General features: G+C 37.7%; 1 protein-coding gene across 2 annotated transcripts; it reads right to left on the bottom strand.

Moving 5' to 3' along the window:
- Positions 1 to 33,970: 33,970 nt before the first annotated feature.
- Positions 33,971 to 54,788, bottom strand: LOC131506646 (arylamine N-acetyltransferase 1). 2 transcript variants are annotated; one of them, XM_058720423.1, is made up of 2 exons: positions 54,703 to 54,788; positions 33,971 to 34,938 (listed from the first exon to the last, which is right to left on the bottom strand). In XM_058720423.1, the coding sequence occupies exon 2, from the start codon at positions 34,930 to 34,932 to the stop codon at positions 34,060 to 34,062; it is 873 nt and encodes a 290-aa protein (XP_058576406.1). In that variant the 5' UTR covers positions 34,933 to 34,938; positions 54,703 to 54,788; the 3' UTR covers positions 33,971 to 34,059. The 2 variants fall into 2 exon arrangements, with proteins under 2 accessions (XP_058576406.1, XP_058576407.1); XM_058720424.1 differs by lacking the exon at positions 54,703 to 54,788 and adding an exon at positions 50,097 to 50,285.
- Positions 54,789 to 72,089: the final 17,301 nt, after the last annotated feature.

The raw sequence follows: 72,089 nt of genomic DNA, 5'->3' as shown, positions 1-72,089 counted from the left end.
ACTTTTAGAAGTCCGATACCATGAGTGATGTGCCTACCTTAAAGGTGCTCAGGTGGCAAAGTGGAGTGGAGTCCCAGGAGTGACAGCGTGGTCTGACAATCCTCTGGGTTGCAAAAAAAATGGGTGGTGCCAATATGCTGCACTGCTTCCAGGCATAAGAGCAGGGACTCCGGCTGAAGGCAGGGAGCTGGGGTGCTGGCTTTCTGATATGTTTTGCCATAAACTCCAAACTGCTATGTAGTCATGTGACCACTTTCCTAGCATGGACTGACAAATGACAAAAGCACAGTGTCCCAGAGGGACAGTGTGGCTCCACACTTCAGGAGTCCCTACAATTTGGAGTTTTGAAACTCAGTCACATGCCTGAGGTAAAAAAGGCTCAGACAGAGGCAGGCTAAACACAGGGTTCTGATGGACAACAGGGACAAAGGGGTGACTGCTCTTCTGTGAGGGTTCTCTAAAGAGTGGGGGAACACAAACTTTCAGCTCTGGGGCTAGAGAGCTGATGCCACCATATTCATCTGGCCCATCAATGCTGAAAACCTTCAGGGAGCAAAAAGAGCACCTAATGGAAGCCTGAGCCGCTTATACCAAGCTCCACCCCTCTGTGCTATGGAGACTCATTTCCACTAGGGCAAGTCCACCTGAGAAGCAGCATAACAGGTCATTCCCTCAGAAGACCAGCATGAATGATTCCCTCATATTAAGTCTACTCATCATAGAGTGCTGCAAAACTTCACCTCTAGGGGAAATAGAACCTAGTTTCCCTTATACTTTAATTCTTTCTTTTTATTATTTTTTTCATTTCATTTTTCATTTATCTTTTTTCAATTCCTTTTTCTCTTATTTTAAAAATATTTATATTTTTTTATTTCTATTTATTTATTTATTTATTTATTTATTTAATGATATAGATTTTCTTAACAAGCAGACCAAAACACACCCAGGATCTAGTTTTTTGTTTTCTTTCTCCATTTTTTTAATGTGTTTAATGTTTTTTTTTCTTTCTTTTCTTTTCTTTTCTGGACAAAATGACAAGATGGAAAAATTCACCCCAAAAGAATGAACATGAAGTAGAACTCATGGCCAGGGATTTAATCAATACGCATATAAGTAAGATGACAGACTAGAATTAAAATTATTATAAGGATACTACTTGGGCTTGAAAAAGGCATAGAAGAGACTAGAGACACCCTTACTGCATAGATGAAAGAACTAAAAACTACTCAGGCCAAAATAAAAAAAAATGTTGTAATTGAGATGCAAACCCAAATGGAAGCCATAAAAACAAGGATGATTGAAGCAGAGGAGGAAATCAGTGATACAAAAGATAAAATTATGGAAAATACTGAAGCTGAAAAGAACAGGGAAACATGGGAACAGGGAACATGGTCATGGACCATGAAGGCAGACTTAGGGGACTCAGTGACTTATTAAAACACAATAACATCATATCATAGGAGTCCAAGAAGACAAAGAGGGAAGAATAGGGGCAAAAGGTTTATTCAAACATATAGCTGAACCACGTTTGTGTGGAGAGATCTGTTGTGAACCTAATATGTTTTCCCTCGTAAGTTAAGAACGTTTTTTCCCCCTTGGTGCTTTAATGATTCTTTCTTTGTGTATTTTGTGAATTTTACTATGATATTCCTTGGCGATGGTCAACTTTTGTTGAATTTAATGGATATTCTCTGTGCTTCTTGGATTTTGATATCTGTGTCCTTCCCCAGATTAGGGAAGTTTTCAGCTGCATGTTCACTTTTTGGGGCTTCAATTATATGTATTTTGGATCTTCTTTGCTTACTTTTTATATCTATCTCACTTTCTCTCTGCTCCCTTTTATCTCTTCTTTATTTAATTTTCATTGTTTTGGCTATACTTATTCCTCTCCTCAGTACCCTTTATTACTTTTTCAATAAAATATTTTCCCTGTGCCCCTTGTAATTTAATCTTATTTTTTCAGATGATTTTCAATTTTTTCCTAACTTTGGTCAAGCCTTATTTCTTCCTATGTAGGGGAAAGTTTTTTGGATTTCCAAATTTGTTGGAACATATTGAGAGTTTTTTCATATCTTCAAAATTTTTTCAAGGATATCTATGATATTGGATATTGGTTGAGAGTTGAGTTTTCCCCTGCTGCTTTGGGGGATGAGGAAAGGGCTGGACAATTTTTATCAGATTTTCATGTTTTGTTTTATTCTTAAATGCGTATATAATAAGTACCATTTTCTGTTATTTGAAATGCGCTATTTTTTCCTGGACCAGCAATAAAAGATGATGTTTTTAAAGCTAACTGTAAGGAGATTTCATGGCTTATTAGGTTTCTTATTTCAAGTTTACCTTCTTTTTATTTGGAGTAGTGAGGTTAAATTTCTTTAATAAGTGATGCCTTATGGAAGAGTTATGGAAGTGTTAACTGATTTTGGGATTTCCTTTTATTTCTATATAATCCTTAATTTCCACCACTTCCTTCCTCCTTCCCTTCACAACAAAGCCTTCTGCTTCTAACTTGTATCCCCTTCTCTCAGAAGTGGTACTTTCCCCGAATTTCCTTCTCAAATTCTGAATAATTTCAAGTCCTTTCTTTCTGAGTCTCTTTCAGCCAGTGCTCTGCTCTACCAGGTCTGTTCTCAGAATTTCTTCAATCAGGGTAGGGCTTCATCTCTCCAGGGGTGATTTTATCTGTGTTCTGCCACAAACTAGTCAGTCTCCCTCTTTTTTTTTTCTGTGGAGTTTCTCTCTGATTCTCCACTTCTGAATGGACTCAAGTTGTCTCATCTCAATTTATTTCAGATATTTCTTTTCCTACTTACATGCAAATTAAGACTTTAGTATTCTTTTATCCTGTAGAGGAAAACATACTGTAGGCATGCTTTTAAGGGTGGTTTTACTTGAGCTCCCTTGTGATTTGTATGGTTTTTGTGGATGTATATAATATTCTATTTCAGATTGCTGTCATTATGCCATGAAAACCAAGAACTCTCTGTACTTCAGAACTTTTATCTTAAAACAAGATGCCTAGAATTTACCTCTCCATGGTATTTTCAGAATTAAATGAGGTCACACATAGAGAATTCCTAACTTGGTACATGGCACATATTAAGTGTTCAACAAATTTTAACTGTTATGTTATTATTCTGGTTCACATTGTAAGTCTTACCCACATCAGATGCTTTCACTGGATCCTCATGCATCAAGAATCCTTGGTTGGGGGTGGGGGGAGGCTGGGTGGCTCAGTCAGTTTCAGCTCAGGTCATGATCTCACAGTTTGTGAGATTGAACTCTGGGTCGGACTTTGTGCTGACAACACAGAGACTGCTTGGGATTCTTTCCCTGCCCCTTGCCTGCTTGCTCGTTCTCCCTGTCAAAATAAATACACTAAAAAAAGAATCCCTTGGGAGGGAGAATCTGACTTTTAGTTTTAGATCCTCTCTTAGTAGCACATGTACTAGCCCTGTTTTCCTTCCCAATTCAACTTGAGTTTGACAAGTAGTCATTTCTACGATTTCTAGAAATCTAAAAAAAAAATTATATTTTTCCTCGGAAGATAAATGCTTCTTCAAAAGCAATTACTCATAAAAGCTGACAGAGTGGTAATGAATGCAAATGTCTTGTTGGTCCCAGCAGGAGAGCTGGAATAGTGACTCTGCCTCTCATTCTTTCTGAACTGTCTGCACGTGGTTCCTGTGCCATTTGCTATAAGATTTACTTTTTTCAAACTGAGCTGTTTCATCTTTCTTTCACTTTACATTTTTCCTCTGTCTTTTTCTGATGCCTCATCCTTTTATTTCTCTTTCTCCCCATCATATCCTCTACCCTCTCTTGCATCTTCAATCACAAATAGGTGATTGCTCTACAGTGTGTCACTTGAACAAATATTTCATATTTAGAGTACCCTCCTCCCAGATTGAAATTAACATATATCCTTTCATTCAGTTTCCACTTCTTTTTCCAGCTACCTTTACTAAACCATCACTGCTTCATGTATAGACTATATAATATGTAATGCATTCTGGCTAAATGTCTCACTTAGAATGGTGTGCTGAGAAACAATTGCCCTTGAACCTCAAGCTTCTCATGAGCATGCTGTTTCTTATATCACCCCTTAAACAATGGCATGTCTTTTTTAATGTTTATTTTTGTTTATTTTGAGAGAGAGAGAGAGAGAGAGAGAGAGAACATGAGTGGGGAAGGGGCAGAGAGAGAGAGAGAGAGAATACCAAGCAGGCTCCATGCTCAGAGCATGGAGCCTGATGTGGGGCTCAATCTCATGAACAGTGAGGTAACGATCTGGGCCAAAATCAAGAGTTGGGCACTTAACTGACTGAGCCACCCAGGTGCCAGAAGCAATGGTATATCTTTATGTAATGGTTAATTGTGGCTGCAGAGAAATACAGAATACTCGATTTTTATTGCTTAGGAATTTATATAAATCATTCTAGTCTAACTTCTTGACTTTACACTAGGAAGTGTCCTTTGCATCTTTACTTCCCCACCACTCAAGAGAGACCCTAACATGCATAGAGTTCTTAGGCAATGTAGGATGCTGAATACTGCTCCCTCCAAAGACATCCAGGTCCTAATCCCTGGAACTTGTGACTATTTCTTTATATGTCAAAAGAGAGTTTGAAAATGTGATCAAGTTTAAGGATCTGGAGATGGGAGATTATCTGGAATATCTGGATAGATCCAATATAATCACTGGGATCTATATAAGAGGGAAGCAGGAGATCATGGAGGAAGCAGATGTGTCAGCAGAAGCTAGAGGTTTGGAGATGATGTAAGTAAGGGGTCACAAGGCAAAGAATACAAGTGGCCTCCAGAAACTAGAAAAAGCATGGAGACAGATTCTCTCCAAGATCCTCCAGAAGGAATGAGCCCTGCCAATACTTTAACTCAAGCCCATAGAAACTGATTTGGGACTTCTAACTCCCCAAATTGTAAGAAAATAAATTTGTGTGGTTTAAAACTACTAAATTTTTGGTAATTTCTCACAACAGCACTAAGATACTGATACATGACAATGTTAGCTACCTTTTTGCAAAATGTGTTTACTCTTCACTTAACATTTTACTCCAGCACAGTTAAAGAATTTGTCCAAGTTCACAAGGATGGTTATAGACAAAGTGTTGATTAGAACTAGGATGACTATGTGTACCAGTTAGCTTGATGCATTACAAATAACTCAGAATTTAGTGGTTTAAAACAATGAACATTGGGTGCATGGGTGGTTCAGTCAGTTAAGCATCTGATTTCAGTTCAAGTCATGATCTCATGGTTCATGAGTTTGAGCCCCATGTCAGGCTCTGTGCTGACAACTCACAGCCAGGACCTTGCTTTGGATTTTGTGTCTCCCTCTCTTTCTGCCTCTCCCCTGCTTGTACTCTCTCTCTCTCTCTCTCTCTCTTTCTTTCTTTTGCAAAAATAAATAAAATACTTTTTACATTTTTTTTAAAAAATGAACATTTTTTTAGCTAACAACTTTACAGATCATAAATTTAAACTAGGTTCATTTGGGTAGTTTTTCTGATTTTGACTGAGCACATCCATGCATCTGTAGTTGGTTGCCAGGTCACCTGGGGATTGGCTGCTCTGTGCTCATCTAGTAGGGTTTTGTCTCTGCTCCACTGATCTTTTAGCCTATAGCAGGCTCACTCAGTCATGTTCTCATGGCAGCTGGACAGAGCTCCAAAAGAAACAATGAAAATGTGCAAGATATATTGGGTCCTGGGCTTGGAACTGACACATCATTTCCACTGTGTTTTATTGGCCAAATCCACTCCTAAGCAAGTCTAGATGCAAGGCAGGGGAATAGATTCCTCTTTTTGATGGTGAAGCTCCAATTCACATTGGAAAGGATGATGGAGTGGTTGATTTTGCAATGTTCCCCATCATATAATTTACATCTTCTTTTTTTTTTTTCAACTTTTTTTTATTCATTTTTTTGGGACAGAGAGAGACAGAGCATGAACGGGGGAGGGGCAGAGAGAGAGGGAGACACAGAATCGGAAGCAGGTTCCAGGCTCCGAGCCGTCAGCCCAGAGCCTGACGCGGGGCTCGAACTCACGGACCGCGAGATCGTGACCTGGCTGAAGTCGGACGCTTAACCGACTGCGCCACCCAGGCGCCCCTATAATTTACATCTTAAACTGGGTCGCTTCTGAAAATGAAAGGGGATGCTTTTTAAAAAGATTTAAAAATTTTTTTAATGTTTATTTATTTTTGAGAGAGAGAGACACACACACAGAGTGTTAGCTGGGAAGGGACAGAGAGAGGGAGACACAGAATCTGAAGCAGGTTCCAGGCTCTGAGCTGTCAGCACAGAGCCCAACACAGGGCTCAAACTCACAAGCTGCGAGATTATGACCTGAGCTGAAGTTGGAAGCCTAACCGACTGAGCCACCCAGGAACCCCAAAAGGGGAGGCTTTTAAGAATTACATCAAGGGAGCACTGGGTATCTCAGTTGGTTAAGTGACCAACTTCAGCTCAGGTTCCCCCAGTTCATGGGTTAGAGACCTGCATCAGGCTCTGTGCTGACAGCTCAGAGCCTAGAACCTGCTTCAAATTGTCTCCCTTTCTCTCTGCCCTTCCCCAATTCATGCTTTGTCTCTCTCTCTCTCTCAAAAGTAAATAAATACATTTAAAAATTAAAAAGAAAGAATTATATCAAGAAAACAGATATAAACCAGGACTTTCCCAAGAATTAGGCTATTAAGGCCCATATCTCCTGACTCAAAACTCAAGGCTCTTTTTATGTCTCCAGACTGTGTTATGATACTGCTTTTATGATGCTGGGAGGAAGCCACAGAACTTGCAGAGGATAGACCTCAAATTTGAGTCCAAGCCAAAGATTAGCATGAAAGCTATTCCTGGTGTCCAGGTAGATACCTATAAAAATTTTATTTTCCAATTTCTCTCTATAACCCAGTGTCTGCTCCTTTAAAACTCTTCCCTGGGACCTCTAGCACATATCAATGGTCATCAAAGTATTATTGTCAATAAAAATAGTTGCTGCTCTCAGTTTGGCTCTTTCTCTCTTGGCTCTAAGTTCAATGTGTGTGTGTGTGTGTGTGTGTGTGTGTGTGTGTGTGTGTTTAATGTGAATGTACATTTTATAAATATAAAAATGAGAAGAAAATAATTTCTAGAGTTCCCAACTGAAGCTTTTCATGTAAGCATGGGTTTATAAACCTTACCTCTATGAATTCAAACCTTGTCATAGATTTCCGTTGCCCTTAGCTATGGGGAATCTGGTCTCCTTTCTAATCCTGCCAAGCCTTCCAAAAATTTATTTCAAAAACTTATTTTATAGTTTGGTTTATAAAAAGGTCTATTTTTTGTTCAAATAATATAGTATTTATGAAGCAGAGAATTTCTCTATCAACTTTGGAAATATTTGTACTATAGTTTGAAGTTATGAGCTGGGGCATTTTGGAACTTATTTAAAAACCTAGAAATCCTAATGTATGTGTGGTAGCCTTGTACTAATCTCTGAGCAAGCAGGGCATTTTCAGAGAAATCATTCAGCTCATAGTAGTGATTTGTCTGGTTCCACTACTTCCATATAACATTCTTAGATGGGACTTTGTGATAGCACCAATTTTCCCCCTTGATTAAGTCTAGAGGCCTCTGCTTGGCTTTGCAATCATGTCCAGCCTGATTCTTACAGCTCTGAATTGGGTCATCTGTCAGCGTGTCAGGCTGATTCTTTCTTTTCCATACATGTCCAATTCCTGAGAAATACATCTCATCCCTTCTTTTTTTGTAGAAAGCAGGGAAGAGTGCAGATGATAGTGACAAGGGTGACTATTGCCAAATCATCACTGGGTGGGATGGGTGTGGGCAGTGTTTGTCTTCACACACAAAAGCCTATTGTACCCTTTCAAGACAGTTAGCATGGGAGGCCACCCTCTGTAGTAAGGGAGGACCTCAAATCTGCCCAACCTACCCTCTCTCAGGTTGTGACTAACAACCCAAATTCTATGCCTACCCTTAATTATATCTGTGGCTTATCAACTCTCTTCTTTTTTTAATTTTTTTAGATTTTTAATTTTTTTTTTTTAGCATTTATTCACTTTTGAAAGGCAGAGAGAGACAGAGCACGAATAGGAGAGAGGCAGAGAGAGAGGGAGACACAGAAACAGAAGCAGGCTCCAGGCTCCAAGCTGTCAGCACAGACCCAACATGGGGCTCAAACTCACGAACCATGAGTTCATGACCTGAGCCGAAGTCAGCCGCTTAACCAACTGAGCCACCCAGGCGCCCCATCAGCTCTCTTCTTAACCTCTATCTCACCCCTCACCTCTGTAATACTATATGCAGAATGTCCCTACCAATTATTCAATGCTTGTTTTGCACTTTTTAAAGTATAATTGTGTCTGGCTTCTTTTGCTCAGTTATATTTATGAGGCTCAGCCATATTGTATGTAGTTATAGATTATACATTCATTTTGCTTTCTAATATTCGTTAGTGTAAACACACAACAATGCATTTGCCCATTTTTCTGTTAATGGGCATTTCCAGTTTGGAATTATTATAAATAATGCTGCTATGAGCATTCTTAGACATATTTTTGGTGACCATACATGTGCATTTCTGTTGGGTATATGCTTAGAAATACAATTTCTGGGTCTTTTAGTTGGGGCACAATCATTTTTAGCAGATTTTGCCAGTAATTTTCTAGGGTGGTTATGCCAATTAAATTTACACTCTCACAGGCAATGTATGAGAATTCTGTTTGTTCTATATACTGAGGAATACTAGGCATTTCCTATCTCTTTGGATATGTAGTGATATGACATTGTGGTTTTAATTTTAATTTCCCTATTAACTGATGATGTTGAGAATATTGAGTTTTGTAAGCCCATACCCCAATGCTCCAAAGGGTCCCATGGAACTCCATAGTCTACCACAGAGGCCTGGTGCTTGCCTGTTCTCTTTAGTGTTAAAGACAACCTCATAGGACTGGAGGGGCTGGTCAGCTAGGCTTGGGCTGTGGTGGGGAAAACCTATATAACCATCTCCATTCTAGGAACCTAATACACTTTAGACAAACCTTGAATCTTAAAACCGTTTACAGTGGACCACCATCTCTGTGGCAGGGGCAGTAGGACCATAGATGACCAGAGGCCAATGCAGAGAAACACTGACTGCTGCAGTGCAGTAACCCTCTCAAGTTCCTTATGCTCCAAAAGAGTTGTGTGAGTTAAATAGAGCCAACTCCTCCTGGGAAAATTAGAAGTGTAGCATCTGAAACCTCTCTGGAAACATATAAGTTTATCATTTGACTTTCATCCACAAGACTTTCCTGTTACATGGACTCAGATGAATTTCCTGGTATTCTTCCTAATTTTGAAGACAGAGAAACCAAGTTCAGAGATATGACTTCATTTAGTTCTCTCAAAAACCCATGAAGTAGTGCTATTATAAGTACTGGCAGACAGATCTACATGAAACTATTTTTTAAGCTTCAACCTCTCTCTATATTATTTATATTTAATTCCAGTATAGTTAATATAGTGTTATATTAGTTTCAGGAGTACAATATAGTGATTAAAAACTCTATACATTATTCAGTGCTCATCATGATAAGTGTACTCTTTAATCCCCATCACCTATTACACCCACCCCCACCAACCACCCCTCTGGTAACCATCATTTTGTTCTCTATAGTTAAGAGTATGATTCTTGGTTTTTCTCTCTCTCTCTTTCTCTTTTCCATAAATTCCAATATGAGTGAAATAATATGGTATTTGTCTTTCTCTGATTTCACTTAGCATTATATGTTCTAGCTCTATGCATGTTGTTGCTAATGGCAATATCTCATTCTTTTATAAGGCTGAATAATAGTGCATTGTATATATATATATACCACACCTTCTTTATTCATCAATTGATGGACACTTGGGCTGCTTCCATAACTTGGATGCTGTAAAAAAATGTTGCAATAAATATATGAATACAGGGTCTCTTTGATAGTGTTTTTGTACTCTTTGGATAAATTTCCAGTAGTGCATTACTGGATGCAGGGTAGTTCTATTGTTAACTTTTTGAGAAACCTTCCAATTTTCTACAGTGGCTGCATGAGTTTGCATTCCCACCAACAGTGCACAGGGTTTCTATTTTATATGGGGCCTTTATTATGTTGAAGTATGTTCCCTCTTGACCAAAGTTGTTGAGAGTTTTTATCATGAATGGATGTTGTACTTTGTCAAATGTTTTTTCTACATCTATTGAAATTATCATATGGTTTTTATACATTCTCTTATTGATGTGACATATCACGTTAATTGATCTGTGTATATTGACCTAGTCAAACATCCAGGATATAAATCCCATGAGATCACGATGAATGATTTTGTAAATGTATTGTTGGTTTCAGGTTGCTTGTATTCTTTAAAGTTTTTTTTTAATTCCAATAAGTTAATGTGTATTGAAATATTAGTTTAGGTGTACAACATAGTGATTCAACACCTTCACACATCACCTGGTGCCCATCACAGCAGTTGCACTCCTTGATCCCCATCACCCATTTGACCCATCCCCCTACCCTCCTCTTTTCTGGTAATCATCAATTTGTTAAGAGTCTTTTTATTTATTTTTTTCCTCTTTCTTTGCCATTTGTTGCTTCATTTCTTAAATTCCATGCATGAGGGAAATCATATGGTATTTTTATTTCTCTGACTTATTTCACTTAAGCATAATGCTACATGGGTGTTGTTGCAGATGGCAAGATTTCATTTTTAATGACTGGGCTATATATATATATATATATATATCACAAGAATATATATATAATATGTATTCTTTATCCATTCATCAATTAATGGACACTTGGGCTGTTTTCCTAATCTGCCTATTGTTGATAATGCTGCTATAAATGTTGGGGTGCATTTATTCCTTTGAATCATTATTTTTGTACCATTTTGGGTAAATACCTAGTAGCGTGGGTAGTTCTATTTATAACTTTTTGAGGAACCTCCCTACTATTTTCCACAGTGGCTGTACCAGTTTGCATTCCCACCAATAGTGTGTGAGGGTTCCTCTTTCTTGGCAACCTTGGCAATAACTATTATTTCCTAGGCTGTTAATTTTAGCCATTCTAATAGGTGTGAGGTGATATCTTATTTTAGTTTTGATTTGTACTTACCTGATGATGAGTGATGTTGAGCATATTTTCATGTGTCTGTTGGCTATCTGTATGTCTTCCTTGGGAAAATTTGGGGGCACCTGGGTGGCTCAGTCAGTTAAGCATCTGACTTTGGTTCGGGTCATGATCTTGCTGTTCCTGAGTTCAAGCCCAATGTCTGGCTCTCTGCTGACAGCCCAGAGTCTGGAGCCTGCTTCAGATTCTGTGTCTCCCTCTCTCTCTGCTCCTCCCCCACTCATACTCTCTCTCTCTCTCTCAAAAGTAAACATTAAAAATATTTTTTTAAAAAAATGTCTATTTATGTCTTCTGCCAATTTCTTTCCTTTCCTTTTTTTAAATAAAAATTTTTGGCAAATCGCCTAACATACACTGTGTAAAGTGTGTTCTTGGTTTTGGGGTTAGGTTCCTGTGGTTCAGCACTTACATACAACACCCAGTGCTCATCCCAACAAGTGCCCTCCTCAATACCCATTTTCCTTTCTCCCCCAACCCTCAGTTTCTTCTCTGTATTTAAGAGTCTTTTGTGGTTTGCCTCCCTCCTCCCTGTTTGTAACTATTTTTCCCCCTTCCCTCCCCCATGGTCTTCTGTTAAGTTTCTCAAGATGCACATATGAGTGAAACACATACAATGAATGAAAACATACAATATCTCTATTTCTCTGACTGACTTATTTCACTCAGCATAATACCTTCCAGTTCCATCCACATTGGTGCAAATGCCATGATTTCAATCTTTCTTATTGCCAAGTAGTATTCCATTGTTTATATAAACCACATCTTCTTTATCCATTCATCATAATTTGGCTATTGTTGAAAGTGTTGTCATAAATATTGGGGTACATGTTCCCCGATGAATCAACACTCCTGTATCCTTTGGATACATTCCTGGTAGTGCTATTCCTGAGTCATAGGGTAGTTCTATTTTTAATTTTTTGAGGAACCTTCACACTGTTTTCCAGAGCAGCTGCACCACTTTGCTTTCCCACCAACAGTGCAAGAGGGTTCCGTTTCTCCACATCCTCGCAAACATCTGTTGCTTCCTGAGTTGTTAATTTTAGCCACTCTGACCAGGATGAGGTGGTATCTCAGTGTGGTTTTGATTTTTATTTCCCTGATGATGAGTGAAGTTGAGCATTTTCACGTGTCTGTTGGTCATCTGGATGTCTTCTTTAGACAAGTGTCTATTCATGTCTTCTGCCCATTTCTTCACTGGGTTATTTGTTTTTCAGGTGTGGAGCGTGGTAAGTTCTTTACAGATCTTGGATACTAACCCTTTATCCAATACGTCATTGGAAAAAATCTTTTCCCATTCTGTCAGTTGCCTTTTAGTTTTGTTGATTGTTTCCTTTGCAGTGCAGAAGGTTTTTTATCTTGTTGAGGTCCCAATAGTTTATTTTTGCTTTTAATTCCCTTGCATTTAGAGACGTGTTGAACAAGAAATTGCTGTGGCTGAGGTCAAACAGGTTGTTGCCTGTTTTCTCGTCTAGGGATTCCTATCTCACATTTAGGTCATTCATCTATTTTGAGCTAATTTTTGTATATGGTGTAAGAAAGTGGTCTAGTTTTATTCTTCTGTATGTTGCTGTCCAGTTTTCCCAGCACCATTTGCTAAAGAGACTGTCTTTTTCTTCCATTGGATACTCTTTCCTGTTCTGCCAAAGATTAGTTGGCCATACATTTGTGGGTCAAATCCTGGGTTCTCCATTCTATTCCATTAGTATATGTGTCTGTTTTTGTTCCAATAGCATACTGTCTTGATGATTACAGCTTTGTAGTGGAGGCTATAGTCTAGGATTGTGATGCCTCCTGCTTTGGTGTTCTTCAAGATTATTTTGGCTACTCGGGGTCTTTTGTGGTTCCATATAAATTTTAGGATTGTTTGTTCTAGCTTTGAGAAGAATGCTGGTGCAATTTTGATTGGGATTGCATTGAATGTGTAGATTGCTTTGGGTAGTATTGACATTTTAGAAATATTCTTCCAATCCATGAGCATGGAATGTTTTTCCATGTCTTTTTGTCTTCTCCTATTTCCTTCGTAAGTTTTCTATAGTTTTCACATCCAAATTAGCATATACTGCAACAATGATTTCAGGAGTAGATTCCTTAATGCCACTTATCCATTTAGCCCACCCCCATCCCACAATCCCTCCAGTAACCTTCTGTTTGTTCTCCATATTTAAGAGTGTCTTATGTTTTGTCCCCTCACTGTTTTTATATTATTTTTGCTTCACCTCCCTTGTGTTCATCTGTTTTGTCTCTTAAAGTCCTCCTATGAGTGAAGTCATATGATATTTGTCTTTCTCTGACTGACTAATTTCACTTAGCATAATACCCTCCAGTGCCATCCATGTAGTTGCAAATGGCAAGACTTCATTCTTTTTGACTGCCAAGTAATACTCCATTATATATATCTACCACATCTTCTTTATTCATTCATCTATCGATGGAAATTTGGGCTCTGTTCATACTTTGGCTACGGTTGATAGTGCTGCTATAAACATGGGGGTGTATGTGTCCCTTCAAAACAGCACAACTGTATCCCTTGGATAAATACCTAGTAGTGGAATTGTTGGGTCATAGGATAGTTCTATTTTTAATTTTTTGAGGAACCTCCATACTGTTTTCCAGAATGGCTGCACCAGATTGTATTCCCACCAACAATGCAAAGGAGATCTTCTTTCTCCACATCCTCACCAACATCTTTTGTTGCCTGAGTTGTTAATGTTAGCCATTCTGACAAGTGTAAGGTGGTATCTCATCCCTGATGAGTGATGTTGAGCATTTTTTCATGTGTCGTTTGGCCATCTGGATGTCTTCTTTGGAGAAGTGTCTATTCATGTCTTTTGCCCATTTCTTCACTGGATTCTTTGTTTTTGGGTGTTGAGTTTGATAAGTTCTTTGTAGATTTTGGATACTAGCGCTTTATCTGATAGGTCATTTGCAAATATCTTCTCCCATTCTGTCAGTTGCCTTTTAGTTTTGCTGATTGTTTCCTTCGCTGTGCAGAAGCTTTTTATTTTGATGAGGTCCCAGTAGTTCATTTTTCTTTTGTTTCCCTAGCCTCCGAAGACATGTTGAGTAAGAAGTTGCTGCAGCCAAGATCAAAGAGGTTTTTGCCTGCTTTCTCCTCGAGGATTGTGATGGCTTCCTGTCATAAATTGAGGTCTTTCATCCATTTTGAGTTTATTTTTGTGTATGGTGTAAGAAAGTGGTCCTGGTTAATTCTTCTGCATGTTGCTGTCCAGTTTTCCCAGCACCACTTGCTGAAGAAACTGTCTTTATTCCACTGGATATTCTTTCCTGCTTTGTCAAAGATTAGTTGGCCATACATTTGTGGGTCCATTTCTGGGTCCTCTACTTTATTCCATTGATCTGTCTGTTCTTGTGCCAGTACCATACTGTCTTGATGATTACAGCTTTGTAGTATAGCTTGAAGTCTGGGATTGTGATGCCTCCTGCTTTGGTTTTCTTTTTCAAGATTGCTTTGGCTATTCGGGGTCTTTTCTGGTTCCATACAAATTTTAGGATTATTTGTTCTAGCTCTGCGAAGAATGCTGGTGTTACTTTGATAGGGTTTGCATTGAATATGTAGAGTGCTTTGGGTAGTATTGACATTTTAACAATATTTGTTCTTCCTATCCAGGAGCATGGAATCTTTTTCTATTTCTTTGTGTCTTCTTCAAGTTCTTTCATAAGTTTTCTATAGTTTTCAGTGTATAGATTTTTCACCTCTTTGCTTAGATTTATTCCTAGGTATTTTATGGTTTTTTTGTGCAACTGTAAATGAGATCGATTCCTTGATTTCTCTTTCTGTCACTTCACTGTTGGTGTATAGGAATGCAACCGATTTCTGTGCATTGATTTTATATCCTGCAACTTTGCTGAATTCATGAATCAGTTCTAGCAGTTTTTTGGTGGAATCCTTTGGGTTTTCCATATAGAGTATCATGTCATCTGTGAAGAGTGAAAGTTTGACCTCCTCCTGGCTGATTTGCATGCCTTTTATTTCTTTGTGTTGTCTGATTGCAGAGGCTAAGACTTCCAGTACTATGTTGAATAAGAGTGGTGAGAGTGGACATCCCTGTCTTGTTCCTGACCTTAGGGGAAAGCTCTCAGTTTTTCCCCATTGAGGATATTAGCATTGGGTCACTCGTATATGGCTTTTATCATCTCGAGGTATGATTCTTCTATCCCTACTTTCTTGAAAGTTTTTATCAAGGAAGGATGATGTATTTTGTCAAATGCTTTCTTTGCATCCACTGAGAGGATCATACGGTTCTTGTCCTTTCTTTTATTGATGTAATGAATCACGTTAATTGTTTTATGGATATTGAACCAGCCCTGCATCCCAGGTATAAATCCCCCTTGGTCGTGGTCAATAATTTTTTTAACGTATTGTTGGATCCGGTTGGCTATCTTTTTGAGGATTTTTGCATGCATGTTCATCAGGGAAATAGGTCTATAGTTCTCCTTTTTAGTGGGGTCTCTGTCTGGTTTTGGAATCAAGGTAATGCTGGCCTCATAGAAAGAGTTTGGAAGTTTTCTTTCCATTTGTATTTTTTGGAACAGTTTCAAGAGAATAGGTGTTAACTCTTCCTTAAATGTTTCGTAGAATTCCCCGGGAAAGCCATCTGGCCCTGGACTCTTGTTTTTTGGCAGATTTTTGATTACTAATTCAATTTCCTTACTGGTTATGGGTCTGTTCAAATTTTCTATTTCTTCCTGTTTCAGTTTTGGTAGTGTATATGTTTCTAGGAATTTGTCCATTTCTTTCAAATTACCCATTTTATTGTCATAAAATTGCTCATAATATTCTCTTCTTGTTTTTATTTCTGTTGTGTTTGTTGTGATTTATCCTCTTTCATTCTTGATTTTACTTATTTGGGTCCTTTCCTTTTTCTTCTTGATCAAACTGGCTAGTGGTTTATCAATTTTGTTAATTCTTTCAAAGAACCAGATTTTGGTTTCATTGATCTGTTCTACTGTTGTTTTTTTGGTTTCAATAGCATTAATTTCTGCTCTAATCTTTATTTCCCATCTTTTGCTGTTTTTGGGTTTTATTTGCTGTTCTTTTTCCAGCTCCTTAAGGCGTAAGGTTAGTTTGTGCATCTGGATTGTTATATACTTTCCTCTTATGACTGCCTTTGCCGCATCCCAGAGGTTTTGGGTTGTGGTGCTATCATTTTCATTGACTTCCATATACTTTTTTTTTTAAGTTTTTTTTAACATTTATTTATTTTTCAGACAGAGAGAGACACAGCATGAATGGGGGAGGGGCAGAGAGAGAGGGAAACACAGAATCTGAAGCAGGCTCCAGGCTCTGAGCCATCAGCCCAGAGCCCGACGCGGGGCTCGAACCCGCGGACCGCGAGATCGTGACCTGAGCCGAAGTCGGACGCTTAACCGACTGAGCCACCCAGGCGCCCCAACTTCCATATACTTTTTAAGTTCTTCTTTAACTGCTTGGTTAGCCCATTCATTCTTTAGTAGGATGTTCTTCATTCTCCAAGTATTTGTTACCTTTCCAAATTTTTTCTTGTGGTTGATTTCAAGTTTCATAGCATTGTGGTCCGAAAATATGCACGGTATGATCTCAATCTTTTTGTACTTAGGGCTGATTAGTGTCCCAGTATATGGTCTATTCCTGAGAACATTCCATGCGCACTGGAGAAGAATGTATATTCTGCTGCTTTAGGATGAAATGTTCTGAATATATCTGTTAAGCCCATCTGGTCCAATGTGTCATTCAAAGCCATTGTTTCCTTGTTGATCTTTTGATTAGATGTCTGTCCATTGCTGTGAGTGGGGTGTTGAAGTCTTCTACTATTATGGTATTACTATCAATGAGTTTCTTGATGTTTGTGATTAATTGATTTATATATTTGGGTTCTTTCACATTTGGCACATAAATGTTTACCATTGTTAGGTCTTCTTGGTGGATAGACAACTTGATTATGATATAATGCCCTCCTGCATCTCTTGATACAGTCTTTATTTTAAAGTCTAGATTGCCTGATATGAGTATGGCTACTCTGGCTTTCTTTTGTTGACCATTAGCATGATAGATGGTTCTCCATCCCTAAAGGTGTCTTTAGGTCTAAAGTGGGTCTCTTGTAAATGGCATATAGATGGGTCTTGTTTTCTTATCCATTCTGTTACCCTATGTCTTTTGATTGGAGCATTGAGTCCATTGATGTTTAGAGTGAGTACTGAAAGATACGAATTTATTGCCATTATGTTGCTTGCAGAGTTGGAATTTCTGGTGGTGTTCTCTGGTCCTTTCTAATTGTTTGTTCTTTTGAGATATATATATATATATATATATATATATATATGCATCTTTTCTCCCCTCAGATAGTCCCCCTTAAAATTTCTTGCAGGGCTGGTTTAGTGGTCACAAACTCCTTCAATTTTTGTCTGGGAAACCTTATCTCTCCATTTTGAATGACAGCCTTGCTGGATAAAGAATTCTTGGCTGCATATTTTTCTGATTCAGCACACTGAATATATCCCTCCACTCCTTTCTGGCCTGCCAAGTTTCTGTGGATAGGTCTGCTGCAAACCTGATCTGTCTTCCCTTGTAAGTTAAGGGCTTTTTCCCCATTGCTGCTTTCATGATTCTCTCCTTGCCTGAGTATTCTGTGTATTTCACTATGATATGCCTTGTTGGTCATTTTTTGTTCAATCTAATGGGAGTCCTCTGTGCTTCCTGGATTTTAATGTCTGTGTCTTTCCCCAGATTAGGAAAGTTTTCAGCTATGATTTCTTCACATAACATTTCTACCCCTATTTCTCTCTCTTCCTCCTCTGGGACCCCTATGATTGTGATGTTGTTCCTTTTTAATGAGTAACTGATTTCTCTAATTCTTAAATCGTGCTCTTTTGGCTTAATCTCCCTCTTTTTTTCTGCTTTGTCATTCTCTACAAACCCTCTATATCGCTGATTCTCTGTTCTGCCTTGTCCAACCTTGCCGCCACTGCATCCATTCATGATTGCAGGTCAGTTATAGCATTTTAAATTTCATTCCTGATATTTTTATTTCTTTTGTCTCTGAAGAAAGGGATTCTAATCTATTTTCAACTCCAGCTAGTATTCTTATTATCGTGATTCTAAATTCTTGTTCAAACATCTTGCTTGTGTCTGTGTTGGTTAAATCGCTGGCTATTGTTTCTTATTTGGGGTGAAATCCTTCGTTTTGTAATTTTGAAGGGAGAAAAGGAATTAATAAGGTGGAAAAATTGAAGTAAAAAAAATTAAAGTTAAAAAATTTTGAAAATTAAAAGTTAAAAACACACACACAAAAGTTGAATAGATGATGCTAGATCCTAGGTGTGTTTTGGTCTGGCTGTAGAAAGTGGCTTGACAGAGAAAAAAACAAACAAAAAGTGGGCAGGGGGAGAGAAAAAAAGGAAATCATTTGAAATTTGATTAAATGAATACACTATAGTAGAATAAAATACACAAAAGTAGAGAATATAGTAGAAAAAAATTATAGAAAAATATTTTTAATAAAAATTAAAAAGAAATATGAACTTTTTCATTTTCTGTATTTAAGAAAAAAGAAAGAAATGAAAAAGAAAAACAAAAAAAGAAAGAAAAGACAAAAAAATAGTTTGAAACTTTGAAAAAGTGAATACACTATAGTAGACTAAAATAAAATGATTGGAGTAAGATAGAATTTGAAAAAAATTACATAAAAAAAATATAGTAATAAAAATTAAATAAAAATATTTTTATTTTTTTTATTTTTTTTAAATTTTGTTAACGTTTATTTATTTTTGAGACAGAGAGAGACAGAGCATGAACAGGGGAGGGTCAGAGAGAGGGAGACACAGAATCTGAAACAGGTTCCAGGCTCTGAGCTGTCAGCACAGAGCCCGACGTGGGGCTCGAACTCATGGACCGCGAAATCATGACCTGAGCCAAAGTTGGCCGCTTAACTGACTGAGCCACCACGGCGCCCCAAATAAAAATATTTTTTAAAAGAAATTGAAAGTAAAATGAGGTCTTTCTCTTTCTGCATTCAAGAAAAAGAAAAGAAATGAAAAAGAAAAAAAAGAAAAATGAAGAAAAATAAAGGAAATTGTTTGAAAATTTGAAAAGGTGAGTACACCGAAGTAGACTAAAATAAAATGATGTAAATGATGTAAAATGATGTAAATGATAGAATAAAGTAGAATTTGAAAAAATTTACACAAAAGTAAAAAATGTAGTAATGAAAATTAAAGACATATATTTTTAATAAAAATTGAAAATAAAAATGAGTTTTTTCTCTTTCTGTATTCAAGAAAAAGAAAAGAATTGTAAAAGAGAAAAAGGAAAAAGAGAGAAAAAAATTGAATAGATGAACCTGCTAACAGATTGAAGTAAGCTTGATATTGCTTTGTTTTCCCCTAGAGGTCAGTCCATGTAGCTCTTTATGGTCCATAAATTAAGCTGGCAGTGAGGTTTGTGTTCTTGAAGAACGAAGTTGGGGAGGAGGAGGGAAGATGGCGGCGTAGGAGGACGCTGGGCTCACTGCGCGTCCTGCTGATCACTTAGATTCCACCTACACCTGCCTAAATAACCCAGAAAACCGCCAGAGGATTAGCAGAACTGAGTCTCTGGAGCCAAGCGCAGAGGAGAGGCCCACGGAAGAGGGTAGGAAGGGCGGCGAGGCGGTGCGCACTCCACGGACTGGCGGGAGGGAGCCCGGGCTGAGGGGCGGCTCGCCGGCCAAGCAGAGCCCTGGAGTCTGGCTGGCAAAAGCGGAGGGGCCTGACGGACTGTGTTCCGACAACAAGCGCGACTTAGCGTCTGGGAGGTCATAAGTTAACAGCTCTGCTCAGAAAGCGGGAAGGCTGGAGGACAAAGGGAGGGAGAGCTGCTGAGCCCCCGGACAACAGAGCTCAGTTTGGTGGGAAACAAAGGCGCTCGCCAGCGCCATCTCCCTCGCCCATCCCCCAGCCAAAATCCCAAAGGGAACCAGTTCCTGCCAGGGAACTTGCTCAGCGCAAACACCCAACTCTGTGCTTCTGCAGAGCCAAAACTCCAGCAGCGGATCTGACTCCCTCCCGCTGCCACAGGGCCCCTCCTGAAGTGGATCACCTAAGGAGAAGTGAGCTAAGCCTGCCCCTCCTGCCCCCGTGCACCTTGCCTACCCACCCCAGCTAATACGCCAGATCCCCAGCACCACAAGCCTGGCAGTGTGCAAGTAGCCCAGATGGGCCACGCCACCCCACAGTGAATCCCGCCCCTAGGAGAGGAGAAGAGAAGAGAAGGCACACACCAGTCTGACTGTGGCCCCAGTGGTGGGCTGGGGGCAGACATCAGGTCTGACTGCGGCCCCGCCACCAACTCCGGTTATACACCACAGCACAGGGGAAGTGCCCTGCAGGTCCTCACCACTCCAGGGACTATCCAAAATGACCAAACGGAAGAATTCCCCTCCGAAGAATCTCCAGGAAATAACAACAGCCAATGAACTGGTCAAAAAGGATTTAAATAATATAACAGAAAGAGAATTTAGAATAATAGTCATAAAATTAATCACTGGGCTTGAAAACAGTATAGAGGACAGCAGAGAATCTCTTGCTACAGAGATCAAGGGACTAAGGAACAGTCACGAGGAGCTGAAAAAAGCTTTAAACGAAATGCAAAACAAAATGGAAACGACGACAGCTCGGATTGAAGAGGCAGAGGAGAGAATAGGTGAACTAGAAGATAAAGTTATGGAAAAAGAGGAAGCTGAGAGAAAGAGAGATAAATCCAGGAGTATGAGGGAAAAATTAGAGAACTAAGTGATACGCTAAAAAGAAATAATATACGCATAATTGGTATCCCAGAGGAGGAAGAGAGAGGGAAAGGTGCTGAAGGGGTACTTGAAGAAATTATAGCTGAGGACTTCCCTGAACTGGGGAAGGAAAAAGGCATTGAAATCCAAGAGGCACAGAGAACTCCCTTCAGACGTAACTTGAATCGATCTTCTGCACGACATATCATAGTGAAACTGGCAAAATACAAGGATAAAGAGAAAATTCTGAAAGCAGCAAGGGATAAACGTGCCCTCACATATAAAGGGAGACCTATAAGACTCGTGACTGATCTCTCTTTTGAAACTTGGCAGGCCAGAAAGGATTGGCATGATATCTTCAGTGTGCTAAACAGAAAAAAATATGCAGCCAAGAATCCTTTATCCAGCAAGTCTGTCATTTAGAATAGAAGGAGAGATAAAGGTCTTCCCAAACAAACAAAAACTGAAGGAATTTGTCACCACTAAACCAGCCCTACAAGAGATCCTAAGGGGGATCCTGTGAGACAAAGTACCAGAGACATCACTACAAGCATAAAACATACAGACATCACAATGACTCTAAACAGGTATCTTTCTATAATAACACTGAATGTAAATGGATTAAATGCACCAATCAAAAGACATAGGGTATCAGAATGGATAAAAAAACAAGACCCATCTATTTGCTGTCTACAAGAGACTCATTTGAGATCTGAGGACACCTTTAGATTGAGAGTGAGGGGATGGAGAACTATTTATCATGCTACTGGAAGCCAAAAGAAAGCTGGAGTAGCCATACTTAGACAAACTAGACTTCAAATTAAAGACTCTAACAAGAGATGAAGAAGGGCATTATATAATAATTACAGGGTCTATCCATCAGGAAGAGCTAACAATTATAAATGTCTATGTGCCGAATACCGGAGCCCCCAAATAAATAAAGCAATTACTCATAAACATAAGCAACCTTATTGATAAGAATGTGGTCATTGCAGGGGACTTTAACACCCCACTTACAGAAATGGATAGATCATCTAGACACAGGGTCAATAAAGAAACAAGGGCCCTGAATGCTACATTGGATCAGATGGACTTGACAGATATATTTAGAACTCTGCATCCCAAAGCAACAGAATATACTTTCTTCTTGAGTGCACATGGAACATTCTCCAAGATAGATCACATACTGGGTCACAAAACAGCCCTTCATAAGTTTACAAGAATTGAAATTATACCATGCCTACTTTCAGACCACAATGCTATGAAGCTTGAAATCAACCACAGGAAAAAGTCTGGAAAACCTCCAAAAGCATGGAGGTTAAAGAACACCCTACTAACGAATGAGTGGGTCAACCAGGCAATTAGAGAAGAAATTAAAAAATATATGGAAACAAACGAAAATGAAAATACAACAATCCAAACGCTTTGGACGCAGCGAAGGCAGTCCTGAGAGGAAAATACATTGCAATCCAAGCGTATCTCAAGAAACAAGAAAAATCCCAAATACAAAATCTAACAGCACACCTAAAGGAAATAGAAGCAGAACAGCAGGGGCGCCTGGGTGGCGCAGTCGGTTAAGCGTCCGACTTCAGCCAGGTCACGATCTCGCGGTCCGTGAGTTCGAGCCCCGCGTCAGGCTCTGGGCTGATGGCTCGGAGCCTGGAGCCTGTTTCCGATTCTGTGTCTCCCTCTCTCTCTGCCCCTCCCCCGTTCATGCTCTGTCTCTCTCTGTCCCAAAAATAAATAAAAAACGTTGAAAAAAAAAAAAAAAAAAAAAAAAGAAGCAGAACAGCAAAGGCAGCCTAAACCCAGCAGAAGAAGAGAAATCATAAAGATCAGAGCAGAAATAAACAATATAGAATCTAAAAAAACTGCAGAGCAGATCAACAAAACCAAGAGTTGGTTTTTTGAAAAAATAAACAAAATTGACAAACCTCTAGCCAGGCTTCTCAAAAAGAAAAGGGAGATGACCCAAATAGATAAAATCATGAATGAAAATGGAATTATTACAACCAATCCCTCAGAGATACAAACAATTATCAGGGAATACTATGAAAAATTATATGCCAACAAATTGGACAACCTGGAAGAAATGGACAAATTCCTAAACACCCACACTCTTCCAAAACTCAATCAGGAGGAAATAGAAAGCTTGAACAGACCCATAGCCAGCGAAGAAATTGAATCGGTTATCAAAAATCTCCCAACAAATTAGAGTCCAAGACCAGATGGCTTCCCAGGGGAGTTCTACCAGACGTTTAAAGCAGAGATAATACCTATCCTTCTCAAGCTATTCCAAGAAATAGAAAGGGAAGGAAAACTTCCAGACTCATTCTATGAAGCCAGTATTACTTTGATTCCTAAACCAGACAGAGACCCAGTCAAAAAAGAGAACTACAGGCCAATATCCCTGATGAATATGGATGCAAAAATTCTCAATAAGATACTAGCAAATCGAATTCAACGGCATGTAAAAAGAATTATTCACCATGATCAAGTGGGATTCATTCCTGGGATGCAGGGCTGGTTCAACATTCGCAAATCAATCAACGTGATACATCACATTAACAAAAAAAAAGAGAAGAACCATATGATCCTGTCAATCGATGCAGAAAAGGCCTTTGACAAAATCCAGCACCCTTTCTTAATAAAAACCCTTGAGAAAGTCGGGATAGAAGGAACATACTTAAAGATCATAGCCATTTATGAAAAGCCCACAGCTAACATCATCCTCAATGGGGAAAAACTGAGAGCTTTTTCACTGAGATCAGGAACACAACAGGGATGCCCACTCTCACCGCTGTTGTTTAACATAGTGCTGGAAGTTCTAGCATCAGCAATCAGACAACAACAGGAAATCAAAGGCATCAAAATTGGCAAAGATGAAGTCAAGCTTTCGCTTTTTGCAGATGACATGATATTATACATGGAAAATCCGATAGACTCCACCAAAAGTCTGCTAGAACTGATACATGAATTCAGCAAAGTTGCAGGATACAAAATCAATGTACAGAAATCAGTTGCATTCTTATACACTAACAATGAAGCAACAGAAAGACAAATAAAGAAACTGATCCCATTCACAATTGCACCAAGAAGCATAAAATACCTAGGAATAAATCTAACCAAAGATGTAAAAGATCTGTATGCTGAAAACTATAGAAAGCTTATGAAGGAAATTGAAGAAGATTTAAAGAAATGGAAAAACATTCCCTGCTCATTGATTGGAAGAATAAATATTGTCAAAATGTCAATACTACCCAAAGCTATCTACACATTCAATGCGATCCCAATCAAAATTGCACCAGCATTCTTCTCGAAACTAGAACAAGCAATCCTAAAATTCATATGGAACCACAAAAGGCCCCGAATAGCCAAAGTAATTTTGAAGAAGAAGACCAAAGCAGGAGGCATCACAATCCCAGACATTAGCCTCTACTACAAAGCTGTAATCATCAAGACAGCATGGTATTGGCACAAAAACAGACACATAGACCAATGGAATAGAATAGAAACCCCAGAACTAGACCCACAAACGTATGGCCAACTCATCTTTGACAAAGCAGGAAAGAACATCCAATGGAAAAAAGACAGTCTCTTTAACAAATGCTGCTGGGAGAACTGGACAGCAACATGCAGAAGGTTGAAACTAGACCACTTTCTCACACCATTCACAAAAATAAACTCAAAATGGATAATGGACCTGAATGTGAGACAGGAAACCATCAAAACCTTAGAGGAGAAAGCAGGAAAAGACCTCTCTGACCTCAGCCTTAGCAATCTCTTACTCGACACATCCCCAAAGGCAAGGGAATTAAAAGCAAAAGTAAATTACTGGGACCTTATGAAGATAAAAAGCTTCTGCACAGAAAAGGAAACAACCAACAAAACTAAAAGGCAACCAACGGAATGGGAAAAGATATTTGCAAATGACATATCGGACAAAGGGCTAGTATCCAAAATCTACAAAGAGCTCACCAAACTCCACACCCGAAAAACAAATAACCCAGTGAAGAAATGGGCAGAAATCATGAATAGACACTTCTCTAAAGAAGACATCCGGATGGCCAACAGGCACATGAAAAGATGTTCAACGTCGCTCCTCATCAGGGAAATACAAATCAAAACCACACTCAGATATCACCTCACGCCAGTCAGAGTGGCCAAAATGAACAAATCAGGAGACTATAGATGCTGGAGAGGATGTGGAGAAACGGGAACCCTCTTGCACTGTTGGTGGGAATGCAAATTGGTGCAGCCGCTCTGGAAAGCAGTGTGGAGGTTCCTCAGAAAATTAAAAATAGACCTACCCTATGACCCAGCAATAGCACTGCTAGGAATTTATCCAAGGGATACAGGAGTACTGATGCATAGGGGCACTTGTACCCCGATGTTTATAGCAGCACTCTCAATAATAGCCAAATTATGGAAAGAGCCTAAATGTCCATCAACTGATGAATGGATAAAGAAATTGTGGTTTATATACACAATGGAATACTACGTGGCAATGAGAAAAAATGAAATATGGCCTTCTGTAGGAACGTGGATGGAACTGGAGAGTGTGATGCTAAGTGAAATAAGCCATACAGAGAAAGACAGATACCATATGGTTTCACTCTTATGTGGATCCTGAGAAACTTAATAGAAACCCATGGGGGAGGGGAAGGAAAAAAAAAAAAAGAGGTTAGAGTGGGAGAGAGCCAAAGCATAAGAGACTGTTAAAAACTGAGAACAAACTGAGGGTTGATGGGGGGTGGGAAGGAGGGGAGGGTGGGTGATGGGTTTTGAGGAGGGCACCTTTTGGGATGAGCACTGGGTGTTTTATGGAAACCAATTTGACAATAAATTTCATATATTAAAAAAAAGAAAAAAAAAAGAAAAAAAAATGAAGAGTGAAGTCGGCCCAGTTGGGCGGCGCTCAGTGTAACAGCTCCGCTCTCCACTAGATGGCGCTGCTAGCTTACTGGGGTGGATTGTTGTGGAGCTCCTTGGTGTGCATGCGCACACGTGGGAGTGGTGAAAAATGGCACCACCAGCCACCCAGTTTGTTCTTCTGGATCAGCAATCGTGCACCGGTCCTCTGTCTTCAGCTCTCATCCACTCCCCACTTTTCCACTCTCCGTGACCAGGCCCCAGGCAGTACCTCTCTCCCAAGTTTTGTCTCAGATGCAGCTGTTTTCCCTGGCCTCTTACTTCCAAAGGACTGCAGCTTTGACCCATTCCACCCCTCTGTGGGAGGGTCTCACAAAACAATGGCCGAATGTCAGCTGCATCCAGGAACGCCTGCTGGACCCTGCTGTTGCTGGTGCCCCGAACCTGCGGTCAGGTGCCAGCCTGCCCCCCCAAAAAAATCATGAGACAGTGTAGCCTCAGCGTGTCAGGGACCATGGAAAATAGCAGCATACACCTGGCACCAGGCTTCACTCTCAATGACCTTGCCCCAGCACCAGCAAATGTGGCCGCCTTCCGGGGTCTGCTGGGACCAGGTGGCTTCAACAGTTTCTACCAAATGTCCTTCCAGCAGTGGAACTGCTTTTCCCCATGTGGCCCGAGAACCTCCTGGACCCCACTCTGTTCCTGGGGATTCACCCTTCCCACCAGAGCACCACCAGGTATTGAGCTGCAGAGTTGCAGCCTTTGCGCTCGCCTTGTTTATAGTCTTAATGGGATTTAAGCCTTCTCCTTTCTCCTTTCTCCCTTTTTAGTTTAGTCCCTGTGGCTGTTTCCAATTTTCCACTTTCTCTCTGGCTGCTTTTGGGGAGGGATGCTTTTCCCAAATGCTCCCCCCCACCCAGTCTCTGTCCTCTCTCCACCCGCAAAAGGGGTTCCCTACCTTTCAGGGATTCTTTCTCCCCAAGTTCAGCTCTTCTTGTGTACCTGCTGAATTCTGTGGTTCAGGTTGTGCAGATTGCTGTGTTAATCTTCCAATCTGTTTTCTAGGTGTGTAGTGTTGGTCTCGCTGTATTTCATGGACACGAGACACATAAAAAGCTTCCGTGCTGTTCTGCCATCTTGGCTTCTCCCTGATGGGTCTTATTTTTTATCCATTATGACACCCTATGTTTTTTGATTGGAGTGTTTAGTCCTTTTACATTCAGAGCAATTATTATTACATATGTATTTAGTGTCATTTTATTACTTGTTTTCTCATACTTTCTGGAGGTTTTCTCTGTTCCTTTCTAGTCTTTGTCAATTTTGGTCTTTCCCACTTACTGAGTCCCCTTTAATATTTCTTACAGTGATGGTTTAGTGATCACAAGTTTTTTACCTTTTACTTGTCTTGGAAACTCTTTATGTCTCCTTCTGTTCTGAACGATAGCCCCGCTGGATAGAGTATTCTTGGCTGCAGATTTCTGCCATTTAGCTCATTGAATAGATCATGCCACTCCCTTCTGACTTGTCATGTTTCTGTGGAGACATCTACATCTAGCCTTATGGGTCTTCCTCTATAAGTTAGGGACTTCTTTTGTCTTGATTTTAAGGGTGTTTTTAAATCAGTATATTTTACAAATATAATTACAGTATGTCTTGGTGTTGACCTGTTTCTTTTTTTCATTTTCCCTTTGATGGGATTTCTCTGTCCCTCCTGGATGTGAAAGTCTGTTTACTTCCCCAGATTAGCAAAGTTTTCAGCTATTATTACTCAAAAACAACTGTCCCCTTTTCTCTCTCTCTTCATTCTCTGAGACTTCTATGATACAAATGTTATTACATTTGATGGAATCACTAAATATCTTAAGTCTCTTCTCATGAATCATAATTCTTCTTTCACTCTTTTTTTCAGTTGCATTAATATTCATTAATCTATATGCTATATCACTTATTCTTTCTTCTCCTTCCATCCTTGTAGTCATTACTCTCAGTTATTGCATTTTTAAAACTTTCGTTCTGATGGTTTTTAAAGTTTTTTATCTCAGCAATAAGGGTCTCCCTGATGTCTTCCATGCTGTTCCAAACCCAGCAAGGATCCTTATGATTGTTGTTTTCACTCTCCATCAGTCACATTACTTATATCTCTTTCAATGAGATCTCTGATCGTGACATTTACTTGTTCTTTATTTTGGAATGAAATCCTCTGTCTTAGCATTTGCCTAGGTCTCTGTCTTCATCCGTGTGTTGGAAAAGTCTGTTATGTTTCCTGTTTCTGAGAGTACTGGCTTTATGAAGAAGAGGTCATACCAGGACCTGGAGTTTCAGGGAGAGTCTCTGGTGTGTGTTGTGTGTACTCTGATGCTGTGTTTGCAGGCTGTATCCCTCAGGTCAGTCATGTGCAGACTTTCTCCTTTCTTGTAGTGGGAAGTGTTTAGACCTTGGCCAGAATGTGGCAGGTTTTAACTTGGTTTGCTCTAGTCTGCTTGTTAAATGAGACCTGGTTCAACTTCCATTAGAACCAAAGCTTCGCATTACTCTATGGTCAGTAGTCATGGTGCATGCAGAAGTTTCTGCTGGTCTTCTGGGGAAGGGGCCTGCTGTACTGGTCGTTAGGTACATTTGCCTAACAAATGAGCTACCAGCATATGGCAGAGGGGTGGGTGGACTAAGCATAAACAGGTTAGTCACCTAGTGTTGGCACTGTGTTGTTTATTGAAGTTGGTTCATGCTGAAGGGTGGGACAGAGAAATGGCACCAGCCAGTTCCTATGTCCCAGTAGAGGGAACTCTGTGCTTGCTGCTCTCAAAAGAGCACTCCCAAAAGTTAGAATAATTTCCATTTGTGCATCACAGGAAGTTTTCAGATTTCTGTTTTCACACTGTCTCTGGGTTGCTTCCTTGCATGGAGCAGGGCAGTGCACTTTGGGCTCTATCCCAACAAACCCTCTGACTTTTAAAACTCCAAACTTTAGGAACCTCGTGTGGGAAGGACATTCACTGGTTTTCTGGAGGAGAGTCTTGCCATGCTGGGACTGATGCAGATTTGACTGAGAATAGCAGGTGTGCCAGAGTGTACATGCATGGGATTTGGAACAAAACAGGCTTAACAGTCAGTGTCTGATTTGGCCACCCTCAGCAGGTGTCTCTGTACCTATGCTGAGGGGCTGGGGAGGAAAACGTTGCCCACTAGCTCTTTTGTCCCCTGAAAGGCATCTCTGGGCATGTAATCTCTCACCCATGTACTCCAGTAGATGTGAACAGTCTTTCCCTGTGCACTTTAGGCCATCCTCAGATCACACAGTCTTCCCTGGGGCTGCTTGCCAGCCTTTCCTCCAGGAGTAAGGCAGTACCCTCAGGGCTTTATTCTAGCCAAGCCTGTGGACCTCTAAAACTCCAGTCTTTAAGTGGTTGCAATAACGTCTGAAAATCAGCCCCTCTCATTTTCCCAGCTAATTGCTTTGGGAAAGTGTTTTCCTTATGCTCCACTCTATCTCACCTTTCTCCATGACCAGGGCTCCCTTCCCTCCACAGCAACCATGATACATTTCTGTCCCAAACCACATCTCCACACTTCCTACCTTCCTCAATGTGGCCTCTTCTCTTCCTCTATTGTGCATTTTGTTCTTTCATTCTCCAGATTGATTTCTTGGTATCCAGGATAATATGATAGTTATCTAGCTATGTTTGATTGAAGGATGAGGCAAGCTTAGAGTCCTCCTACTATGCAGTCATCTTACCTCCCCTGCTCTATTCCCATATTGAATGTATATGTTGAGTTATCCTCTCATTTCAGGGATAATTCTACTTAGTTGTGATGTATAGTCATTTTAATATGTTATTTTATTCAGTTTGTTAATATTTTGTTGAGAATTGCTGCATCTCTATATCAGGTTTATTGCTTTATGGATTTGTTTTCTTATATCTGGCATTGGAATCAGGATAATTCTGGTCTCATAAAATGAGTTTAGAAGTTTTCCCCCCACTTCAATAATTTGGAGAAGTTTGAGGATTATTGCTAGTTCTTTTTTCTTGTTAAAGGTTATTATATTTATTTTTGAGAGACAGAAAGTGGGGGAAGGGCAGAGAGAAAGGGGGACAAAGAATCCCAAACAGGCTCCAAACAGCACAGAGGCCCATGCAGGGCTCAAAGTGTGAATGAGATCCTGACTCAGGCCAAAATCAGGAGTCAGATGCTTAACTGAGCCATCCAGGTGCCCCTGCTAATTCTTATTCAAATGTTTGGTAGAATTTTTCATTAAAGCCATGTGCTCTTAGAATTTTCTGTGTTGTGAAATTTTTGATTACTGACTCAATCTTTTCACTCATTATTGGTCTGTTCAGATTTTGTATTTTTTCTCAGTCTTGGAAATGTTTCTAAGAAGGAATCCGTTTTTTCCTAAGTTATCTAATTTCTTGGCTTTAACTGTTCATAGTAGTCTCTTATGATTCCATGAATTTCAGTGTTATCAGTTTTAATGTCTCCTTTTTCATTTCTAATTTTATTGACTAGAGTCTTGTCTTGTTTCCCCCTAATTAACCAAGCTAAATGTTTGTCAATTTAAAAAAAAAAAAACAACTCTTGGTTTTGTTGACTTTTTCTGGCCTCTATTTCAATTATTTCTGCTCTGATTATTTTCTTCATCTTGAGAATATTGGCCTTAATTTGTTCTTCTTTTCTAGTTCCTTGAGGTATAAAGTTAAATTGTTTATTTGAGATCTTTCTGATTTCTTAATATATGGATGTGTTGCTATAAACTTTCCTCTCAGAACTACTTTTATTCCCATTTTTGTTTTTACATAACTTTTATTTCCTTTTCAATTTCTTCTTTGACCCATTGATTCTTCAGAAGTGTATTGTTTAGTTTCCACATATTTGTTGGTTTTCCAGCTTTTCTCTTTTTGATTTGTAGATCAGGCCATTGTAGTCAGAAAGATAGTTGGTATGATTTCAATCTTAAATTTATTAAGATATGCCTTGTGTCCTATTACATGACTTATCTTGGAGGATAATCTGTTTGCAAATGAGAATGTACATTCTGTTGTTGGATAGAATGTTTTATATATGTCTATGTAGTCTAACATATGGTTCAATTGCAATGTATCTTTATTGATTCAGCTCAGAATCCATTTAACCCTTTACTTGTTTAGAGATGCAATTCCTTCCTGGCTCTGGAATATAATGGAGGAAACAGCAGGAAGAGTTTCAAAGTCTAAATCCATCACTAGCTTGTCTGTGACTTGTAGATTCCTGAATAAAAGTTCCTTTTTTGAATTTGCAAAATGGAGTTGAACCTAATTGTGTATACAATTCCTTCCTCTCTTCTTCATGTTTTCCATATTTGTATTAATACAACAAAGGTAAAAATATGCTGAGGAATTAAGAAAATTTATTGTTAAGCTATCCCTAGAGTAGGGCAATCTGCAAAGGCAAATCCATTTTATTGTTAAGGGGCTGGAGTCAGGCAAAAAATTGCTTTATGACTGGTCCCTTTCAAAACCACGATTCTTTCCATTTTCCTCCATTAAACTAACTCTCATCCACTAGTTACCAAATGCATATGCCCATTTCTCCCTCAGTCTGTTGGTAGTAGCATGTGAATGAGAACAGGGACTGGAGGCTGCACTGGTTGTTCACGCCATGCTTAAAGGCATGGGAAGAGGGGCTGGAAATGTATCTGAAATCACTTTCTAAGACCACATGCTGCAATGACAGCCACTTACACTGGATCTATTTATTTTATTTTATTTTATTTTTTTAAATATTTATTCATTTTTGAGAGATAGGCATAGCATGAGTGGGGAAGGGGCAGATAGAGAGAGAGACACAGAATCTGAAGCAGACTCTAGGCTCTGACCTGTCAGCACAGAGCCCAATGCAGGGCTCAAACTCATGAACTGTGAGATTATGACCTGAGCTGAAGTTGGGTGCCCAACTGACTAAGCCACCCAAGCACCCTATATGCTGGTTCCTTTTTAGTGGATTTCATCTTTTCATTTCCTCTGTTCTCAGTGAAACATTGTGTTAGGACAACCTGCTTATGGTTTACAAGCCAACTCTATGACTTTGGAACTAATTATCCTGTTTGAATTACCTTTGTTTTTATTCCACTGCCTTTTTCCTCCCTGCCCAAAACTAAATGTGGCCCCTTTCCTGGCAAGATGTTCTTCATTCACATTCTCATCTCACCTCCCCCACCTCACAGGGCCCCATTGCAAGGTGGTGATACATTACAAACCCCAGAGTTCTTGCATGATTTTTTTGTCCTTATCTCACACATCAAAAAAGTCTTTACCTCTTTCATTTCTGTCACATTCCTCCTTGTTTTACCCTACTTACCACCTAATACCAGGTCCTCATTTCTTCTCTGTCAGCTCATAAAAGGCCGGGGCTTCTTGGAAGTTTCTTTAGTCCCATTTATATAAGAAGACATTTTTTTCTTTTCTTTTTTAAAGCTTATTTTGTTTTTGAGAGAGAGAGAGCGAGAGTGGGGTAAGGGGTAGAGAGAGAGGGATACACAGAATCTGAGACAGGCTCTAGGCTCTAAGCTGTCAGCACAGAGCCCCACGTGGGGCTCAAACTCACAACCTGTGAGATCATGACCTGAGCTGAAGTCAGTCGCTTAACAGAGTCACCCAGCCTCCCCTGAAGACCTTTCTTCTATGCCTGTTCTCTCCCTTCCTAGAATGTAACCATGATGAGTAGAGATGTATTAGCCATCTTGCATCTTTTTTTCCCCAGTTTTGTTGAGGCATAATTGACATAATATTGTGTAAGTTTAAGTCATACAATGTAATGGTTTCATAAACATATATATTGTGAAATGTTTTAACAATAAGATTAGATAACACATCCTTTGCCTCACATAATCACCATTTTGTTGTTGGTATTGTTATATTGCTGTTATGGTGAGAATATTATCTCTACTCATAGCAACTTAAAATACAATACACATTCTTAAAGGTCACCATGTTGTACAATTCTCAGAATATAACTGAGATTTCATCCTTTAAAAATTTTTTTTAATATTCATTTATTTTTGAAAGAGAGAGAGAGGGTATTTTTTTTTTACCATTGTTCTTCTTTCCCAAGATTGATTTGGCTACTCAAGGTCTTTTATGGTTCCATACACTTTTTAGGATTGCTCCATTTTTGTGTAAAATGTCACTGAAATTTTGATCGTGATTGCATTGCCTCTATGGATGACCTTGAACAGTGTGAATATTTTAACATTTAATATTCATTTATTTTTGAAAGAGAGAGAGAGAGTATTTTTTTACCTCTGTTCTTTCCCAAGATTGATTCGGCTACTCAAGGTCTTTTGTGGTTCCATACACTTTTTAGGATTGTTCCATTTTTGTATAAAATGTCACTAAAATTTTGATAGTGATTGCATTGCCTCTATGGATAACCTTGAGCAGTATGAATATTTTAACAATGTTAATACTTGTGATCCATAACGTGGTTTATCTTTTTTTAAATTTGTGTCTTCTTTATTTTTTCATGTGTGTCTTTAATTATTTCATCACTGTCTTATAGTTTTTGAGTGTATAGATCTTTCACTCTTGTGGCTAAATTTATTCCTAAGTGTTTTATTGTTTTCATGCTATTGTGAATTTCTTTTTCAGATATTCTGTGGTTAGTGTTTAAAAATGCAATTGGGGGTGCCTGAATGAAAGGAAAGCATCGGAGGAAAGCAAGAGCCTAAGGTAGTGACAACTTCTCATTGGCTGAATTGTGGTATCATTGGCTGATCTTGTTGAAGGAAAAGGAAAAATTCTTACTGTTGGAGTAAAGTAAGCTTCTTATTGCAAATCCAAGATACACATCTTGTTGGGGTCTGCAATTGATGAAAAGTGGTAGGACGTATGAGCTCCCATTCTGGCCTCCCAACTCTATTTTAAATGAAGTTTCTTTCATTCATTTTCACAAACCAATATGGAAGATTTCCTAGCACAAGTCACTATATTCACCCACGAAAAACATAGGCCATCCTTAAAATACTTTTCTTATTAATTTTGAAAAGTTTCTGATTGTATTTCTTTAAAATGTTATCTAACTATAAATCCTGATATTTTTAAGAGTGAAATTTTCTTTAATATAATGTGCAAACAATTGAGGAAATAAGGTAATTGATAGTTGATAAATTCGGTGATAAATACATAAACACTTATTAGTTTATTTTCTCTAATATATGTTTAATATTTTTTATAACAAAAAGTTTCAGTACATGAAATAATACTGGCGACTATTTTTACTCCTTACTCTAAATGGTAAAAAATTGATCACCATGTTTGGGCACAAGCTTTCTCTCTAAGGAAATATTAAATGTATTTTTCAGCTTTTGTTCTACTTCTTCTTCATTCAGGACCTTAAACTCTACCAAATCCATATTGTCCTTATAATTGAATTTCCTATAAGTAAGGGTGCAGCCCACTAAACAGTGAACCCCTTCAGATGTCTGCAAGGAACAGAATGACTTGTTTGTAAACACAGATGTTGGAGATGTCTGAAGGTATGTATTCACAGACTCAAAATCTTCAATTGTTCGAGGTTCAAGAGTAAAGGAGTATATTTTTCGGTATTTATTTTTTTCCAGGAGATCAGAATTAAGAAATTCTTCATTTGCAATGTACTGCTGTCTTCTGATTTGGTCCAGGTACCAGATTCCTCTCTCTTCTGTCAAGCGGAAGATGCAAGGCACTTGAAGCTGATCCTTTCCAGAAATTAACTCCAGAGGCTGCCACATCTGGTAAGAACGTCCAAATCCAGCATCCACTATGTAATTCTTACCCTCAGTAGTCACCTTCAGCAGGAGATGAATCATAGCATTACTATATTTGTTGGCTGCAGTACTGTACACATAACCCCCCAACATTGTGGTCTCATAACCAATTGTGGTCAGAACCCAGTACAGAAGATGATTGACCTGGAGACACCATCCACCACGGTTTCTCCACACAACTTGCTCAAAAATGGCCTTCAAGCCCAATTCCATGGTTTCCCCACAATGGATGTTAAGGTTCTCAAAGGGAATGGCTCGGATCTGGTGCTGAAGAATGTCAGTTAATGTTTCCAAGTCCAATTTGTTCCTAGAATTCTTATAACCAATTCTTTCAAAATATGCTTCAATGTCCATGATCCCCTAAAAGAAAGACAACAAAATAGAAACAAATATATTTCTTTTACATTTGAATTTCTTTTATTAGCTTAATTATAACATATTTTTAATATGTAAATGCAATCAGTGGTTATAAAGATCCATAATCATAAGTCTTTTGTTTAGTGCTTTTATTGTATAAAATACTTTGATGCATACAAATTCACCTAGTAGACTTAGTAACCCTGTAGGAAAACTATCATTTCATTCACATTTTGAACATGAAAAATTGGAAATTCAGAATAAGTGAGGAGCAAAATTATAAACAGCTTACATGTGGTTTTCTTCATGATGAACAATGCAAGGTTTGAATCAGTATCAAAACAGGATTTACAAATAATTCCTCATATAAACAGAAGAATTATTAAAGAAGTCCATTTTGTTCATGGTGCCTGACCCACTCACTTTCCCCTTTAGATAAAACCATAGTCAAAGTTTCCCACTCAAAGATTTACATTCATTTGTGCACTGATTTATTAACTCATTCAATATAGTTTCTGAATACCTACTATGTATTTGCTACTGATCTGCTGCTTGCTTGCCCACAGAAATCTTACATTTTAGTAGGGATTGGGCTGACATAAATAGTAAATTAAATAAACCAATAAAATATTCAATTTCTTAGATTATGATAAGTGCTTTGTGGAAAACTAAAGCAAAGAAAGAATATACATTGTTCACTGAGAGAACTTTAATTTCAAATAAAGTCATCAAAGAAAGTTTCATTGTGATCTTAAGGATGTGAGAGAATGAACCATGTCCACATTGTGTGGACCACTTAGGCAGAAGAAACAGCAAAAAAAGTACACTTGCCTAGAATGTTCAGAGAACATGTAGAAAGCTACAGTGATTGAAGCAGAGAGGAAATGTGGATTGAAATGAGATCAGACAAGTGACATAGGTCTATAAACCATATCAGCCTTTTGGCTTTTAGTCTGAAGTGCAAAATCACTCTGAGAAGGACAGTAGGGGAAGGTTTCAGTTCAGCAAAGTATACCATAATCATTTTGATATTTCTGGCTATTTTATGAAGAATAAGTTGTACACATTCAGCTGAACATTTAACCTAAGAAAGACCAATTTAAAGTGCAAAAGGCTCTAGGACCAGTGCTTTGCTCATGGATGGCATGTTATCCAAGTTGGGTCAGTGAGACTCTACTGAAGGAATTTTTCTGAAACCTAAGCAGATATATTCTCCTGCAAGGCTAAACACTGGTAGGATATTTTCTCAAAGCTACAAGGAGAACTTGCTGAAAAATAATATCAACGAATTTATGGAGTTGAGAAAAGAAAAGCAGGAGAAAAGACAAGAAAGACATGAATAAAATCTTAAATTATCTCTTGACTTTCCGCTAAGGTGAGCTAAAAAAAAAAAGCCCTTATTTTGTTAAATCTCATGTAGAAAAGTTTTCTGTCCCCTGCTAGTGAAGAGCCCTAATCCCATGTAGGACACTACTTGTAACAGTGGTGCATTACCATTGTTAATATAACATGGCCTGAAGTGACATGAAACAAAAGGCCTTGTCCCTAAGCTAGTGGTGATAAGCTATATGTTTCTATTGTCCTTATTGTCATTTCTTTTGTATTTTTCTTTCTTCATCAACTCTTCTTTCCATTTTGCTATTGTTTCAAATTTCTGCATTCTTGGTGTCTGCAACTTTATTTTCTCCAAATAATTTCATTTCTTCTCATCTTAATTTGTATTGGTATCTTTTATCAACATGTACAAAAGCTCTAAAACTATCACTCAGAAACAGAGAACAACTGTAATTTAGCCAGACCATCCCAAACCTTTCCTTATTTCTATATCCAGAAGCAGTGTTGAGTAAGGACAGGTGATGTGGAACAAAAGATATATGGTTTAGATATGCTTTATCTTAAAAGAAATTAGTCAATAGTTTTAAACTACTGAGACTCAAATTGCAATAGTTTTATACAGATATCAAGGCAAACCCTTTTTGCAATGTGGCACAACCTGAGATGTTGTGGTACAAAGGCTTTAAGTTTAATAGTCATAAGTTTAGTATTTCTCTTTTCTCTCCTCATATCATTTCTTTCAGATTCTTTTATTTCTCTTGTTTTTGACTCAGCCAGCACTCCCTTTCTCTGTTCTTGGTATCTGAAATATTGTTTTATTTAAATCTATTAGATCCATTACATTTCTTGTCATCTCAAAAGCATCTTTTCCCAACAAGCTGTAATACTCTACCATGTAGGCACAGAGGAACAACTGGTATTTAGCCAGACCACCTCATACCCTCTCTGGCACCTAACCAATAATCTAAATGTATATATAAGGAACAGAGGTGAAGGTTAATTGAAAGGGAATCAAGTAGTTTATAGATTGGCCATTTGATTCTTGGTCCGACCATTATTACTTCTACTAGGAAATTATTTTATATAATTTTTGAATTGTCATAGTTTGTTTTCAAGTGTTTTGTTTTCCTTTTTCCCCTCTTTCTCTCTATACTCTTTTTAAGATATAATTTTTTTTTGAGAGAGAGAGGATGAAAGTAAGAGGCAGAGAGAGAGAGTCCCAAAAGGGGCAGAGAGAAAGAGAGTGAGAGAAAGAAGCAGGGTTCATACAAAGTGGGGCTTATGTTTTACCTGAAGCATGGGTTGCATTCTACCTGAAATGGGGCTTGTGTTCACCTCAAGCAGGGCTTGAGCTCAATCAAACTCATCAACTGTGAGATCATGACCAGAGCCGAAGTCTGATGCTTAACGACTGAGCCACCCAGGCGACCTTAAGATATAATTTTAAATTAGAATTTAGTAACTGTATGTCCATTAAAAAAATTCAGTTTCTATTAGGAGTCTCAATGCAAACATGTTGTAACTAAAAAAATACTTGAGTATTTTGTGACTAAACATAAGAAATTGTGTGTAACTAAAGTGATTCAAAGCAAAATGCTGGGAAAGCATTTCACTGGGAAATAGTGAATATTTCTACTGGGAAAGTAAAAAGTAGTTGGAAAGGAAATATCGCATTGGAAATGCTATTAGCTTTATAAGTTGATTTGTAGCATCTCTGTGAAGTGATATACCCTTTGCTTCCAGCTTAAAGATAAATGTAAAACTCAAAGTAGACAAAATGAACATACTTATAGAGTGCTGAGAAGTTTCATAAAGGTACTTAATATCTTAGGCAAATTAGAAGGAGAATGATTTTTAGTTTCCATTCAGAATACTTAGAAATTTCTTATTTCTGGCCTTAACTCTAGAAATAATAGATAAGATAGTAAAATATATATTGTGATTTCCCTTGCAAACAAAAAAGTAGTTAGGTGGACAGTGAATTGTTTTTTAAAAATCCCTAAAAATGCAAAACAGAAAAGAAAGGACTAAAAAGTGAATATCTGAATTATGTAGGAGACACTGTAGAAAGTATAGCCACAGGAAATGACAGCAGCACTGATGGAATTCTAGTCATGGACTTTGTGGAAGCCAGAGGAGGCTCAGAAGCAACAAGATGATTAATTGTCATGGGATCAGCAAGGAAGAGTAAAACATGTTTCATGCCCCTGATTACTACAAGATTTACCAAACACAGAAATACCAGTATGTAATGGTAGTACCTGGTCTTCCTTTAGGTGTAAAGTATATTTGGGGATATTGGCACAGAAAAATAAGGTAATATTTTTAATGTATGGTGTCACCAGAAAAGAAGAACTGCTTATATACAGAAGATTGGCCACCCACCTATCTTCTGTCATAATTGATTTCCACTGAAAAGATTGAAAAGTCAAGTCCCACCCAACCAGACATCTCCCCAGTCATATTAAAGAAACAGGGAGGGGAGCCTGGATGGATCAGTTGGTTAAATGTCTGACTCTTGATTTCAGCTCAGGTCATGATCTCATGGTTCATGTGTTTGAGACCTGCATTGGGCTACACACTGACAGTGTAGAGCCTGCTTGAGATTCTCTCTCCCTCTCTCTCTCTCTTTCTCTCTGCCTTTCCCACACACACACTCCATCTCTAAATAAATAAATAAACTTAAAAAAAAAAAAAAAGAAACCAAGGGGGAGCCAGAGCCTCACATACATGAATATAATAAAAAAGTAGAATGCAAATATACTGAGATTGGGATAAGAAGAAAAGGACATACTATGTAAAAAACAAAGAAAGACCACCAACTCAAGAAAAATATAAACTGAACAATGGAAATAATTTTTTCACAGGTACTTGGAATAATACAACATTTAAAATGGACTTATAAAATAAAGCCAAAAAATGAGGTGCTGAAATAATACAGTATTATGGAACAAAAGATTTCAGGCCTTAGGAAACTAATGAAGAAAAAAAACAAAGCTAACGCATAATCAATTATAAACAGAAAGGAACAATATAGATACAGGATGATTTCAAATTTCTTAAGTAGAAGAAAAACTTGATACTCAGATTACTACGAGTTAATAAAAAGATAAAGCCATTAAACAAGGAAAAGCTAGTAGAAAAAGTAGTCAAGGATGATTCAATGTAAAGATAATTGGTGTTTCTGAAGAAAACTCAAAAATCATAATAGAAAGAGTGGGGCGCCTGGGTGGCTCAGTCTGTTAAGTTACCGACCCTTAATTTTGGCTCAGGTCATGATCTCCCAGTGCTGTAAGCACAGAGCCTGTTTGAGATTCTGTCTCTCTCCCTCTCTCTTTGCCCTTCCGCTGCTTGTGCTCTCTCTCTCTCTGTCTCAAAAGTAAACTTTTAACAAATATAGAAAGAGATGACATATTCCTGAAATGAAGCAAAAAAAATAGATTTACAACACAAGAAAAACAAGATTTGGGAAAAGTCTGATTTAACGTATTCAGCACTGGAATATATTCTGATTAAATTGTTGAATATTCAAATTTTAACTATTCAAGCATCAGGCAGAGAAAGCAAACAATTTATAAGGCAGAAAAATAAGACTGGCATCAGAATACTTCACAGAAGTATCCAAATGTGAAGTAATTGAATTATGCTTACAAAGTACTGAATGGAAGTGTGACCCTCAGATGATTATGTTAGTTTTTAATTTAATCATTAAGGCAACATAAATATAAAGACAATCTCAAACATGAAAAAAAAAACTTGAGAAATAAAACAATGATAAGCTACCTTGACAAAATATTACCTCTACAGTGGTTAGTGAAGATGTAAATCAAAATGAGAAAAAAAATAAGGAAGAGAGAGGCCAAAATAAAGGAGTGCTGCGCAGAATTGACTCCCTTTACTATAGAATAAAGAGTAGAAAATTTATGAGAATTATAGCTGAAGTAATTTAAAAACATTAAAAAATGTGACTCAATGAAACCCTTTAAACCTATTGGCCTCCAACACAGGTACAAAGGGATGAAGAACAGAGCATGCTTAGTGTATGTACCTAGACAGGCACATGGGATTTGTGAGGATTCAGAACTAAGGACAGTGTGGGGAGACTACTGCTTGTAAGCCACTCAAATCACCTCAGATCTCTTTTACCATTTTGCTGTGCTTGGCCTAGCTTTTGTGTTTTTTTTTTAAATTTATTTAAATTCAAGTTAGTAGTATTGGTTTCAGGAGCAGAACCCAAGGATTCATCACTCACGTATAACACCCAGCTGCTCATCCCACCAAGTGCCCTCCTTAATGCCCGTCACCCATTTAGTCCATCCCCCACACCCATCTCCCCTCCAATAACCCTGTTTGTATTTAAGAGTCTGTTACAGTTTGCCTCCCTTTCTGTTTTTATCTTATTTTTCCTTCTCTTACCCTATGTTTTCTGTTATGTTTCTTAAATTCCACATGAGTGAAATCATATATTTTTCTTTATCTGACTGACTTATTTTGCTTAGCGTAATACACTCTAGTTCAATCCATGTTGTTGCAAATGGCAAGATTTTCATTCTTTGTGATCACCAAGTAGTATTCCATTGTATATATACACCACATTTTTTTTTATCCATTCATCAGTCGATGAACATTTGGGCTATTGTTGATAGCACTGCTATAAACGGAGTACCTGTACCCCTTCAAATCATCATTTTTGTATCCTTTGGATAGATACCTAGTAGTGCAATTGCTGGGTCATAGGGTAATTCTATTTTTAATTTTTTGAAGAACCTCCATACTATTTTCCATGGTGGCTGCACCAGTTTACATTACCACCAACAGTGCAAAAAAGTTTCCCTTTCTCCACATACTTGCCAACATCTGTTGTTTCCTGAATTTTAAATTTTAGCTATTCTGACAGGTATGAGGTGGTATAACTTTTGCATTCTTATGCATAAGGACCTGCACCCTAGACCTTCTTTGGAGAATTCCTTGAGGGCTTCTAGATCTGCTTTGCCTCTCTCTCTCTGGAAAGCTGAAAATGACAGGCTGCTAGGGCTGCCCTCGGTCAGTGACTTACTGGTGGGAGGTTTTGAAAACCCAGGTGCTTGCCTTGTGTCTGGACAAACTTATAGTTCTCACTGAAGCTGAAACTTGGTTTCTCTCAGAAAAACTTCCTTAATATGTCAAATGCACATGGGTCCTTGTCTCAGTGTCTGATTATGGGAAACTGACATAAGTCGCATTGATGGTTATTTTGGAGAGCTGTATGAAGGAAGGTAAGATATACAGAATGAGGCCAACACTAAAGGGCCTTGAATATCAGATAAAAGACACTTGTTTTTTTCTGTAGATAAAATGGATGTTTTTTTTTTGAATGATCAATATTAAGTGGTTGAATGGACTGCTGTGATTTATCCTTAAGTGACTTATCCTTAAGTGACATGTTACTTCAATTACAATTTACCATTTTGAATGTACACCTGGAGAGAAGGTTGGTGTATAGAATTTGCTGTCTAGTTTCCAGTCTCTAGAATCTCTTATTTTACATGTGCATCAGTGGTTTTAATTTTTTTTTTGTTAAGGAAACCCTTATTGTCTCCTAAAAGGAAGTTACAAGCAAGAGCCTTAAAAAAAAATTAAATAAATTTATCCAGGGAGAGACCTCATGGGGTGGTTCCCTACCACTCAAGACAATGAGTAGCACAAATAAATTATTGATTCAGATGGAATCGTTTGTAACTACTGTCTAAAGTGAGATGAACCAAAGGGACCCACACCAAGACACATTGTAACTAACATTGTCAACCGTTGAATTTAAAGAGAAAATCTTAAAGCAGGAAGAGAAAAAAAAGCTAGTTATGTACAAGGGAACCTCAATAAGACTAGCAGATTTTTCAGTAGAAACTTTGTAGGCCAGAGAGAATGGCCCAATATATTCAAATGTCTGGTAGAGTTATGACTTAGAATTGAAGGAGAAATAAGAATGTACTCAGACAAGTAAAAGTTAAAGGAGTTCGTCAATACCCAACAAGCTTTGCAAGCAATGTTAAGAAAACTTCCTTAAGCAAAAAAGAAAAAGCCGTATCTAATTAACAAAATTATGAAAGAAAAAATTTCCCTGATAAACATATAGTAAAGATAGTGGATCAGCCATTTATATAGCTAGTATGTAATCTAAAAAACAAAAGTAACAAAATCACCCAGAGTCACAATAATTAGTAAAATCAAATAATAACAAAATTAAATAATAATAACAATAAAATAATACCATGTAAAATAACATCAAAAACATAAAATGTGGGGGGTAGTAAAAGTGTACTTTTAGGATGCAGTTGAACTTAAGTGACCCTCAACTTAAAATAGTCTGCTATGTACATAGGATGTTACATATAAACCTCATGGTAACCACAAATCAAACGTCTATACACAAGAGAAATAAAAGCAAACAACACTAGGGAAAGCCACAAACTTATTAGAAAAGATATCAAGAGGAAAAGAAAAGAACAAAGAAATAGAAAAACAAACAGAAAACAACAAAAAAAGGCTATAAGCACATACTTATCAATAACTACTTTAATTTTTTTTCAACGTTTTTTTATTTATTTTTGGGACAGAGAGAGACAGAGCATGAACGGGGGAGGGGCAGAGAGAGAGGGAGACACAGAATCAGAAACAGGCTCCAGGCTCCGAGCCATCAGCCCAGAGCCTGAGGCGGGGCTCGAACTCACGGACCGCAAGATCGTGACCTGGCTGAAGTCGGACGCTTAACCGACTGCGCCACCCAGGCGCCCCTATCAATAACTACTTTAAATGTAAAAGAACAGAATGCTCCAATTAAAATACACAGATTGGCTGAATGAATAAAAATAAGACACAGACATATGCTGCATACAAGAGACTCACTTGATTTAAAAAAAACACACACAATAGCCAAATTATGGAAAGAGCCTAAATGTCCATCAACTGATGAATGGATAAAGAAGTTGTGGTTTATATACACAATGGAGTTCTACATGGCAATGAGAAAGAACGAAATATGGCCCTTTGTAGCAACGTGGATGGAACTGGAGAGTGTGATGCTAAGTGAAATAAGCCATACAGAGAAAGACAGATACCATATGGTTTCACTTTTATGTGGATCCTGAGAAACTTAACAGAAACCCATGGAGGAGGGGAAGGAAAAAAAAAAGAGGTTAGAGTGGGAGAGACCCAAAGCATAAGAGACTCTTAAAAACTGAGAACAAACTGAGGGTTGATGGAGGGTGGGAGGGAAGGGAGGGTGGGTGATGGGTATTGAGGAAGGCACCTTTTGGGATGAGCACTGGGTGTTGTATGGAAACCAATTTGACAATAAATTTCATATATTGAAAAAAAAATTAAAAAAATAAAAAATAAATTAAAAAACACATACACAAAAAGACTGAAAGTAATGGGACATAAAAAGATATTTTGTGAATGGAAACAGAAAGAAAGCTGGGGTAGCAATCCGTATATGAGATAAAATAGACATTAAAGCAAAGATTGTAATGAGACCAGAAAAAGGTATTACATAAGAATAAAGGGATCAACACAACAAGTGGATATAACACTTACATATATAACACGGTTAGGTGCACCTGACATAGCAGCACCTAAATACATAAAGCAATACTAACATACAGAAAGTGAGAAACTGAGAGTAATAGGATAATAGATTTTAACATCCCACTAACATCAATAAATAGATCATCCAGAGAGAAAATCAATAAGAAATGCCACCTTAAATGACCTATTAGACCAGAAAACTTAATAGATACTGATAGTAACAAGAGAGGAAGAAAGGCATTATATCACAGTTTAGAGGTCTAGCCATCAAGAAGATCTAACAATTGTAAATATTTATGCCCCCAACTTGGAAAAACCCAAACAATAAATCAATTAATAACAAACATAAACTCCTTGATAACAATACCATAATGGTAGAAGACTTTTTAAAACAAAAATATTTATGCTTAAGAGAGAGAGTGCTCACACACACATGAGTGGGGAAGGGGCAAAAAGAGCAGGGGACAGAAGATCCAAAGTGTGCTCTGTGCTGACAGCAGAGACCTGTATGCGGAACTTGCACTCATGAACTGTGAGATCATTACCTGAGTCAAAATCAGATGCTCAACTGAATGAGCCACCCAGGTGCCCCAGGAGGAGACTGTAATATGCTGATTACAGCAAGGGACAAATAATTTAAGCAGAAAATGAACAATGAAACAAAGGCTTTGAATGGCACCCTGGATGAGATGGACTTAACAGATATATTCAGAACATTTAATCCTAAAACAGCAAAATACACATTCTTCCCGAGTGCACTTGGAACATTCTTCAGAATAGATCACATATAGGATCAGAAATCAGGCCTCAACAGGTATAAAAAGATCAAGATCAAACCATGCATATTTTCTTATCACAATGTTATGAAACTTGAAGCCAAGAACAAGAAAAAATTTGGAAAGCCCTCAAATACATGGAGGTTAAAGAACATCTTACTAAAGAATAAATGGGTTAGCCAGGAGATTAAAGAAGAAATTTTTAAAAATACATGGAGACAAATGAAAATGAAAACATGACAGTCCATACCCTTTGGGATGCAGTCCTAAGAGGAAAATACATTGAACTCTGGTCTATCTCAAGTAACAACAAAAAAGTCCCAAATATACAGCCTAACCTTACACCTAAAAGAGCTAGAAAAGGAACAGCAAATAAAACCTAAAGCCAACAGAAAAGGGAAATAATAAAGATTTGAGCAGAAACAAACAATATAGAAACAACAACAAAAAAACAGAACAAATAAATGAATCCAAGATCTGGTTCTTTGAAAGAATTGACAAAGTTGACAATCCCCTAGCTAGACTTATCAAAAAGAAAAGATAAAGACTCAGACAAAATCACAAATGAAAGAGGAGGGATCACAACCAACACCACAGAAATACAATTATAAGAAAACACTATGAAAAATCATATGCCAACAAACTAGGCAATTTGGAAGAAATGGACAAATTCCTAGAAATGCACAAACAACCAAAACTGAAACAGGAAGAAATATAAAATTTAAATGGACTCCTAACCAGCAAAGAAATTGAATCAAAATTCTCCAACAAACAAGTGTCTTGGCAAGATGTCTTCCCAGAGGAATTCTACCAGACTTTTAAAAAAAAGTTAATACCTATTCTCAAACTGTTCCAAAAGCTAGAAATAGAAGGAAAGCTTCCAAACTCATTCTCTGAAGCCAACATTACCTTGATTCTAAAACCAAATAAGGACTCCACTGAAAAGAATTACAGACAAACATCCTGGTCTTTTGCATCTGAAACTAGATGCAAAAATTCTCAGCAAGATACTAGCAAAATGAACTCAACAGTACATTAAAGAATGATCAACTGGCATTTTTTCCTGGGCTTCAGGGTTGGTGTATCACATTGACTGATCTGTGAGTATGTAACCAACCTTGCAGCTGAGAAAATTGGACAGTGACATGCAGAAAAGTGAAACTGGACCACTTTCTTACATCATACACAAAAATGAACTCAAAATGGATGAAAGACCTAAATATGAGACAGGAAATCATCAAAATCCTACAGGAGAAAACATGCAGCAATCTCTTTGACCTCAACCTCAGCAACTTCTCACTAGACATGTCTATGGAACCTGGGAAATAAAACACAAAAGTGAACTATTGAGACCTCATCAAGATGAAAACTCCTGCACAACAAAGGAAACAATCAACAGAACTAAAAGACAACCAATTGAATGGGAGAAGATATTTGCAAATGACATATCGGATAAAGGATTAGTACCCAATATCTATAAAGAATTTATCAAACTAAACACCCAAAAACACAGATAATCCACTAAACAAATGGGAGGAAGACATGAATAGACACCTTTCCATGCAAGACCTACAGATGGCCAACAACACATGAAAAATGCTCAACATCACTTATCAGGGAAATATAAATCAAAACTACAATGAGATACTACCTCACACCTGTCAGAATGACTAAAATTAACAACTCAGGAAACAAAAGACGTTGGTGAGGATGCAGAGAAAAGGGAACTCTTTTGCGCTGTTGGTGGGAATGTAAACTGGACCATCTGCTCTGGAAAGCAGTGTGGAAGTTCCTCAAAAAATTAAAAATAGAGCTACCCTGTGACCCAGCAAATGCACTACAAGGTATTTATCCAAAGGATACAAAAATGCTGATTCAAAGGGGCACATGCAGTCCAATGTTTATAGCAATGCTATCAATAATAGCCAAATTATGGATAAGAGCCCAAATGTCCATCAACTGATGAATGGCTAGAGATGTAGTATATATATAATGGAATATTACTTGGCAATGAAAAAGAATGAAATTTTGTCATTTGCTGCAACACGTAGGGAACTAGAGTATATTATGCTACATGATATACTTCAGTCAGAGAAAGAAATATCATAAGATTTCACTCATGTGGAATTTAAGAAACAAAACACATGAGGGGCGCCTGGGTGGCGCAGTCGGTTAAGCGTCCGACTTCAGCCAGGTCACGATCTCGCGGTCCGTGAGTTCAAGCCCCGCGTCGGGCTCTGGGCTGATGGCTCGGAGCCTGGAGCCTGTTTCCGATTCTGTGTCTCCCTCTTTCTCTGCCCCTCCCCCGTTCATGCTCTGTCTCTCTCTGTCCCAAAAATAAATTAAAAACGTTGAAAAAAAAATTAAAAAAAAAAAAGAAAAGAAACAAAACACATGAACAAAAGGAAGGAAAGGAAAAATAAGGAAAAAACAGAGAAGGAAGCAAACCATAAGTGGCTCTTAAATGTAGAGAACTGAGGGTTGCTGGAAGAGAGATTGGTGGGAGGGTGAGCTAAATGGGTGATGGGCATTAAGGAGGGCACTTGTTAGGGTGAGCACTGGGTGTTATATATAAATAATGAATCACTGGGTTCTACTCCTGAAGCCAAGACTGCACTGTATGTTAACTAACTGGCATTTAAATAAATAAGAAAAATATACATAGCACATGTCATCAAAAACAGCAGAATACATATTTTTTTCAAGTGCACATGGAACATTCTCAAAGATAGATTACATTTTAGGCTACAAACAATAATTAATTTAAGAAGACTGAAATCATATCAACCTTCTTTTCAGACCACAACAGTTTGAGATTAGAAGTCAATTACAAGGAGAAAACTGGAAAAAGCACATACCCATGAGACTAAACAATATGCTACTAAACAACCAATAGGTCAACAAAGAAATCAGAGGAAATCAAAATATAACTCAAAACAAATGAAAATGGAAACACTATGGTTCAAAACCTCTGGGATGCAGCAAAAATAGTTCCAAAAGGGAAATTTACAGCAATATGGGCCTATCCCAAGAAATAAACAAACAAAAATACTGAAATAGTCAAACCTTATACCTGAAGTAACTAGAAAAAGAACAAAGTCTAAAGTTAGTACAAGGAAGGAAATAATAAAGATCAGAGTAAAAATAAATAGAGACTAAAAAAACATAAAAGATTTGTGAAACTAAGAGTTGGTTCTTTGAAAAGATAAAAAAAAATTGACAAACCTTTAGCCAGACATCTCAAGAAAAAAGAAAGACCCAAATAAGGTAAATCAGAAATGGGAGAGAAGTTATAACTGATAATACAGAAATACAAAGAATAATGATAGACTATGTGAAAAATTACAACAATTACCTGCCAACAAATGGGACAATCTGGAAGAAATGGATAAATGTCTAGAAACTATCTTCCAAGACAGAATTAGGAAGAAACAGAAGATCTGAATAGACATTACTATTAATGAAATTGAATCAATAATAAAAAACAAAAACAAACAAATCAACTAACCAAACACCAAACAACTCCAAACAAAACCCACGTGTCTTAAAAGATAAATTCTACCAAACATTTAAAGAAGAGTTAATACCTATCCTGGTGAATATATTTCAAAATAATTGAGAGGAATGCTTCCAAAATCATTTAAGAACGCCAATATTACACTCATACCCAAACCACAGAAAGACACCACACACACACACACACACACACACACTCACACACACACACACACACACACACACACACAATTACAGGCCAATATTCCTGATGAACACAAATGCAAAAATCCTAAAAAATTTAGCAAACCAAATTCAACAATATATTAAAAGGATTGTACACCATGATCAAATGGGATTTATTCTAAAGATGCAACAACATTCACAAATGAACAACAGTAATACATCATATTAGCAAAAAGAAGGGTTAAAAAATATGGTCATCTTAATAGATACAGAAAAAAGCATTTTATAAAATTCAATATATCATTTATGGTAAAACCTCTCAACAGAGTGGGTGTGGAAGAAACATACTTCAACATAATAAAGGCTATAATATGCAAAACAACAGCCAACATCATAATCAACAGTGAAAAGATGAAAGTTTTTCCTCTAAGATCAAGAATAAGATGAATGCCCACTATTGCCACTATTATTCAACATAGTATTGGAAGTTCTAGCCACAACATCAGAAAAGAAAAGAAATAAAAAATCAAAGTGGAAATAACAAGCAAAATTATCACTATTTGCAGAAAACATGATACTTTATATAGAAAACTCTAGAGATTCCACCTAAAAAACTATTAGAAGTAATAAATGAAATCAGTAAAGTTGTAGGATACCAAATTAATACACATACACCTGTGGCAATTCAGTCAGGTCTTGGACATAAGTAACTGATAAGAGGTTAATATACAGAATATGTAAAGAACTCACAAACTCATTATCAAGAACAAATGAACAAACAATCCAATTAGAAAATGTGCAGAGGACCAGAATATGAATAGACATTTTTCCAAAGAAGACATAAGGATCATCAACAGATGCATGAAAACACTCAATATCACTAGTCATCAGGGAAATGTAGATAAAAACAATGAGATTTCACCTCACACCTGTTAGAATGGCTAAAATCAAAACCACAAGAAAGACTAAGTGTTGCCAAGGAAGTAGGAAAAAGAAACCTCATGCACCATTGGTCAGAATGCAAGCTGGTGAAGCCACTGTGAAAAACAGTGAGGTTTTGAGGTTTCTCAAAGATTAAAATAGAATTACCATGTGGTCCAGTAATTCCACTACTAGGTATTTACCCAAAGAAAACAGAAGCACTAATTGAAAAGATATATGCACTCTTATGTTTCCAACAGCATTGTTTAAAATAACCACATGCAAAAAAATGATACTGGACTGCTTTCTTACACCACATACAAAAATAAACTCAAAATGACTTAAATGTGAGACCCTAGACTATGAAAATGATACAAGAAAGCATACACAGCTCTTAGACATTGGTTTGCACATGTTTTTTTAGATCTGTCTTTTTAGGCATGGACAACAAAAGCAAAAATAAATAAGTGGGACTACATTAGACTAAAAAGCTTTCAACAGGAAAGAAACCTACCAACAAAACTAAAATGCAACCTAATGAATAGGGGAAGATACTTACAAAAGATATAATTGATAAGGGGTTAAAATACAAAATATAAAATTAACTCAAAAGATATGAAAAACAAACAATCCAGTTAAAAAATAGGCAGAGGACCTCACCAACTTAATTTTACCCATTCTGACAGGTATGAAACAATATCTCACTGTGGTTTTGATGTGTATTTCCCTGATGATGAGTGATGAGCATTTTTCATGTGTTGTTGGCCATCTGTAGGTCTTGTATGGAAGAGTGTCTATTTATGGGTCTTCCTCCCATTTGTTTAGTCGATTATTTTGGGGGGGGTGTTTAGTTTGATAAATTCTTTATAGATTTTGAATACTAACCCTTTATCTGATATGTCATTTGCATATATTCTCTCATTCCATTGGTTGTCTTTAGTTTTATTGATTGTTTCCATTGCTGTGCAGAAGCTTTTTATCTTGATGAAGTCCCAGTAGTTGATTTTTGCTTTTGTTTCCCTTGCCTCTGGAGAAAGGGGAACACTCTTAACTGTTGGTGGGAATGAAAACTGGTGCAGCCACTCTGGAAAACAGTATGGAGTTTCCTCAAAAAAGTTAAAAAAAGAACTACCCTTGGGGTGCCTGAGTAGCTCAGTTGGTTAAGCTTCCAACTTTGGCCCAGGTCATGATCTCATTATTCATGAGTTCGAGCCCTGTGTCTGGCTCTGTGCTGACAGCCAAGATCCTGGAGCCTGCTTCAGATTCTGTGTCTCCCTTTCTATCTGTCCCTCCCCAACTCTCTGTCTCTGTCTCTCAAAAATAAACATTAAAAAAAAAACAGAACTACAACCCAGCAATTGCACTAAGTATTTACCCAAAAGATATAAAATAACTGACTCAAAGGGGCTTATGCACCCCAAAGTTTATAGCAGCATTATCAACAACAGGATATTATGGAAAAGCCCAAATGTCCATTGACTGATAAATGGATACAGAAGTTGTGGCACATATACAAACACACACATACACACACACTAGAATATTTCTCAGCCACCAAAAAGAATTAAATCTTGCCATTTGCAACAAGATAGAAGAGCTAGAGTGTATTATGCTAAGTAAAATAAGCCAGTTATAGAAATACACATACCACATGATTTCACTCATATGTAGAATTTAAGAAACAAAACAGATGAACATAGGAGAAGTGGAAAAAATAGGTAGAGGGCAGCAAACTAACTGTAGAGAACAAACTGAGCACTGATGGAGGAAGATGAGAGGGGGATGGGATAAATGGGTGATGGATATTAAGGATGGTGCTTGCTGTGATGAGCACTAGGTGTTATAGGTAAGTAGTGAACCAATGAATTCTTAAAACCAATTTGCCATGTTAACTAACTAGAATTTAACTAAAAACTTGAAATAAAAAAAAAAAATAGGCAGAGCACCTGAGGACATGTTTCCAAAGAAGACATACAGATGGCCAACAGATACATGAAAGGATGCTTAGCATCACTAATCACCAGGGAAATAGAAATCAAAACCTCAATGATATATCTATCACCTCACACTGTTGGAATGGCTAGTATCAAAAAAGAAATAGCAAGTGTTTGGGTGACTGGCTGACTCAGTCAGTAGAACATATGACTTTTGATCTTGGGATCATGAATTGAAGCCCCACATTGGGTAAGGAGCTTACTTAAAAAGAAAAAAACACAAATAGCAAATATATGTGAGGATGTGGAGAATAGAGAATCCTTGTGTGCTGTTGGTGGGAATTTAAATTGGTACATTCACTATGGAAGACAGTATGATGGTTCCTCAAAAAATTAATAGAACTACCATGCAATCCAGCGATTTGATTTCTAGGTATTTAACTTACGAAAATGAAACATTAATTCAAAAAAATATATACCCCCTAAGTTCATTGCAGGATTACTTACAATAGTCAAAATATAGAAGGAATCTAAGTGTCCATTGATAGAGGAATGGATCAAGAAGATATGGTAAGTATATATAATGGAATACCACTAAGCCATAAAAAAATAAAATCTTGCCATTTGTAACAACATGGACAGACCTACAGGGTATTATGCTAAGTGAAATGAGTCAGACAAAGACAACTTTCACTTGTATGTGTAATCTATAAAACAAAACAAACAAGAGAAACAGACTCATAGATACAAGGCTAATCTGCTGGTTTCTCAGAGAGAAGTGTGGAGGGATGGGCTAAAGAGAAGGGGATTAAAATACCAACTTTCAGTTATAAAATAAGTAAGACATGGGCATACAATATACAATGTAGGGAATATGGTTAATAATATGCAATGATTTTACAGTGACAGATAGTGAAGTTATTGGTGATAACTTCACAATGTATATAAATACTGAATCATTATGTTGTATACCTGAAACATATAAAATTTGACATCAATTACTTCAGTAAAAAAGAAAATAATAAAAATAAAAACTCCGCAGGTAAATTCAAAGTGCAATCAAAGTTGAAAATTACTGTCCAGCGACAGAATTCTCACTCTTCCCCTACTAGCTACATAACCTCAGAAAAACCTCTTGTCACCCTGTGCCTCAGAGTATTCCCATAAATTAGAATTACAAGATGACAGTTTGATATTACTTTACTAAGCTGTAGACAAGACAACATGGCTTATTACATGGAAAAGAACTACAACAGTTTTGTTGTGGGCTGAATGTTTGCACCTCTCCAATATGATAGTATTTTTTTTTTAATATATGAAATTTACTGTCAAATTGGTTTCCATACAACACCCAGTGCTCATCCCAAAAGGTGCCCTCCTCAATACCCATCACCCACCCTGCCCTCCCTCCCACCCCCCATCAACCCTCAGTTTGTTCTCAGTTTTTAACAGTCTCTTATGCTTTGGGTCTCTCCCACTCTAACCTCTTTTTTTTTTTTCCTTCCCCTCCCCCATGGGTTTCTGTTACGTTTCTCAGGATCCACATAAGAGTGAAACCATATGGTATCTGTCTTTCTCTGAATGGCTTATTTCACTTAGCATCACACTCTCCAGTTCCATCCACGTTGCTACAAAAGGCCATCCAATATGATAGTATTAAGAAATAGAGGGAGCCTTGGAAGAAAACTAGGTTTTGAAGTTGGAAGCTTCATGAATGAGAATAGAAGTCACAAGATACTTTGCTTTCTTCCTACCTCATTTTTGTCTTGGAAGATAGACCAAGAAATCAGTTCTCTGGACTGAGAAAGTAGAGTCCTACAGCAAGGGGAAGTAGGATGTCAATACACACATAAACTGTACAAATCAGAAGTGGGCTTCCAAATCTCCAGAACTCTAAGAAAGAGTTGCTTAAGCAAAACACTTCATTCCTTTTTATGAATTAGTAATATTCCATAGTATAAATAGACCATTTTTGTTTACTTCTTCATTCCTTGATGAGAATTTGGGTTGTGTCCACTTTTAGCTATTATGAATAGCACAACTATGAACATTTGTGTTCAAGTACATTTTTCAGTATCTGTTCTCAAGTCTTTTGGATAGGTAGCTAGGAATAGAAATGCCGAGTTGAATAAAAGAATTTTAAGGAGTCCTCCTGAATAACTTTTCTTTCTATGTGCTTTTGTTTTCTTTTCCTCCTTCCCTTCCCTTCCTTTCCTTTCCTTTCCCATCTTCTCCATCCCATCTTATTTTGGCTCTGAGGCCCACCCCAACGACACTACAACCCAGCCCACTCCCAGAGGCAAGTGACCAGCCCAATAATGTTCCAGATGGAAAAGGAGAAGTTTCCAGGCAAGCTATGTCCACAGACCATCCTTGAACTGTGTGTGCACTGAAAAGCCCCACCCAGGAGAAACAGTTGGTATGGCTAAAGACAGTTGGAATCGGCCCCAGGAAGCAGGAAGTTCTGAGAGTTTTGTTTTATTTTGTTTTTGCCCTCCTCAGGAGAAGCAGAAATTCAGATCTGAAGGTAAAATCTGCCTATTTTTAAAGTTGGCTCTGAACTTTTTAAGCCTATAAAGGAAAAACAAAATAGATCTCTGAACAAGATGCAGCTAAATAATTGACAGCTAACTTCCTTTGGAGTGGGAGAGGGTGGGGTCAGCTGTTTTGTGACTGAGAAACTGAAATGAGAGCCCTGGGGAAGGGAAAGAGCAATTTATTTAAAAAGTGCCAACGGGCATGCTGTTGTTGTGAGAATCATGGCAGAACATGGGAGCAATGTCCAGGGTGGAGAGCCCATTGGACCCCTTCCTCCTGGGGTTGTCTGCCTCAGCAGGTTCCTCTCTCCTATGGAATTCTGTACATCTGTGCTCAGGGAGTGGCATCCTCCGTCTGCCAACAGTGAAGGAGTTGATACTTGTCAGTTATGGCTCCTGGCACCCTCCCCACTAAGCCTCTTTTCAGTACGATAAAACTTGTGGGAATTCCTTTAAACATTGTAGACAGTGCAACCCAGCCTCCCTGGGCATTTGAGATTATTAGAGAATTTCTGATCAGCTAATGCAGGAGAAACAGGAAATATGGACTTGCTGCCTGCAGGACTAACTGGGCCCTTTGGGACACAGCCAGTTGGGGACAGAGGAGGTGGACACCACTGCTTCAATTATCCAAGAGGGAAATTCAGCTCCCTGAAACACTCATACACATTAGCTGTCTTTTAACACACTTCTCTAATCCACACAATCCTTTTAAGTAAGTTCTCTTATTACTTCCATTTTACTGATGAACAAACTGACTTTTAGAGATGTAGAGTGACCTAAGTCCTCACAGCTAAGATGTGGTGTGGCTTTGACCATAACCCAGACAGTTTGAATCAAGGGCCTGTGACCTTATATGCTGTATAGTAGTTATAGCATAAGAATGTAAAGTATGTGTTAGCCAAACTTCCTGAACCACCTTGGGACCTAAAATTCAGGCAAATGTAGTATCTAGTCCTGTGGACTCAACATTTAAGATAGGAATAAGCCCCAATTTCAAAGCACAGACAAGTCACTTACCGAGTTCCACTAGGACTCTCAACCAGGAAGCAGGCTGCCTGCCTTCTGTCCTCCCACTTCCAGCACCAGTACAGGAAGTGGCCTCCCTGGCCTTACAAACTGCTCCGCCCTCAAAGTTGAGTTAGAATCACCTAGAGATCTCTGGGAAATGTAGTTGTGCTTGTGCACCTCTGATTCACATCTATTCATTGAAAGAGTGGAGAGCTGTATTATCTGATGAGCCCTGGCCACAAGCTGTGAGGGGTAGGTATTACATTGTATTTAACACAGTTCCTGCTTTAAAGAGCCCAAAGCCAGATGTCCTATGTGTAATGTGGAAGGTGAGGGTTTTGATGGGGTCCAGGAAAAGCAGAGGAGGCAGAAGAGGGGTGTTTTAAATCCTCAGGTTTTGACACCCTTTCTTTATCAAGTTCTGTGAGACCCCTCAGTTTCTATTTTTCTTTCTTCCATTCTCCATCTTCAGTCCCATTTGCCACTGCACCCAAAACCACTGTGTAGTGTGTCTGAAATGTGTCCACATATGTGGTATGAGTGTGACATATGTAATGCGGTTTGTTTTCTGCTTGTGTTTTAAGTTTACCTTAATGGTATAGGTCTATAATTTTGCTGTTTCCCATGCATTTCCCTCTACACTATCTTTTAAAGCCTATCTGCATGACCCAGTTGTTGCCTTGTGCTCTCTCTTTAATACTAATGGTCTAGTTCATGCATCTAGTGTCATGCTGCACAAAATTGGGACTCTTTACCTGAGGTTTTCTCTTGTCCTCTCCTGAGCAGGCTAGATGGACCTAGATGGGTGCAATTTAATGTACCTGGGACCATCACTCTGCACAGCATGATGGGAACAAGAAGATAAATACCCTTGTGTTCTACCCACTTGGATGACATTACTCTGAGGCATGGACAACACTGTCTCCCAGTGTTCTCCAGTGGGATTAAGCTCTCTTTGTCCATAGAGGCAACCTGTCATAATGTATCCTTTATTTATTCTCACACTGCCCCTGCCTCACTTTCCTACTCCTACACTGGTGCTTCCTTAAATCACCACCCAAATAAGCTACTTGAATGCAAATTTACATCTCAGGGTCCAGTTTTAGAAGAAACCAACCTAAGACAATTTAGCTGACTAGACCAACTGGTGACGGACACTTGGGTTGCCTCCAGCTCTTCATTACTACAAACACTGCTATGATGAGTACTTTTCCTGTAGATGGACATGAGAACTTTGCTTGGATATACATCAACAATGAAATGTGCTGGGGACAGGACATATGTGTACTTAATTTCACTGATAATTATCATCCTTCTGAGTAGAAAAATTCCCATTTCCCTCATATCATGATTGACACTTTATGTTAGCAGCACTCAGATGTCTGCCGATTGTATATGCCTAAGGTGATAGTTTAGTGTTTCTTTAATTTACACATCGAAATTACTAGTGGGTTTCAGAAGTTTTTCATATTCCTATTGACCCTTCAAAGTTTTCTGTTTATGAATTAAATGCAAGGTATTGACAAAGCACTTCTTTGCTGTAGTAGCTGGGACACAGCAGAGATGCGGAATGGATTGCAGAACAAATCTTCCTATAAAAGCATTGCAGGGGAAGAATATAATCCCAGAATGCAGGCTTGGGGCTGTTTTGCCACAAAGTATGGGAGAGGAACTGTTCAGTGGAGTATGGCTATTGTCTCCTTGATTCTGGGAAATTTAAACCTGGAATTAAAATCCAGATGACAAACTTATAATTCTGAAATTGCTTCTATCATTCTAATCAAAGTAACAGAGGCCTTTGAAACTCTCCAGCAAGAGCCATCAAAGGAATCTAGGATTGGAAGTCTTGAGGCTAAGGGAGTGTAAAACCAAACTCATGGATCCTGGTGTCTGAGGAGGATCCTGAGGTTGTAGGCCTGGGATGTCACTGGGTTTGAGGACTTCCTTGAGCCTCCAGAAGAGTGGCCAAGGCTGAACTTTCAAGCCAAATTCTCACTTAGGTTCTACATGTGGAAAGAGAACAGATTTGGGAAACGAACCATCACTGAGCCTTATCACAGAAGGAACAGAGATACAGAGGTGGATTGGGGGTAGTATTAACGGTATTAGTATTTAGTACTAATTAGTATTTAGTATTTAGGACCATTAACGTTAATAGTATTAACGGTAACGTGAAGGAAAGGCCCACTTTCACTGTGACATACGCAGTTTGAAAGCATATAGATTATGTTTTTAAATAAGTCTAGGACAATTAGAATTAGTATGTCTAATTTGAAAATACTAATATCTGTAAAAGACATCTATGTCAGACACTGCCTCAAAGTAGATTGTATTACTGAGTAATTCCATTTCTTGGGTCCCATGTTTTTCCCATATGTATATCTATGATCTTGTATGACTGACATTTGGTTAGTGGTTGTTATTATTATTTTTAAATGGTATTCAGCAGGTAGGAGTCTAGAAATAATTTTCTACTTGGAAATGCATCCTTTAAACTGGAAATATGAAAACAATTAGGAAATATAAAAGTACTGAAATATCTATTTGTAGGTGAATTTATGAGGCAATTTCTGTTATTATTTCTTTCAATTTTTTATTTAAATTCTAGTTAGTTAACATATAGTGTAGTATTGGTTTCAGGAGCAGAATTTAGTAATTCATCACTTACACATAACAACAAGTGCTCTTTGTAATACCCATTACCCATTTTGTCCATCTCCCACCCACCTCCCTCTATCAACCCTCAGATTGCAATCATTAAGAGTTTCTTGGGGGGTATTTAGGTTATCAGATGAGTAGGGGTCCCTAGGCTTGCCTCATCCCTCAAACGTAGCTAGATAAATAGCAAATCATTTGAACACCCAAGAAGTCAATCTGAGGACTGAGAGAGGTAGAAAAAAACAGCCACATTATGTAAGGTAGGAGCTGTGGAAAGTTGATTTGGGGGAGAGAAGAACTGAGGGTGCTGCAAAGGGTAAGGAGCCCTGATCATGGAGAGAGGAGGAAGAGAGAAAAAGAAAAACGAAAGCATGTGCACAAGAAAAATTTTTCCTCAAACCATTGACTGGGAAAGGGAGGGGGCCTGAATACCACAAGTTTTTATAAACAGTAGAGTGCAGAGTTTGAAGTTTCAGAGGTCTGTGCCATCGCCAGGGTGGTGCCTAGTGATATTGGTGGTGCTCCAGTGGGGGGAAAGTGTAGAGACCCAAAAGAAGGCAGCGTGGTTTGAGGATCCCTTGGGTCACACGGGGGAAGCAGTTCCTCTGCTTGGAGTGCAATTGGGAGTGACAGCACAGCCTTTCCAGGGGTAAAAGTAACAGCAGCACCAGTGCACTTCCCTTTTCCCTTCCATGGGAACAAAGACACTGGCTGAGAGCAGCAAACCTTGGTGCAGACTTTTAGCTGCACTTTACCATAAATTCCAAACCATTGTACAATCACACAATTGGTTTCTTGGACAAGGAGGCAACAGCCACAATGCAGTGGATAGCCCAAAGGATCATCATAAGTCCATGCCACTTGGATCTTTAAAACTCAGAGTTATAAGAACAAGCTATTGGCCTGATAAGACACAGAAGAGCTAAGCCACCTGGCTGGTGGATAGTTCAGATGCAGGCAGGGTGAACATGGGGATTTGGAAGAAGCCAAGAATACACAAGAGGTGATTTCTCTTTTGTGAGAGCTTCCTGAGAGTGGCAGGTGTGAGCTCCCTACTCGGGCCAAGAGTGAGACCAAAACCAGCACAAACCCCAAAGCACACACCAAGTCTACTGGTCTTAGAGTGCTGGAAAGTTTCCACTCTAGGGGAAATAGGATTTAGCCCACCTTTTTTTTTTTTTTTACCTCTTTTTAATATAGCCGTTACTTACAGGAGCAGGTATACAAAGTCATTCTGAACAATCACACACACAAAACAGTGACCAAGACAAAAAGACAAGATAGAGGAATTTACCCCCCCCAAAAAAGAACAGAAAGAAGTCATAACCAGGGATTTAATCAAACAGATACAAGTAAGATGTTTGAGCCAGAATTTAAAACAACTATAAAGATAATAGCTGAGCTTGAGAAAATCATATAAGAAACTGAAAAATCCTTTACTGCAGAGATAGAAGAACTAAAAATTACTTAGGCCAAAATAAAAAAAATACTATAGCTGAGGTGCAAACCTGAATAGATGTCATGAAAAGGAGGATGGATGAAGCAGAGGAACAGATGAGTGATATAGAAGATAAAATATGGAAGATTATGAGGCTGAAAAGAAGTGGGAAAGATAGGTATTGGATCATGAATGTAGAAGAGATACTTCAGCGACTCCTAAAAGCATAATAACATTTGTAGCATAGGAGTCCCAGAAAAAGAGAAAGAAAAAGGAGTAGCTTATTTTGCCAAATTACAGCTGAAAACTTTTCTCTTCTTGGGAAAGAAACAGACAGCAAAATTTAAGAAGCACAGAGATCTCCCAAGAAATTCAACAAAAGCCAGAAATCACCAAGACACGTCACAGTCAAATTCACAAAATACAGAGACAAAGAAAGAACCCTGACGGCAACAAGGGAGAAAGAGTCCTTACCTACAAAGAAAGATAGATGAAGTCCATGGCAGATCTGCCCACCGACTTGGCAGGCCAGAAGGGAGTGACATAATATATTCAACGTGTTGAATAGGAAAAATATGTAACCAGGTTTACTGTATTCAGGAAAATGTCATTAAGAATACAAGTAGAGATAAAAAATTTCCCAAACAAAAACTAAGGAAGTTAGTGAACACTAACCCAGCTCTGTGATAAATATTTAAGGGAACTTTTGGGGTATGTAAGAAAGACCAAAAGCAGCAAAGAAATGATGAGAGAAATGTTCCAGAAACAATTACGAACAATTAATAAAATTTCACTAAATGCTTAAGTATCAAAGAGAAAGGAGTAAGCTTATTTTGCCAAATTACAGCTGAAAACTTCCTCTTCTTGGGAAAGAAACAGACAGCAATAAAAAGCCATAGGATGTCATAATGAATTAAAAAAACAAGGTGCATCTATATGCTGCCTGCAAGAGACTCATTTTAGACCTAAAGATAACTGCAGATTGAAAATAAGGGGATGGAAGCAATCTATCATGCCTAGACCAATGGAACATAATAGAACAGAAATAGACCCATAATTTTATGATCAATTAATGTATGACAAAGGATGCAAGAATATAGTGGGAAAAAGTGTCTTCAACAAATGATTTTGTGATAACTAGACAGTTATATAGAAGGAGACTGGACCACTTTCTTACACCATTTACAGAAATAAACTCAAAATAGTTTAAGGACCTAAACATAAAACCTACAACCACAAAATTCTTAGAAGGAAGCATAGGCAGTAATTTCTTTACATTAGCCATTTAAACATTTTTCTTCACATGTCCCCTGATTCAAGGGAAACAAAACAAAATTAAACTATTGGGACTACACCAAAATAAGAAGATTTGGCACAATCAAGGAAAAAATTAACAAAGCACCCTACTAAATTGGAGAAGATATTTATGAATGATAAGTGGTTAATATCCAAAATATATTTTAAAAAACTTATACAATTCAATATCCAAACAATCCAATTAAAAATTGGCAGAAGACTTGCACAGACCTTTTACAGAGAAGACTTATAGATGGCTAAATAACACATTAAAAGATGCTTAACATCACTAAACATCAGGGAAATGGAAATAACACCACCATGAACTATTACTTTATACTTATCAGAATTGCTAAAAATAAAACACAAGTAACATTAAGTGTTGGTGAGAACATGGAGAAAAAAAGAACACTCATGGACTGTTGAGAATACAAATTAGGGCAGCCATTGTGGAAAACAGTATGAAGATTCCTCAAACACCTAAAAATAGAATACCATATGATACAATAAATCCACTATTGGGTATTTATCCAAAGAGAACAAACACTAAATAGAAAAGGTATATGCACCCCTATGTTTATTGAAGCATTATTTACAACAGCAAAGATGTGAGAGCAATCCAAGTGCCCATCAATAGAGAAATGGATAGAGAAGATTTGGTAAACACACACACACACACACACACACACACACACGAGTGGAATATTATTCAGCCATGAAAAAGAATACAATCTTGCTATTTGCAAGATGGATGGATGGATGGATGGACATAGAAGGTATAATGCAAAATGAAAGAAGTCAATCAAAGAAGGTAAACACTTATGATTTAAATGGTGATTTAAATCATATGTGTAATTTAGAAAAAAATTAATAAACAAAGTGAGAAAAACAAAATAGACCCTTAAACATAGAGAAGAAACTGGTGAGTGCAGGAGGTGAGGTGGTTTGGTGTATGGTTAAATAGATAAAGAAGATTAAAAGTACATTTTTCTTTTTTTTCCTTTTTTAAAAAGATTTTTAAAAATGTTTTTTATTTATTTTAAGAGAGAGATAAAAAGCATGAGTGGGGTATGGGCAGAGAGAGGGAGAGAGAGAATCCCAAGCAGTCTTCACACTGTCAGCGAAAAGCCTGATGTGAGGTTCAATCTCACAAACTATGAGATCATGACCTAAGCTGAAAGTGAGAGTTGAATGCTTAACTGACTAAGCCACCCAGGCACCACAAAAGTATAATTTTATTGATGAGCACTAAGAAATGTATAGAATTGTTGTATCATTATATTTTACACTTGCAACTAGTATAAAATGTATGTTAATTATACTTGAATTTAAAAAACTAGGTGGAAATTTTGCTGGTTCCTACAAGAGTCCTGCTATCTAAGCTGTGTGGGAACAAGGGGAGGTATGATTACTACCAACTCTATCTCCTGGAGAAATCTTCTAAATACCTCTGTCCCTCTAGTGGAGTCCTGAATTTAGTAAAAAAAAAAAATCTTCGTGTATACTCCAGGGACTTTTCAAACTGTGGCTTTTATGTTGTATCTCAGCTGGATTATTTGTTATGCTGGTTCTTTAAGGGAGTCCAATCACCCTCCAGCTTTTCTGGAGATAAACCTACTGATATTTATTTATATTTCAAATTTTAATTTAAATTCTAGTCAGTTAAGATATATGGTAAAATTGCTTTTGGGTGAAGAATTTAGTGACTCATCACTCACATATAACACCCAGTGCTCATCCCAATAAATGCCCTCCTTAATATTTACCACCCTTTTAGCCTATCCCTCATCCACTACCCTCCATCAATCCTCTGTTCTCTATAGTTGAGTCTCTTATGGTTTGCTTCGATCTCCTTTTCCCCCCTCCCCCTATGTTTATATGTTTTGTTTCTTAAATTGCACATTTGAGCAAACACTTTTGGTATTTGTATTTATCTAATTGACTCATTTCACTTAGTGTAACACATTCTAGCTCTATCCATGTCATTGCAAATGTCAAGATTTTATAACTTTTGATGGCTGAGTAATATTCCACTGTATATATAAACCACATCTTCTTTATTCATTCATCAGTTGATGGGCATTTGGGTTCTTTCCATAATGTGGCTATTGTTGACAGTGCTGCTATAAACATCAGGGTGCATGTGCCCCTTCAAATTACTATTTTGGTATCTTTGGGTAAATACCTAGTAGTGCAATTGCAGGGTCCTAGCATTATTTTATTTTTAACTTTTTGATGAATTTCCATACTGTTTCCAGATAAACCCACTGATTTTTAAAGTACCCAAAGTTAGGCCCATTGATTGTAAAAACTCTCAAAGTACAGCCTCAATAGTTTTCAAAGACAAATTTTACAGGAACTACTTTACAGTGAAGATCCTTCATGCTTAGGGTGCCCAGTTTGGGTTGTCAACTCTCTCTCTTTGGTGTATTTGTGGAGTTCCCCTTAGTTGTGGTTAAATTCACTGGAGGTTTGGTTCCCAACAGTGTCTCCACCCTTCCTAACATTTTTGATGTAGCCCCTCTCTATGATTAACAATGGAAGCTGTTATGCAAGTTTTTGAGTCATCTTCAGGGTTAGTTGCATTGACGTGTCTTTAGAACAAGGTGAGCTTAGGATTTCCTACTGTGGCACTTTCCTATAGCCCTCTATTTATAAATATTATGCACAAAAGAAAACCTAAATACACAAAGTAAATATTAGCAGACCTAAAAGGAGAAATAAAAATAATAATAGGGGATCTTAATACTCACTTTCATCAATGGATATCATCCACACAGAAAATCAATAAGGAAAAAAATCAGAACTATATCTTAGAAAAAAAATGTATCTAACAAACATAAGTAGAACATTCCATTTGAAGGCAAAGAATACACATTTTTTGGAGCACACTTAGAATATTCTCCAGGATAGATCATATGTTAGGCCACAACACAAAAATAATGGCATGCAGTTCTAAGATGAAATTTTGTAATGACAACATTTACATCATGAGAAACACATTAAGAAACAAATAAGATATAAGTAAGATGTCTGAACTAGAATTGAAAACTATGAATATAAGATTACTAGAGTTGAAAAAAGCATAGTAGACACCAGAGAATGCCTGTATTCAGAGATAATAGAATTAAAATCTAGTCAGGCTGAAATTAAAAATACTATAAATGAGATGCAATCTCGAACGGATGTCATGATGGTCAGGATGGATGAAGCAGAGTAATGAATCAGTGATATGGAGTTAAAATTATGGAAAACAATGAAGCTAAAAAGAGGAAGGATATAAAGGCTAAAGATCATGATAAAAGGCTTAGAGAACTCAATGAATTATTAAAAGGAATAACATTCATATCATAGAAGTCCCAGAAGATGAAGAGAGAGAAAAAGAGGCAGACGGTTTGTGTGAGTAAATTATACCTGAAAACCACCCTAATCTGGGGAAGGACACTTATATCAAAATTCAGGAGTCACAAAGAACTTCCACTAAATTCAGGGAAGCCAAAGATCACCAAGGCATATGATTGTTAAATTCACAAAATACTCAGACAAGGAAAGAATACTGAAAACATCAAGGGAAAAAAGTCCGTAAACTACAAGGGAAGACAGATCAGGTTTGCAGCAGATATATCCACAGACACTTGGGAGGACAGAAAGGAGTGGTAGGATATATTCAACTTGCTGAATGGGAAAAATATGCAACCAAGAATTCTTTATACAGCAAAGCTGTCATTCAAAATAGAAGGAGAGATAAAGAATTTACCAGACAAACAAAAACTAGGGGAGTTCATGACCACAGAACCAGCTCTGCAAGAAATTTTAACGGGGACTCTTTGAGTGGAGAAAAAAACAAAACCGAACCAGAAAGACCAAAAGGAAAAAAAAGACCTAAAGCAACAATGACTAGAAAGGATAAGAAACATCACCAAAAACATCAACTCCATAGGCAAAACAATTGCACTAAATTCATATTTTTCAGTAATCAGTTTCGATGTAAGTAGACTGCTCCAAATAAAAGACAGAGCATATATGAATGGATTAAAAAAAAGATCCATCTATATGCTTCCTGCAAGAGACTCATTTTAGACTTAAAGGCACCTATAGATTGAAAGTGAGGAGATGGACATCAAAAGAAAGCTGGAGTATCCATACTTATATCAGAAAAGTTAGACTTTAAAACATAGACTGTAAAGAGAGATGAATAAGAGCATTATATAATAATTAAGGGGTCTATCCACCAAGAAGATCTAACAACGGTAAATATTTATACCCCTAACTCGGAATATGAATATATAAATCAATTAGTGAAAAACATAAAGAAGCTCATGATAATAATACATTACTACTAGGGGACTTTAACATCCCACCTGCAACAGTGGACAAATCATCTAAGCAGAAAATCAATAAGGAAACAATGGTTTGAGTGGTACACTGGAATGCATGAAAATAGAAGATATATTCACATTATTTCATCCTAAAGTAGCAGAATACACATTCTTCTCAAGTGCACATGGAACTTTCTCCCGATCACATAATGGGTAACCAATCAGCCCACCACAAGTACAAAAAGATTGATACCATACCATACATATTTTTGTATCACAATGCTATTAAACTTGAAGTTAATGACAAAAAAAATTTGGAAAGCCTTCAACATGGAGGTTAAAGAATATTCTACTAAAGAATGAATCGGTTAACCAGGAAATTAAAGAAATTTTAAAGAATACATGGAAGTCAGTGAAAATGGAAATAAACATACAACAGTCACAACCCTTGGGAATGCAGCAAAGGCAGTCCTAAGAGGAAAGTATATTGCAATTCAGGCCTATCTCCAGAAGCAAGAAAGGTCCCAAATACACAACATAACCTTAAAGAAGCTACAAAAGTTGCAGCTAATAAAGCCCAAGCCAGCAGAAGGGAAATACTAAGGATTAGAGCAGAAATAAATTATATTGAAACAAACAAACAAACAAGCAAACAAAAAACAGACCAATGAAACTAAGAGCTGGTTCTTTGAAAGAATTGACAAAGTTAATAACTCCTTAGCCAGAAATACAAGAAAGAAAAGAGAAAGGACTCAAATAGCTAAATATTACCAATGAAAGAGGAGAGATCACAGTAAACACCACGGAAATAGAAGCAATTATATGAAAATACTATGAAAAATATATTCCAACAAACTGGCCAATCTGGAAGAAACGGATAAATCCTAGACACATATAAATTACCAAAATTGAAACATGAAGAAATAGAAAATTTGAACAGACACAGAGCCAGCAAAGAAAATGAATCAGTAATCAAAATCTCCTAAAAAACAGGAGTCCTGGACTCTATGGCTTTCAGGGGAATTCTACCAGACATTTAAAGGAGAATTAATACTTATTCTTCTAAAATTGTTCCAAAAAATACAAATGGAAGGAAAACTTGATTCCAAAACCACACAAAAATCCTACTAAAAAGGAGAATTTACAGGCCACTATCTCTGATGAACATGGATGCAAAAATTATCAACAAGATACTAGCAAATTGAATTCAACAGTACATTAAAAGAATTATTGGGAGGGGCCAAGATAGAGCAACATGGAAGATTTTTGCTTCTCTCCCCATGAAATGCAGGTAGATCAACACCAAACCATCTTGCACACCTAGAAAATTGATCTGAAGATTAACAAAACAATCTGCACAACTTGAACCAAGGAACCCAGCAGGTACACAATGCAGAGAGGTGAACTGGGAGAAAGAGAAGCCACAGAGGGAAGGGAAATGTTTTTGCTTGCAGAGAGAGGATGGAGACAGGAAAAGCCCTCCCGCTGAAAGCAGCTGGAGAGAAAAAGAGAGTGGAAACACCCATAAAGGACTTAACAAGAATGCGAGAAAGAAGAAAGGAGAAAGGAGAAGATTTAAATACCATTAAGACTCTATAAACAGGAGAGTGGAGTATCTGAAACTCCATTGGATACCTAGCAGAGCTCTGGTGGGATGGGTGAATCCCCAGGAGCAGACAGCAAGATCTGAGGGGTCCTCAGGCCACATGGGGAGAGGTGGTTCCCCTGCTGAGAGGAGATTTACTAGAGGCTGGTGAAGCCTGGCACCAGATGTGTGTTGTGATTTATCATAATCCCTGAAATGCTTCTGCTACACAATCCTGTGAAATTTTCATGGGTGGGCTGGCACCCAGCTGCAGTCTCTGGGCATCAGCAGCATGGTTGTGCCAAAGTTCCTGGGGGTGGGGTGGCATCCAGCCATTGCTTGGTGAGACCCTCCCCCAGAGGGTCTGAGCAGGTCAAAGCTTCAAGGCCCTCAGGGGTGAGGGGTTTGGAAAAACATTTGAGATAAAATTCAGGAGGGAGGTGCCAGACCAAAATATACCTAGGATCTAGCATCCTTTATTTGATTTTTTGTGTTGTTTTTATATTATAATTTTAATTTTTAAAATTTTATTAGTTCTTTTTCTTCCTCCAAAATTATGAAATGAAGGGATTCATCCCAAAAAAAGCAGGAAGAAATGATACATAGCACAAATACAAGCGAGATGTCTGAACCATGATAATAAAAATACTAGCTGGGGTTGAAAAAAACAGAATCCCTTTCTGCGAAGATAAAAGAAGTAAAATCTAGTCAGGGCAAAATTAAAAATGCTATAACTGAGGTGCAATCTCAAATGGATGCCACAGTGGCAAGGACGGATGAAGCAGAGCAGTGAATCAGCGATATAGAGGACAAATTTATGGAGAATATTGAAGCAGGAAAAAAGAGGGAAACTAAGGCAAAAGAACACAATATAAGAATTACATATCTCAGTGACTCATTAAAAAGGAATAACATCCAAATCATAGTGGATCCAGAAGATGAAGAGGGAAAAAGGGGTAGGAGGTTTATGTGAGCAAATTATAGTGGAAAACTTTGTTAATCTAGGGAAAGACACAGACATCAAAATCCAGCAAGCCCAGAGAACTCCCATTATATTCAACAAAACCAATCATTAATAAGACTTATCATATTCAAATTCCAAAAATACACAGATAAGGAAAGAATCACAAAAGCAACAAGGGAAAAAATTCCTTAGCCTACAAGGGAAGACAGAACAGGTTTGCAGCAGACCTATCCAAGAAAGTTGGCAGGCCAGAAAGGACTGGCAGAATATATTCAATGTGCTGAATTAGAAAACTATGAGGTCAAAAATTCTTTATCCAGCAAGGCTGTCATTCAAAATAGAAGGAAAGATAAAAATTTTCCCAGAAAAACAAAAACTAAAGGAGTTCATGACCACTAAATAAACCCAGCATGAAATTTTAAGGGGGGACTCTCTGAGAGGAGAAAAGATGAAACAAAACAGAAAAGACCAAAAGCAACAAAGACCAGAAAGGACCACAGAACACCACCAGAAACTTCAACTCTACAGGCAACACAATGACAATAAATTCATATCTTTCAGTATTCACTTTTAATGTCAATGGACTAAACACACCAATCAAAAGACATGGGTTAAGAGAATGGATTAAAAAACAAGGTCCATCTATATGCTGTTTGCAAGAGACCCACATTAGACCTAAAGACACCTTCATACTGAAAGTAACGGTATGGAGAATCATCTACCATGCTAATGGTCGCCAAAAGAAGCCAGAATAGCCATACTGATTTCACCCAATCTAGATTTTAAAATAAAGACCCTAACAAGAGATGAAGAAGAGCATTATATCATAATTAAAGGGTCTATCCCTCAAGATCTAACAATTGTAAACATTTATGCCCCAAATGTGAATCACCAAAATTATAAATCAATAAATCACAAACATACAGAAACTCATTGATAATAATACCATAATAGTAGGGGATTTCAGCTCTCCACTTACAGCAATAGGAAAATCATCTGAACAGGAAATCAACAAGGAAACAATGGCTTTCAATGGCACCCTGGACCAGATTGACTTAGATATACTCAGAACATTTCATCCTAAAGCAGCAGAATACACATTCTTCTTGAGTGCACATGGAACATTCTCCAGAATTCATCACATATTGGGACACAAATCAGCCCTCAGCAAGTACAAAAAGATCAAGATCATACTGTGCATATTTTCATATTACAACACTGTGAAACTCAAAATTAACCACAAGAAAAAATTTGGAAAGACAAAAAATACTTGGAAACTAAAGTACATCCTCCTAAACAATTAATGGGCTAACCAAGAAGTTAAAGAGTAAATTAAAAAGTACATGGAAACCAATGAAAATAATAGCACCACAGCCCCCAAACCTCTTGGATGCAGCAAAGGCAGTCATAAGAGGGAAGTGTATAGCAATCTAGACCTTCTTAAAAGAAGGAAGAAAGGTCTCAATACACAACCTAACCTTACCTATAAAGAGCTGGAAAAAGAGCAGCACATAAAATCCAAAACAAGCAGAAGATGGGCAATAATAAATATTAGAGCAGAAATCAATGATATATATAAAAAAAAAACAGTAGAACAGATCAATGAAACCAGGAGCTGTTTCCTTGAAGAATTAACAAAATTGATTAACCCTAGCCAGTTTGATAAAGAGAAAAAGGAAAGGACCCAAATAAATAAAATCAAGAATGAAAGAGGAAAGATCACAACAAACACTGCAGAAATAAAAACAATAGGGGCGTCTGGGTGGTTCAGTTGGTTAAGTGTCTGACTTCGGTTCAGATCATGATCTCATGGTCCATGAGTTCAAGCCCCATGTGGGCTCTGTGCTGACAGCTCCGAGCCCGGAGCCTGTTTCAGATTCTGTGTCTCCCTCTCTCTCTGACCCTCCCCTATTCATGCTCTGTCTCTCCCTGTCTCAAAAATAAATAAACTTTAAAAAAATTTAAAAAAAGAAATTAAAACAATAATAAGAGAATATTATGAGCAATTATATGCCAATAAATTGGGCAATCTGGAAGAAATGGACAAACTCCTAGAAATATAAACTACCAAAACTGAAACAGGAATAAATAGAAATTTTGAACAGACCCATAACCAGTAAAGACATTGAATCAGTAATAAAAAATCTCCCAACAAACAAGAGTCGAGGACCAGATGGATTTCCAGGGATATTCTACCAAACATTTAAAGAAGAGTTAACACCTATTCTTTGGAAGTTGTTCCAAAAAAAAAAAAAATAGAAAGGGAAGGAAAACTTCCAAACTCATTTTATGAAGCCAACACTACCTTGATTCCAAAACCAAAGACCCCACTGAAAAGGAGAACTACAGACAAATTTCCCTGATGAAACTTGGATGAAACATCCTCAAAAAGATACTGGCCAACTGGATCCAATAATACATGAAAAGAAGTATTCACCATGACCAAGTGGGATTTATACCAGGGATGCAGGGCTGGTTCAATATCCACAAAACAGTCAATGTGATACATCACATCAATAAAAGAAAGGACAAGAACCACATGATCCTTTCAATAGATGCAGCAAAAGATTTTTGACAAAATACAGCATCTTTTCTTGATAAAAACCCTCAAGAAAGTAGGGATAGAAGGTTCATATCTCAAGATCAAGAAAGCATGTATGAAAGACCTACCACTAATATCATCCTCATGGGGGAAAAGCAGAACTTTCCTCCAAGAGATCAGGACCACAACAGGATGTCCACTCTCTCCACTGTTACTCAACTTAGTATTGGAAGTCCTAGCCTCAACAATCAGGAAACACAAAGGAATAAACTTGGCAGGGAGGAAGTCACCCTTTCACTCTTCGCAGATGTGATATTCCATATGGAAAACCCATAAGATTCCACCAAAAAAACTGTTAGAAATGATAATGAATTCAGCAAAGTCACAGGATATAAAATCAATGCAGAGAAATTGGTTGCATTTCTATACACCAATAATTAAGGAATAGAAAGCTAAATCAAGGAATCAATCCCATTTACAATGGCACCAAAAAAAATCTAGGAAGAAGCCTAACTAAAGAGGAGAAAATGTATACACTGAAAATATAGAAAGTCTATGAAAAGCATAGAAGAAGACACAAAAAAATGGAAAAATATTCCATGCTCATGGATTGGAAGAAATATTGTTAAAATGTCAATACTACCCAAAGTAATCTACATATTAAATGCAATCCCTATCAAAGCAACACCAGCATCCTTCACAGAGCTTAACAAGCAATCTTAAAATTTGTATGGAACCAGAAATGACCCTGAATAGCGAAAGCAATCCTAAAAACGAAAACCAAAGCTGGAGGCATCATATTTGAATCTGGCTTCAAACTGTATTACGAAGCTGTAATCATCAAGACAGTATGGTACTGGCATAAAAACAGACACATTGATCAATTGAAGAGGATAAAGAACAAGAAAATTAGCCCATAAACATATGGCCAAACAATTTTTGACAAAGCAGGAAAGAATGTCCAATGGAATGAAGATAGTCTCTCCAGCAAATGGTGTTGGGAAAACTGGACAGCAACGTGCAGAAGAATTAACCTGGATAATTTTTTTACACCATACACAAAAATAAAATGAAAATGGATGAAAGACCTAAATGTAAGACAGGAAACCATCAAAATCCTGGAGGAGAAAACAGACCACTTCTTTGACCTCGGCCACAAGAACTTCTTACTTGACATGTCTCTGGAGGCAAGAAGGCAAGGCAAGAAGCCTTATGAAGGATATTGAAAATGGCACTAATAAATGAAAAAGTATTCTATACTCATGGATTGGAAAAATAAACATTGTTACAAAAATGCATACTACCTAAAGCAATCTACACATTAGTGCAATCCCTATAAATGCCACCAGCATTCTTCAAAGAGCTAGAACAGACAATCCTATAACTTGTATGGAACCAGAAAAGTCCCTAAATAGCCAAAGCAATACTGAAAAAGAAAGACAAAACTGGAGGCATCATGATTCCAGATTTCAAGCTATATTATAAAGCTGTAGTCATCAATACAGTATGGTACTGACAAAAAACAAGACATATAGATTGAAGAAACAGATTAGAAAACCCAGAAATAAACCCACCACTGTATTGTGAACTCATATTCAACAAAACAGGAAGAATATCCAAAGGGGGAAAAGTCTCTTTTACAAATGGTGTTGGGAGTACTGGATGGCAAAATGCAGAAGAATGAAACTGGACCATATTCTTAAACCATACAGAAAAATAAATTTAAGTGGATGAAAGACCTAAATGGGAGACAGGACACCACCAAAATCCTCCATGAGGAAATAAGCAGCAGGTTCTTTGACCTTGACCAGAGCAACTTCTTAATAGACACTTCACTGAATGCAAGGGAAATAAAAGCAAACATGAAATTGGGACTTCATCAAGATAAAGAGCTTCTGCACAGCAAAGGTAACAATCAACAAAACTAAAAGGCAGCCTATGGAATGGGAGAAGATATTTGCAAATGACATATCTGATAAAGGGTTAGTATCCAAAATCTATAAAGAACATATCAAAATCAACATCCAACAAATAACCCAGTTAAGAAATGGACAGAGGACATGAATAGACACTTTTCCAAAGAAGACATCCAGATGGCTAAGAAACACATGAAAATCACTCATCAACAGGGAAATACAATCAAAACCATAATGAGATACCACCTCACACCTGTCAGAATGGCTCAAAATAACAACACAATAAATGACAAGTGGTGGCGAGGATGCAGAGATGCAATAGGTGTTGGCAAGGATGCAAACTGGTACAGTCTTTCTGGAGAATAGTATGGAAGTTCCTAAAAAAAATAAACAACCAAAAATAGAAATACCCTATGATTCGCAATTGCACTATTAGGTGTTTACACAAAGGATACACAAACACAGATTTGAAGAGGTAAATGCACCCTAATGTTTATAGCAGTATTATCAACAATAGCAAAACTAGGGAAAGACCCCAAATGTCCATTGGCTTCCTTATGACTGGATAAAGAAGATGTAGTGTATATATATACACAATATATATGAACATTACTCAGCCATCAAAAGAATGAAATCTTGCCATTTGCAATGGTTGGAGCTAGAATGTATTACACTAAG

The sequence above is a fragment of the Neofelis nebulosa genome, chromosome 3, assembly GCF_028018385.1.
Source record: "Neofelis nebulosa isolate mNeoNeb1 chromosome 3, mNeoNeb1.pri, whole genome shotgun sequence".
In the NCBI taxonomy this organism is placed as follows: Eukaryota; Metazoa; Chordata; class Mammalia; order Carnivora; family Felidae; genus Neofelis; species Neofelis nebulosa.
The sequence above is the reverse complement of the archived record's forward strand: the minus strand, read 5'-3'. Positions and strand labels throughout refer to the sequence as shown.

Bases quoted from the DNA above. Each gene is read 5' to 3' on its own strand.
- LOC131506646 (XM_058720423.1), bottom strand. From the start codon at position 34,932: ATGGACATTGAAGCATATTTTGAAAGAATTGGTTATAAGAATTCTAGG.